The sequence below is a fragment of the Haematobia irritans genome, chromosome 2 (genome assembly GCF_050003625.1).
Source record: "Haematobia irritans isolate KBUSLIRL chromosome 2, ASM5000362v1, whole genome shotgun sequence".
NCBI lineage: Eukaryota > Metazoa > Arthropoda > Insecta > Diptera > Muscidae > Haematobia > Haematobia irritans.
Genome location: NC_134398.1, coordinates 190,392,985 through 190,465,073, shown reverse-complemented (window position 1 = coordinate 190,465,073; position 72,089 = coordinate 190,392,985). Strand labels below are relative to the sequence as shown.

General features: G+C 29.3%; 2 protein-coding genes across 2 annotated transcripts; both read left to right on the top strand.

Annotated features, from left to right (window-relative positions):
- The first annotated feature begins 33,693 nt into the window (after positions 1–33,693).
- On the top strand, positions 33,694–39,906 carry LOC142226837 (uncharacterized). Its single transcript, XM_075297071.1, has 3 exons — positions 33,694–33,889; positions 34,067–34,176; positions 39,034–39,906. The coding sequence occupies exon 3, from the start codon at positions 39,052–39,054 to the stop codon at positions 39,364–39,366; it is 315 nt and encodes a 104-aa protein (XP_075153186.1). The 5' UTR covers positions 33,694–33,889; positions 34,067–34,176; positions 39,034–39,051; the 3' UTR covers positions 39,367–39,906.
- Positions 35,783–37,849, top strand: LOC142225203 (uncharacterized). Its single transcript, XM_075294978.1, has one exon. It carries the CDS (start codon positions 35,783–35,785, stop codon positions 37,847–37,849), a length of 2,067 nt encoding a protein of 688 aa, XP_075151093.1.
- Positions 39,907–72,089: the final 32,183 nt, after the last annotated feature.

Sequence of the window (72,089 nt, the reverse complement as noted above, 5' to 3'; positions counted from 1 at the left end):
TGACAATAGCCCAGTATTTCTCAATTGGGCGGAGCTCTGACGTGTTGGGAGGGTTCTTGTCCTTGGGAACCACCTGCACGTTGTTGGCGGCGTACCTCTCCATGGCCTTTTTACCGTAATGGCAAGATGCCAAATCCGGCCAAAACAGTACGGAACAACCGTGTTTCTTCAGGAAATGCAGCAGACGTTTATTCAAACACTCTTTCACGTAAATTTCTTGGTTGACAGTCCCGGAAGCTATGAAAATGCTGCTTTTCAAGCCACAGGTACAGATGGCTTGCCAAACTAGATATTTCTTTGCGAACTTTGACAGTTTTATGTGCTTGAAAATATCTGCTACTTTTCCCCTTCTTTTTGCCGTATAAAACTCCTGTCCTGGAAGCTGCTTGTAGTCGGCTTTGACGTAGTATTTCTCAATTGGGCGGAGCTCTGGCGTGTTGGGAGGGTTCTTGTCCTTGGGAACCACCTGCACGTTGTTGGCGGCGTACCACTCCATGGCCTTTTTACCGTAATGGCAAGATGCCAAATCCGGCCAAAACAGTACGGAACAACCGCGTTTCTTCAGGAAATGCAGCAGACGTTTATTCAAACACTCTTTCACGTAAATTTCTTGGTTGACAGTCCCGGAAGCTATGAAAATGCTGCTTTTCAAGCCACAGGTACAGATGGCTTGCCAAACCAGATATTTCTTTGCGAACTTTGACAGTTTTATGTGCTTGAAAATATCTGCTACCTTTCCCCTTCTTTTTGCCGTATAAAACTCCTGTCCCGGAAGCTGCTTGTAGTCGGCTTTGACGTAGGTTTCGTAGTCCATTACCACGCAGTCAAACTTCGTCAGCATCGTCGTGTACAGCCTCCGGGATCGTGCTTTGGCCGTCGTATTTTGTTTATCATCGCGTTTTGGAGTCACTACCTTCTTGTAAGTCGATAGTCCGGCTCGTTTTTTGGCTCGATGCACGGTTGTAGACAATACACCCAGCTTATTTGCGGCATCTCGGAGAGAGAGGTTAGGGTTTCGCTTGAAACTACCGGCAACTCTCTTTGTCGTCTCAGCGGCTTCCGGTTTTCGATTTCCCCCCGATCCAGACTTCCTGGCTGTCGACAAACGTTCCCCAAACACTTTAATTACATTTGTAATTTGTTGATTTGGCAACTTTTAGCGATTTTGCCAGCTTAGCGTGCGAGTAGCTCGGATTTTCGCGATGCGCGAGCAAAATTTTGATACGCTGCTCTTCGTGCTTGCACGACATTTTGACAACTGAAGAGTGAATTCCAAAATCAAAATGGGAGCAACATTCTACACACACACCTTCAAAATGAGGGGTGTTCAGGTATTTTAAACGCAAAAATGAAAGAAATACGTCAAGTTTATATTGACCAAATTTTGACCGTATCACCCTTTATAGACGTAAAATTTTCCATAGAAATAAAATTTTGATAAAATTTTCTATAGAAATAACATTTTGTCAAAATTTTCCATAGAAATAAAATTTTGACAAAATTTTCCGTATAAATAAAATTTTGAGAAAATTTTCTATAGAACGAAAATTTTGACATATGTTTCTATAGAACGAAAATTTTGACAAAATTTTCTATAGAAATAAAATTTTTAAAAATTTTCTATAGAAATAAAATTTTGACAAATTTTCTATAGAAATTAAATTTTGACAAAATTTTCTATAGAAATAAAATTTTGACAAAAGTTCCTAAAAAAAAAAAATTACAAAAGTTTCCATAGCAATAAAACTATGACAAAAATTTCTATGAAAATAAAATTTTGACAATATTTTCTATAGAAATAAAATTTAAAAAAAAAATTCATAAACATTAAACTATGACAACAATTTCTATAAAAATAAAATTTTGACAAAATTTTCTATTGAAATAAAACTATGACAAAATTTTACATAGAAATAAAACTATGACAAAAATGTCTATAAAAATAAAATTTTAACAAAATTTTCTATAGAAATAAAACTTTGACAAAAAATTCTATAAAACTAAAACATTGACACGATTTTCTATAAGAATAAAATTTTGACAAAATTTTCTATAGAAATAAAAATATTACAAAAATTTCTATACAAATAAAACTTCAACAAAAATTTCTATAAAAATAAAACTTTGACACGATTTTCTAAAAAAATAAAATTTTGACAAAATTTTCTATAGAAATTAAATTTTGACGAAATTTTCTATAGAAATTAAATTTTGACAAAATTTTCTATAGAAATTAAATTTTGCAAAATTTTCTATAGAAATAAAATTTTGACAAAATTTTCTTTAGAAATAAAATTTTGACAAAATTTTCTATAGAACGAATATTTTGACAATTTTTTCTATAGAACGAATATTTTGACAATTTTTTCTATAGAACGAAAATTTTGACAAAATTTTCTATAGAAATAAAATTTTGACAAATTTAGAAATAAAATTTTGACAAATTTTCTATAGAAAGAAAATTTTGACACAATTTTCTATAGAAGTGAAATTTTGACAAAATTTTCTTTAGAAGTGAAATTTTGACAAAATTTTCTATAGATATTAAATTTTGCAAAATTTTCTATAGAAATAAAATGTTGACAAAATTTTCTTTAGAAATAAAATTTTGATAAAACTTTCTATAGAAATAAAATGTTGACAAAATTTTCTATAGAAATAAAAGTTTGACAAAAGTTTCTATAGAAATAAAGGTTTGACAAAAGTTTCCATAGAAATAAAATGTTAACAAAATTTTCTATAGAAAAAAAAATTTGACAAAGTTTTCTATAGAAATAAAGCTTTGGCGAAAATTTCTTTAAAAATAAAACTTTGACACGATTTTCTTAAAAATATAATTTTGGCAAAATTTTCGAAATAAAATTTTGGCAAAATTTTCGAAATAAAATTTTGGCAAAATTTTCTATAGGAATAAAATTTTGACAAAAGTTTCTATAGAAATAAATTTTCGATACAAAAACAAAAGTTTTGACACAGTATTCAATAGAAATAAAATTTTGACAAAATTTTCTATAGAAATAAAATGTTCTATAGAAATAACATTTTGACAATGGAAATAAAATTTTAACAAAATTTTCTACAGGAATAAAATTTTGACAAAAAAAAAATTGACGAAATCTTCCACAGAATAAAATGTTAACAAAACTTTCAATAGAAATAAAATTTTGATAAAATTTTCTATAGAAATAAAATATTGACAAAATTTTCTATAGAAGTAAAATTTTAACAAAATTTTCTATAGAAATAAAATTTTAACAAAATTTTCTATAGAAATAAAATTTAGACAAGAAATAAAATTTGGACAAAATTTTCCATAGAAATAAAATTTTGCCAAAATTTTTTATGGAAATAAAATTTTGCCAAAATTTTTTATAGAAATAAAATTTTGCCAAAAAAAATTGTAATTTTTTTTGTAACATTTTCTCAAACTTTGGTAGATTATTTTTGGCTCGAATGCCAACCGCGGATCCAACGCGAGCAAATTTTTGTGACGGTCAAATGTTCATACAATATTGAATGTATGTTTGTCCCTAATACCAAAGTCTATCTCAATCTCACGATAGGTCCCATGGTAATCTTACAATTGGAAAGAACTTCGACTTCGGTTGAATTTTCCATACCACCAACAAACACTGATGTTTCAGCGGAGCTTCATCGCCAAAATTCACTGAAGCCCTGTTGGTGAGATAATCCTCGTGGAAGGTTGTAAAAAACAATCGCGCGAATATGTTCACGACTTAATTCCAATTTCCCAATTCCAAAGTCGACAATCAGGAATCGACTCCACTTTTTTTAATTTAATCCAAATTGCATTTCCTCCTATGCACTTGAAAATGGTGTAGCATTTCTTACATATCCTCGTTCACACATGCCCACCATCAACACTTTCACCCTTTTGCCATTATTTTATGGCCATAAGAATTTATCTAGATTACAGCTATATCCTTGATGGTCCTATTCTTATGGATCATATGCTCGGGTTTGATGGTGTTGGCGGCAACTGGCCTTATGTTTATTGCCGTAGACAATGTCTCGTCGTTAATGGCCCCCTCCTTCACCCAATAAAAATCCACAAATTCCGCACATAACAAAAGGATTTCATCTTCAGTTTGGGTCACCTCGACTACGACCACGATATTACTGCTACAAAATCTATTGCCGTCTGTCGCCTGTCTATGATTTGGTGTGAAAAACAAAAAAAAACGAAACAAATATCGCTAAAATTATCATTTGACTACGAATACCAGTCTAGACAAAACAATGACATGCCGATATAAACATAAAGGACACATCATCATAGTCCTTTAAGAGTTGCATCGTGCATCCACCTAGAAAAATTCAGGCCGTAGTCAGTACTATGCCATGAAGTTAGGATTTTGGTGTAAATATTTGTAAATAGATTTTGCTAAGGTTGTAAATTTTTTGTTTCATTTGTCCAACAAAAAAAATGAATAAATGGCGAGAAAAGCAGGAATGAATGGATCAGAGGTTAAATACCCACAAAAAAGAGAGAGTTAAGAGATAGAGAAACAAGGGACAGTAAAATTTGAAAATGGGTTTATATTAAAAATAAATATTCCAGAGATGGAACATGCTGAAAAGTAATAGCATACCACAATAACTTAGCAAACGAAGTGTAACAAAATCGGTTTCGATGCAAATCATTTTTTTGTATAGAAATAAAATCAAATTTCCAGAAAATTTTCTATAGAAATAAAATTTTAAGAAAATTTCCTGTAGAAATAAAATTTTTAAAAAATTTTCCATAGAAATAAAATGTGAGTATTTTTGTTTTCTTTTTTGTATGAGAAAATTTCCTACAGAAATAAAAAATTGAGACATTTTTTTATAGAAATAAGATTAAAATAACAATATCTGTAAAAATAAGATTTTGAGAAAATTTGCTATAAAAATAAGTTTTTTAAAAAAATTTGTTGCGAAAATTTTCTATAGAAATTAAATTTTAACAAAATTTTCTATAGATATAAAATGTTGAGAAATTTTTCTATAGAAAAAAAATAGAAATACTATTTTGGGAAAATTTTCTATAGTAATAAACTATTGAGAAAATGTTCTATAAAAATAAAATTTTAACAAATTTTTCTATAGAAACAAAATTTTGACAAAATTTTCTATAGAATAAAAATTTTGACATAATTTTCTATAGAAATAAAAATTTAACAAAATATTCTATAGTAATAAACTATTGAGAAATTTTTCTATAAAAATTAACTTTTGACAAAATTTTGTATAGAAATAAAATTTTGACAAAATTTTCCTGTAGAACAAAAGTTGACAAAGTTTTCTATAGAAATAACATTTTTAGAAAATTTTCTAGAGAAATGAAATTTTCTATAGAAATAAAATTGTCAGAAAATTTTGTGTTGGTGTTTGTTCGAAACTGGGATTTTACCCATAAACCTCTGTGTGCAAGGCGTCCATGCTAATTAGTGAACCGCAGTGACTCCCAACCAGTTAAACAGGTCTCAAATAATCAAAAACTTTACAATGGATTAGACAGTGTTACAAACATAGTTTACCGAGGCATAACTATAAGATTCAAAATAGCAAAACCTATTTCGAACTCTTAGAACAAGACTAAGCTAACACTATTCCATCTCCGAGTCTATCATTTTTCATTAGCTGATGAAGACTTTCGCGGAACTCTTTTTGCATGATGTCCCACAGAAACAAAAAAATATTTGTATTGACTTCCTCCTATTGTTGTCATGTTTCGTTGAACTGTGTATTGACTTCTTGTTAAAATAACAGCAATTTTACCGCAATTTATTCCAATAGAATGAATCAATGAAAACAGATAGAAGCTATAGCTGTTCCAAGCTAACATTGGTAGCATCCACCAATCTGAGTAGCGGCCAAATGTTGTCAATATGGATTCATTTTTGTTTTTTTTTTTTTCATCAAACCGACAAAAAGAAATAGAATGATGTGTGAAGTCACTATGAATTGTGGTGTTGTGACTACAATTTCAAAAGAGACTAAGCGAAGTAAGGATATTAGGGATGCCAATTCTAAGAATTAGAATATGAAAGAGGTTAAAAATACCCTAACAAAGGCTATATAGCGTATTAAATCACAATTACTTTAATGAGTAATGACTGCCCGAAGTTTGAACTAAGACAAATAGTGTGGACTCCACATAGTCAAAAACCTACATATGTGTTCACCTCGAAGTAATGTGGAAACCGTGCCGAGGTAAAAACTCCAAGAGCTACAACGTGTCATTTGTCAAAATTTTATTTCTATAGAAAATGTTGCCAACAACTTATTTCTATGAAATTTTTTTCAAAATTTTATTTCTATAGAAAATTTTCTCAAAAATTTATTTCTATAGAAAATTTTGTTGTTTTTGATCTCAGCTTAAAGCCATGCATTGACTAAGCTACAAGTGTAGCTTAACCAACAGAGGAAAAGTATGCTTGTCAAATTTATTTGGGCAAAGCCCTATAGACTGCAAGATGATTGGATGTACAGCTGTTTCGGAATTACCACATTCCTCATCAGCATCCTCTACTTGCAGCAAAACTATCAACCAATTATCAGAATAAATTCGGGTAATTCACTCAACCCAAAGTGAATTACACTTGAACCTTCCGAAAAATGGTTTGATAGTCGGGCTTTGCCCAAATAAATTTGACAAGCATACTTTTCCTCTTTTGGTTAAGCTACACTTGTAGTTTAGTCAATGCATGGCTTTAAGCTGAGATCAAAAACAACAATAACGATTGAAGAGAAGCCAACAATAACAAACAAAACGAATGAAGATAGAGGAAGCACGCTTAAAAACAAACCCAGTCAACTATATTCAAATCGATGATTTGAGTTTGACAAAGGAAAAGAGATATGCTTGCAAATTTGTTTAGGTAGTAGCCGACTATCAAACCCTTTTTCGGAAGGTTCAAGTGTAATTCACTTTGGGTTGAGTGAATTACCCGAATTTATTCTGATAATTGGTTGATAGTTTTGCTGCAAGTAGAGGATGCTGATGAGGAATGTGGTAATTCCGAAACAGCTGTACATCCAACCATCTTGCAGTCTATAGGGCTTTGCCCAAATAAATTTGACAAGCATACTTTTCCTCTTTTGGTTAAGCTACACTTGTAGTTTAGTCAATGCATGGCTTTAAGCTGAGATCAAAAACAACAATAACGATTGAAGAGAAGCCAACAATACACACAAAGAAAATTTCATTAAAATTGAGCCTACGACAAATTTTCATTGATATAACGAAACATTTTCATTAATACAATGAAAATATTCGTTAAAAGTACGAAACGTTACCTTGATTAACAGAAAATTGGTAATAATAACGAAATCTTTCGTTGTATTAACGAATTTGTTTCATTGGCTCACTTCTAATGACACATTTCGTTAATATAACGAAACTTTTTCTACCAGTGTAACAACAAAACGAATAGAAAATTCTGTCAAAATTTTATTTCTATAGAAAATTTTGTCAAAATGTTATTTCTATAAAAGACTTTATCAAAATTTTATTTCTATAGACAATTTGGTCAAAATTTTATTTCTATAGAAAATTTTGTCAAAATTTTATTTCTATAGAACATTTTGTCAAAATTTTATTTCTATAGAAAATTTTGTCAAAATTTGATTTCTGTAGAAAATTTTGTCAAAATTTTATTTCTATAGAAAATTTTGTCAAAATTTTATTTCTATAGAAAATTTTGTCAAAATTTTATTTCTATGGAAATTATATCAAAATTTTATTTCTATAGAAAATTTTGTCAAAATTTTATTTCTACAGAAAATTTTGTCAATATTTTATTTCTATAGAAAATTTTGTCAAAATTTTATTTCTATAGAACATTTTGTTAAAATTTTATTTCTATAGAAAATTTTGTCAAAATTTTATTCCTGTAGAAAATTTTATCAAAATCTTATTTCTATAGAAAATTTTGTCAAAATTTTATATCTATAGAACATTTAGTCAAACTTTTATTTCTATAGAAAATTTTGTCAAAATTTTATTTCTATGGAAATTATATCAAAATTTTATTTCTATAGAAAATTTTGTCAAAATTTTATTTCTACAGAAAATTTTGTCAAAATTTTATTTCTATAGAAAATTTTGTCAAAATTTTATTTCTATAGAACATTTTGTTAAAATTTTATTTCTATAGAAAATTTTGTCAAAATTTTATTTCTGTAGAAAATTTTATCAAAATCTTATTTCTATAGAAAATTTTGTCAAAATTTTATTTCTATAGAAAATTTCGTTAAAATTTATGTTCTATAAAAAATTTTGTCAATATTGTATTTCTATAGAAAATTTGGACAACATTTTATTTCCATAGAAAACTTTGTCAAAATCTTATTTCCACAGAAAATTTTGTCAATATTGTATTTGTAGCGAAAATTTTGTCAAAAATTTATTTCTATAGAAAATTTTGTCAATACTTTATTTTTACTGAAAATTTTGTCAATATTGCATTTGTATCGAATATTTTGTCAAAATTTTATTTCTATAGAAAATTTTGTCAATATTTTATTTCTATAGAAAACTTCGTTCAAGTTTTGTTTTTACAGACAATTTTGTAAAAATTTTATTTTCTCAAAATTTTATTTCTATAGAAAATTTTGTCACTATTGTATTTCTATAGAAAATTTGGTCAAAATTTATTTCCATAGAAAACTTTGTCAAAATATTATACCTACAGAGAATTTTGTCAATATTGTATCTGTATCGAAAATTTTGTCAAAATTTTATTTCTATAGAAAATTTTGTCAAAATGTTATTGCTATAGAAAAGTTTGTCAATATTTTATTTCTATAGAAAATTTTGTCAAAATTTTATTTCTATAGAAATTTTTTTCAAAATTTTATTTCTATAGAAAATGTTGTCAAAATTTTATTTGTATAAAAAATTTTGTCACAATTTTGTATCTATAGAAAATTTTTTGCCAAATTTTATTTCTATAGAAAATTTTGTAAAAATCTTATTCCTCTAGAAAATTTTGTTAAAATTTTATTTCTATAGAAAACTTTGTCAAAATCTTACTTCTACAGAAAATTTTGTCAATATTGTATTTGTATCGAAAATTTTGTCAATATTGTGTTTGTATCGAAAATTTTGTCAAAATTTTATTTCTATAGAAAATTTTGCAAAATTTTATTTCGATAGAAAATTTTGTCAAAAAATTTATGTCAAATTTTATTTTTGTAGAACACTTTTTCAAAAATTTATTTCTATAGAAATTTATGTCAACATTTTATTTTTATAGAAAATTTTTTCAATATTGTATTTCTATAGAAAATTTGGTCAAAATGTGATTTCTATAGAAAACGTTGTGAAAATTTTATTTTTATAGACAATTTCGATAAAATTTTTATGTCTATAGAAAATTTTGTCAAAATTTTATTTCCAAAAATTTTGTCAAAACTTTATTTCAAAAAATTTTTCAAAATTTTATTTCTATAGAAAAATTTTCTCAATATTTTATTTCTTTAGAATATTTTGTCAAAATTTTATTTCTATTGAAAATTTTGTCACAATTTTATTTTTATAGAACATTTTGTCAAAATTTTATTTCTATAGAAATTTTGTCAAAATGTTATTTCTATAAAAGACTTTATCAAAATTTTATTTCTATAGACAATTTGGTCAAAATTTTATTTCTATAGAAAATTTTGTCAAAATTTTATTTCTATAGAACATTTTGTCAAAATTTTATTTCTATAGAAAATTTTGTCAAAATTTGATTTCTGTAGAAAATTTTGTCAAAATTTTATTTCTATAGAAAATTTTGTCAAAATTTTATTTCTATAGAAAATTTTGTCAAAATTTTATTTCTATGGAAATTATATCAAAATTTTATTTCTATAGAAAATTTTGTCAAAATTTTATTTCTACAGAAAATTTTGTCAAAATTTTATTTCTATAGAAAATTTTGTCAAAATTTTATTTCTATAGAACATTTTGTTAAAATTTTATTTCTATAGAAAATTTTGTCAAAATTTTATTCCTGTAGAAAATTTTATCAAAATCTTATTTCTATAGAAAATTTTGTCAAAATTTTATATCTATAGAACATTTAGTCAAAATTTTATTTCTATAGAAAATTTTGTCAAAATTTTATTTCTATGGAAATTATATCAAAATTTTATTTCTATAGAAAATTTTGTCAAAATTTTATTTCTACAGAAAATTTTGTCAAAATTTTATTTCTATAGAAAATTTTGTCAAAATTTTATTTCTATAGAACATTTTGTTAAAATTTTATTTCTATAGAAAATTTTGTCAAAATTTTATTTCTGTAGAAAATTTTATCAAAATCTTATTTCTATAGAAAATTTTGTCAAAATTTTATTTCTATAGAAAATTTCGTTAAAATTTATGTTCTATAAAAAATTTTGTCAATATTGTATTTCTATAGAAAATTTGGACAACATTTTATTTCCATAGAAAACTTTGTCAAAATCTTATTTCCACAGAAAATTTTGTCAATATTGTATTTGTAGCGAAAATTTTGTCAAAAATTTATTTCTATAGAAAATTTTGTCAATACTTTATTTTTACTGAAAATTTTGTCAATATTGCATTTGTATCGAATATTTTGTCAAAATTTTATTTCTATAGAAAATTTTGTCAATATTTTATTTCTATAGAAAACTTCGTTCAAGTTTTGTTTTTACAGACAATTTTGTAAAAATTTTATTTTCTCAAAATTTTATTTCTATAGAAAATTTTGTCACTATTGTATTTCTATAGAAAATTTGGTCAAAATTTATTTCCATAGAAAACTTTGTCAAAATATTATACCTACAGAGAATTTTGTCAATATTGTATCTGTATCGAAAATTTTGTCAAAATTTTATTTCTATAGAAAATTTTGTCAAAATGTTATTGCTATAGAAAAGTTTGTCAATATTTTATTTCTATAGAAAATTTTGTCAAAATTTTATTTCTATAGAAATTTTTTTCAAAATTTTATTTCTATAGAAAATGTTGTCAAAATTTTATTTGTATAAAAAATTTTGTCACAATTTTGTATCTATAGAAAATTTTTTGCCAAATTTTATTTCTATAGAAAATTTTGTAAAAATTTTATTCCTCTAGAAAATTTTGTTAAAATTTTATTTCTATAGAAAACTTTGTCAAAATCTTACTTCTACAGAAAATTTTGTCAATATTGTATTTGTATCGAAAATTTTGTCAATATTGTGTTTGTATCGAAAATTTTGTCAAAATTTTATTTCTATAGAAAATTTTGCAAAATTTTATTTCGATAGAAAATTTTGTCAAAAAATTTATGTCAAATTTTATTTTTGTAGAACCCTTTTTCAAAAATTTATTTCTATAGAAATTTATGTCAACATTTTATTTTTATAGAAAATTTTTTCAATATTGTATTTCTATAGAAAATTTGGTCAAAATGTGATTTCTATAGAAAACGTTGTGAAAATTTTATTTTTATAGACAATTTCGATAAAATTTTTATGTCTATAGAAAATTTTGTCAAAATTTTATTTCCAAAAATTTTGTCAAAACTTTATTTCAAAAAATTTTTCAAAATTTTATTTCTATAGAAAAATTTTCTCAATATTTTATTTCTTTAGAATATTTTGTCAAAATTTTATTTCTATTGAAAATTTTGTCACAATTTTATTTTTATAGAACATTTTGTCAAAATTTTATTTCTATAGAAATTTTGTCAAAATTTTATTTCTATGGAAAATTTTGTCAAAATTTTATTTCTATAGAAAATTTTGTCACAAGTTTATTTTTATAGAAAATTTTGTCAACATTTGATTTCTATAGAAAATGTTGTAAAAATTTTATTTCTATAGAAAATTTTGTCAAAGTTTTATATCTATAGAAAATTTTGTCAAAATTTTATTTCCAAAATTTTTGTCAAAACTTTATTTCAAAAAACTTTTCAAAATTTTATTTCTATAGAAATAAAATTTTATTTCTATGGAAAATTTTGTCAAAATTTTATTTCTATAGAAAATTTTGTCACAATTTTATTTTTATAGAACATTTTGTCAAAATTTTATTCCTGTAGAAAATTTTGTCAAAATTTTATTTTATAGAAAATTTTGTCAAAATTTTATTTCTATAGAAAATTTTGTCAAAATTTTATTTCTAGAGAAAATTTTGTCAAAATTTTATTTCTATAGAAAATTTTGTCAAAATTTTATTTCTATAGAAAATTTTGTCAAAATTTTATTTCTATAGAAAATTTTGTCAAAATTTTATTTCTATAGAAAATTTTGTCAAACTTCATCTAGAAGACTAATATATCCTCCATGTTGCTCTAATCAGTAAGAAGGCCTCCTGACATACATTTCTTTAAGTATAACCCTTAAAGATTGGGTTCTTTTTTTTCGAAGAAGTTAAACCAACATTAATTTTTATGTAGCAACATAGCATAGATAAGGACATAGGATTTCTTATAAAAATGCATGTTTAAGGAATTTCTTTTAGAAAACTTTATTTCAAAAAATTTTTCAAAATTTTATTTCTATAGAAAGTTTTGTCAATATTTTATTTCTATGGAAAATTTTGTCAAAATTTTATTTCTATAGAAAATTTTGTCACAATTTTATTTTTATTGAACATTTTGTCAATATTTTATTTCTATAGAAAATTTTGTCAAAATTTTATTTCTATAGAAAATTTTGTCAAAATTTTATTTCTATAGAAAATTTTGTCAAAATTTTATTTCTATAGAAAATTTTGTCAAAAATTTATTTCTATAGAAAAATTTCCCAAATTTTATTGCTGTTGAAAATTTTGTAAAATTTTTATTTGTATAGAAAATTTTGTCAAACTTGATCTAGAAGACTAATATATCCTCCATGTTGCTCTAATCAGTAGGAAGGCCTCCTGACATACATTTCTTTAAGTATAAACCTAAGATTGGGTTCTTTTTTTCGAAGAAGTTAAACCAAAATTAATTTTTATGTAGCAACATAGCATAGAGAAGGACATAGGATTTCTTATAAAAATGCATGTTTAAGGAATTTCTTACTCCTTATGCCATTGTAGTCCTCCGAATCTAAATCCCTTGCGACATCCCTAATTGCTGTATTGTTTATATTTTTATTTCGAACATTTGTGAATCGTTTTTCCATTTTGTGTCATCGCAGAATAAGAGAGGAAATGTAGGAGTTTGAGGCTGAGCTAGGGTGTGGGTTACAAAACATCGTGTTTACGCATAAATTAAAGTTCTTATCATGCATTTTGCAGTGGCAAAGCAAATAAATTCCCAACAAAAAGACAATAATACCCAGACAGACAAATAGACAGGGAAACCGTTCCGTGTTGGTGTATGTTTTTTCCGCTTTTCAGGAGTAGGTAGTGATAAAAAACAACCAAGCGTGTATAACATCAACATCGAGACCACAACATGGAAAATAATTGTAAAAACATAACCAACACTGATTCAATTGGCTGGAGAGCAGGACAAAAAACGGAAATGTTCGACCATGAGAAACAAAAAATCGGCGGACGTAAATGGACAAAGAAAACTGAAACGAGACATATTGTAAAGAAACAATTCATTACTGTTGTTTGACTGGGATGACCCCTCTTTATGTAATAATACAACAAGGACTTAATATTATTAAATTGTTGAAATTGATTTATTAAATTTAATAAAAATGCAATTTAATTGAAATTTTATTATAAAATTAATTTGTAATTTGTTTTGAAATGATCAAATTTTCCTATCCCGGTAGATCGAGCGGTAGATACATCACCAAATATATATGATCAAAATTGACAATGTTGCCTTCAAACAAATGTTTTTTTTTATACGTGCACTGTTTATTTGCAACATGTATACTACTTAAATGATAGAATACATGTTGCATTGACCAAAACGGTGCCTCAAGGTATGCTACGACTTTTAATAGATTTTTCTTCAATAATCATCCTACATTATACTACTTTTAAATTAGGTGGAGACAATTTTAGCATACGTGAAGAGGGGGTGGTAAATTTAACTAATTTTGTTGTTATAGACGTTTTTATACCCACCACCATGGAATGGTGACGGGGGTATAATAAGTTTGTCATTCCTTTTGTAACACATCGAAATATATAGATAAAGCATATCTATTCTTGATCAGGGAGAAATTCTAAGACGATATATCCATGTCCGTCTGTCTGTTGTAATCACGCTACAGTCTTCAACAAGTATATACGGCCGTAAGTTCGGCCAGGCCGAATCTAATGTACCCTCCACCATGGATTGCGTAGAAATTTCTACGAAAGACTGTCATCCACAATTGAAATAATTGGGTTGTGGTATCTTAAAACTTCTTAACATCGTTTTCTAAATTGTGAGTTAGTCCATACGTGGTATATATTAGACAAAAAAGTTATGTATAGTTAAATCTACAAATAATTACGAATCGATATGAACTTTTTGCACGGTACGTAGAGAGCCAGAATTGAAATATGGGGTTCGCTTATATGGGGGCTATATACAATTATGAAGTTGATATGGACCAATTTTTGTGTGATTGGAAATCGATTTATCTGTGGGATATATATAACTATAGACCGATATGGACCTAGTTAGGCATGGTTGTTAACGACCATATACTAGCACAATGTACCAAATTTCAACTCAATCGGATGAAATTTACTCCTCCAAGAGGCTCCAAAACCAAATTTCGGGATCGGTTTATATGGGGTTATATATGATTATGGACTGATATGGACCACTTTTGGCAAGGTTGTTAAATATCATATACGATCACCACGTACCAAATTTCAAACAGATCGGATGAATGTTGCTTCTCCAAAAGGCACCGGAGGTCAAATCTGGGGATCGGTTTATATGGGAGCTATATATAATTATGGGCAGATAGGAACCAATTCCTGCAATGTTGTTGTACCATATACTAACATCACGTACCAAATTTCAACCGAATGGGAAGAATTTTGCTCTTCCAAGGGGCTCTGGAGGTGAAATTTGGGGATCGATTTATATGGGGCCTATATATAATTATGGACTGATTTCGACAAATTTTTGCATGGGAGTTTGAGGCCATATATTAACAAGACGTACCAACTTTCAACTGAATCAGATGAATTTTGGTCTTCCAAGAGGCTCCGGAGGTCAAATCTGGTGATCGGTTTATATGGGGCTATATATAATTATGGACCGATGTGGACCAATTTTTGCATGGTTGTTAGAGACCATATACTAACATCATGTACCAAATTTCAGCCGGATCAGATGAAATTTGCTTCTCTTATATGCCTCGCAAGCCAAATCGGGCGATCGGTTTATTTGGGGGCTATATATAATTATGGACCGATGTGGACCAATTTTTGCATGGTGGTTAGAGACCATATACTAACACCATCTACCAAATTTCAGCCGGATCGGATGAAATTTGCTTCTCTTAGAGGCCTTGCAAGCCAAATCGGGGGATGGGTTTATATGGGGGCTATATATAATTATGGACCGATGTGAACCAATTTGTGCATGGTTGTTAGAGACCATATACTAACACCATGTACCAAATTTCAGCCAGATCGAATGAAATTTGCTTTTCTTAGAGGCCTCGCAAGCCAAATTTGGGGTCCGTTTATATGGGGGCTATACGTAAAAGTGGACCGATATGGCCCATTTGCAATACCATCCGACCTACATCAATAAGAACTACTTGTGCCAAGTTTCAAGTCGATAGCTTGTTTCGTTCGGAAATTAGCGTGATTTCAACAGAAGAACGGACGGATGGACATGCTCAGATCGACTCAGAATTTCACCACGACCCAGAATATATAGACTTTATGGGGTCTTAGAGCAATATTTCGATGTGTTACAAACGGAGTGACAAAGTTAATATACCCCCCATCCTATGGTGGAGGGTATAATAATGAAACAATTGTGCTGAAATTTTCCACAAACTCGTCTTTTGTCTGCAGGCAGGCCAAGTTCGAAAATGGGCTATATTGGTCCATCAAAAGGTGTGCCGAAAATGGTCCGTATCGTTACATGTTTTGATATAGTTCCCATATAAGCCGATCTCCAGATTTGAGGTCCTGGTCTTATAGAAGCCGTAGTTCAATCCAATTTGCCTGAAATTGGTAATCTAGAGATATTTTAGGACCCCATAGAGGTGTACCAAAAATGGTGAGTATCGGTCCATGTTTTTGTTTAGCCCCCATATAGACCGATCTCCCGATTTTACCTCTTGGGCTTATCGAAACTGTAGTTTTTATCAAATTTCCCTGAAATTGGGAATTTAGAGGTTTTTTAGTACCACAAAGACCGATCTCCCGATTTTACTTCATGGGCTTATAGAAATCGTAGTTTTTATCCAATTTGCCTGAAATTGGAAATCTAGAGGTATTTTAGGACCATAAACAGGTGTGTCCCCATATAGACCGATCTCTTGGTTTTGCTTCGTGGACTTATAGAATCCGTAGTTTTTATCCAATTTGTCTGACATTGAAAATATAGACGTATTTTACAACCACAAAAAGGTGTGCCAAAAATGGTAAGTACCGGTCCATGTTTTAGTATAGCCCCCATTTAGACCGATCTCCCGATTTTAGTAGCTGTTGTTCAATTTGCCTGAAATTGAATATCGGGAGGTTTTAGGACTATAAATAGGTGTGCACAAAATGATTTTATTGTTTTGAGATTCGAGAAACCGTAGTTTTTATCAAATTGGCTTGAAATTTTTAATCTAGAAGTATTTTAAGACCATAAAGAGGTGTGCCAAAAACGGCGAGTATCGGTCCATTTTTTAGTATAGGATTTAGTTTTTATCGGTCCATTTGGTAAGGCCTCCATATAGGCCGATGTGACTTCTTGAGGGTATATAAGGCGCACTCATCATGAAAATTGCTTGAAACTGAATGTAAAATTTCCTGATTTTACTTCCCGTAATCATTTAAATAATTTGGGTAATAATCTACAGATTTGTATTGTACTTGTATTTCGTGGATAAAGACTTTACTTTCAGCCTTCGTACTAAATTTTTACCATCCGAATTATGCAAGTTAAACTTTGATTCGTAGGAAAAGGTAACACATTTCCACTGCTCCTCAGGCCATTTAAAGAAATGTTTGCGAGAACTTAAAGCGCGCTAATATAGTTTTCATTGGAAATAAGTGGTTTTTGATATCTTTTTATAATCGAACTCCCCACATCTAAAGCCCTAAATCTGATCGCTATGGTTGATACATTCAGTTAAATTTAATTTCTGACTTCTTTATATGATATGCGAGTGAATTGTTGCATAGTTCATTTGATTATATGATCTTCTTCTGGCGTGGTACTAGGTTTTCTTCTACCACAGTGCACAGTTTTAGTGCATGTCCACATAACACGCAGTTGATATGTGGACATTGTACTCTTCCGTAATTCATCTTTGTGATACCCCAACTTTAAAATCATAGGTTAGGTTAGATGGCAGCCCGATGTATCAGGCTCACTTAGACTATTCAGTCCCTTGTGATACCACATAGGTGAACTTCTCTCTTATCACTGAGTGCTGCCCGATTCCATGTTAAGCTCAATGACAAGGGACCTCCGAGTCCGAACGACGTACCACATTGCAGTGAAACCACTTAGAGAAGCTTTGAAATCCTCAGAAATGCCACCAGCATTACTGAGGTGGGATAATCCATCGCTTATAGGTCCTTATAACTATTTCTGGTAAAAAACAAGTATATACAGCCGCAAGATCGGTCAGGCCGAATCTTATGTACCCTCCACCATGGATTGCGTACAAACTTCTACTAAAGGCTATCATCCACAATTACTTGGGTTGTGGTAATACTTGCCAATGGCAAGGTATCTTAAAACTCCTTAACATCGTCTTCTAAATTGGAAGATAGTCCATACGAGGTATGATAGGAAAAAAGGCGGATTAAAACCTATATAATCAGTTCTTGACCGGTAGGAATTTTTGCGTGGTAAAAGGCAGGCAGAAGTGAAATATTTGGGTCAGTTTATATGGGGGCTATATACAATTATGAACCTGTATGGTCAAATTTTTGTGTGATTAGTACCAAATTTTAGCAAGATAAAAAGTGAAATTTGCTTATCCTGGAAGAAGTAAAATCTGGGTATCGGTTTATTTGGGGGCTATATATAACTATGGACCGATATGGACCACTTTTGCCATGGTTGTTAGCGATCATATACTAACTAACACATCGTACCAAATTTCAACCGAACCATTACTAATATAACTTACCAAATTTTAACAGAATCGGACGAAATTTGCTCCTCCAAGAGGCTTCGGAGGACAAATCTGGGGATCGGCTTATATAAGGGCTATTTATAATTTTGGACCAATATGGATAAATTTTTGCATGGTCGTTAGTGGCCATATACTTATACAACATAGGAAATTTCAATTGAATCGGATGAAATTTGCTAATTCAAGAGTCTCCGAAAACCCAATCTGGGGATCGGTGTATATGGGGGCTATATATAATTATGGCCGATATGGACCAATTTCATCATGGTGTTAGAAACCATATACTACCATAACTTACAAAATTTTAACAGAATCGGACTAAAGTTGCTCATCCGAGAGGCTCCGGAGATCAAATCTGGGGATCGGTTTATATCGGGGCTATATATAATTTAGACCTATATGAACCAATTTGAGCATGAATGTTAGAGGTTATATACTTACACCACGTACCAAATTTCAACCGTATCGGATGAAGTTTGCTTTTCCTCCACGGACGAAAAAGACTGTTTTTCATATGTTTGGGTGTAAAAATTATACGTTGGGAACTCAAATGTTTAACACAATATTTTTAAGTGGAAGCATACAATGTTCATAAACCAGCATAACCTGTTTGGGATATATATGTCAATATGTTAGAACATATTATGTTTGTGACATAAAATATATAATATGCTTAGATTCAAACATATATTAATTTAAAAATAGCCTATAAACATATATGTGTTTAGAAAGAGAGACATAGAGAGTATGCTGCAAGTAAAATAATGAAAGTAACCAATTGGCGCCTTAAAAATAATTCCACACAAAAAAAATGCCATTAATTTTTATACCCACCACCATAGAATGGTGACGGGGGTATAACAAGTTTGTCATTCCGTGTGTAACACGTCGAAATATCGATTTCCGACTATATAAACTATATATTCTTGATCAGAGAGAAATTCTAAGACGATATAACGATGTCCGTCTGTCTGTCTGTTGTAATCACGCTGCAGTCTTCAATAATGAAGCAATCGTGCTGAAATTTTGCACAAATTCGTCTTTTGTCTGTAGACAGGTAAAGTTCGAAGATGGGCTATATCGGTCCAGGTTTTGATATAGTCCCCATATAAACCGACCTCCCGATTTGGGGTCTTGGGCTTATAGAAATCGTAGTTTTTATCCAATTTGTCTGAAATTTAAAATCTAGAGGTATTTTATGACCATAAAGAGGTGTGCCAAAAATGGTGAGTATCGGTCCATGTTTTGGTATAGCCCCCATATAGATCGATCTCCCGATTTCACTTCTTGGGCTTATAGAAACCGCAGATTTTATTCAATTTACCTGAAATTGGAAATCTAAAGGTATTGTAGAACCACAAATACGTGTGCCAAAAATTGTGAGTATCGGTCCATATTTTGGTATAGCCCCCATATAGACCGATCTCCCGATTTTACTTCTTGGGCTTATAGAAACCGCAGTTATTATTCCATTTACCTGAAATTGGAAATCTAGAGGTATTGTAGGACCACAAATACGTGTGCCAAAAATTGTGAGTATCGGTCCATATTTTGGTATAGCCCCCATATAGATCGATCTCCCGATTTTACTTCTTGGGCTTATAGAAACCGCAGTTTTTATTCAATTTACCTGAAATTGGAAATCTAGAGGTATTGTAGGACCAAAAATACGTGTGCAAAAAATTGTGAGTGTCGGTCCATGTTATGGTATGGTCCCCATATAAAACGACATCTCGATTTGGGGTCTTGGGCTTATAGAAACCGTAGTTTTTATCCAATTTGTCTGAAATTGGAAATCTAGAGGTATTTTCGGGTCATAAAGAGGTGTGCCGAAAACGGTGAGTATCGGTCCATATTTTAGAATAGCCCCCATAAGAACGATCTCCCGATTTAACTCCTTGGGTTTCTAGAAACCGTAGTTTTTATCTGATTTGCCTGAAATTGTAAATATTCTGGTATTTTAGGCTCTCAAAAACGTGTATCGGATTAAGTTTTTATCGGTCCATTTGGTAATGCCTCCATATAGACCGACTTCACTTCTTGAAGTCGGTCTATATGGAGGCATGATCATGAAAATTGCTTGAAACTCAATGTAAAATTTCCAGATTTTACTTCTACAGATTTAAGATTTCAAATCAAGACGTTATTTTATAATTTTCTTGCACACTTACAAGAGATGTTGATTCCTCTAAAACTCAAACAAAAATGGTTCTTATAAATCCAGAATCTGATAAAGTCCTCATAGGTGAAATCTTTAAATTTGTCTTCGGGAAGTGTCCTCAAACTCTCCTGAAATTTAAAAGGAAACCCTAATATTTGGTTCATGGTGGTGGGTATTTAAGATTCGGTCCGGCCGAACTTAGTGCTGTATATACTTGTTTTTTCTACCAATGTATGCCCTAAGGTGAAACATAATATGTTTGAACAATAGAAACAATATTTTGTTCGGAGCAATCCTGCAAATATACATATATGCTTGAAACAAAATGTGTTTGGGGTATATGCTACAGAAGTGATTTTTTTTGAGGGTGTCGAGCCTTCGCAAGCCAAATCTGGGGGTCGATTTATATGGGGGCTATACGTAAACGGGGTCCGATATGGTCCCTTTGCAATACCATCCGACCTACATCAATAACAACATCAATAAGTACAAGTACTTGTGCCAAGTTTCAAGTCGATAGCTTGTTTCGTTCGGAAGTTAGCGTGATTTCCACAGACGGACGGTCAGCCGGACATAGCAAGATCGACTCAGAATTTCACTACGACGAATATATATATTTTATGGGGTCTTAGACCAATATTTGGATGTGTTACAAACGGAATAACAAAGTTAATATACCCCCCATCCTATTGTGGTAGGTATAACAAAAAATATTGCCCTTCAAGAAGAAAATATTACATGGTGCCAGATAGTTGTAAATGTTTTGACCAGGTCGAATATTCGATTCTATACCTTTATCAATATTTTATAACAGCACATTCAGTTACCCAATAAGAATTTGAAAATACAATTCCATAAAGATTATTTTTTAAGTGGAAGCGGAACAATAAAATTATTATTATGGGAATTATACCTAGATTAAGTTCATAATAAAGCTAATTGCAAATGTTTTGAACAGCACTGTATTTTCGTGACCAATGATAGATCCAGATTGAATTTTTGAAATTCAATTTTTCCTTTTCAAACTCGAATTATTTTAAGCATCCTATGTTTCCTTGCATAAAAAAATATTCAACAATCTAGCGATATCCATTCGTCCGTCTGTTGACGTGACGTTAGTTTCTGAAAGCTAGATTAACAATTTATGTCTTAGCATACGTTCAGGCGCATATATTTCATAGTCAACATCTATTGGCATGTGTATTGACATATTAGATGTATATACAAGCTATGCATATAAATATTCTCATTACGTTGTAGTGATGTTGCATTTGATCGCACAGTGTAATGGAATCACCGTTGCCACAACAAAATTATATTTTGGATCAAAATTTTCCAACACTTGTACCAGTTTTTTTTTATTTATTTATTCATAGTTAATATAACCTAATATATAAAAGAATATTAGGATATTTACAAATTTAAAGAGATTTGTCTTATGAAGGCTACATATAATTATGAACCGATGTGGACCAATTTCTGCATGGTTGTTAGAGACCATATACCAATATCATGTATCAAATTTCAGCCGGCTAGGATGAAATTTGATTCTCTTTGAGGCTCCGCAAGCCAAATCTGGGGATAGGTTTATATGGGGGCTATATATAAATATGAACCGATGTGGACCAATTTTTCATGGTTGTTAGAGACCATATACCAACACCATGTACCAAATTTCAGCAAGATCGGATGAAATTTGCTTGACTTAGATGCTCCTAAAGCCAAATCTGGGGATCGGTTTATATGGGGGCTATACGTTAAAGTGGACCGATAGGGCCCATTTTCAATACCATCCGACCTACATCAATAACAACTAACTGTGCCAAGTTTCAAGTCGATTTCAACCGACGTACGGACATGATTAGATCGACTCAGAATTTCACCACGACCCAGAATACATACACTTTATGGGGTCTTAGAGCAATATTTCGATGTGTTACCAACGGAATGACAAAGTTAATATCAGGGCTGTGGAGCCAGAGTCGGAGTCTGAAGATTTTGCTGGAGTCGGATTCGTAAAAATTTAGCTCGAATCCGACTCCGGCTAAACCAAATTTTTTAAAACACTTCACATTTTTTGTAACTAAGCAAGTTTTTACGCAAATTAGTTTCCATTGCATTATTCATTCGATCAATGTACAGCATGATTGTAAATGAAAATCAACTTCCAATTACGGCTATCTTTTGATGTTTCCTAGAATGTAAGACTAGCAGATGGGCTGGATCGATCCATTTTAATACCCGAAAATATATTTTTTTTTTAATTTTATTTTAAGGCCATATACATGTGGAATATTGACAGACAATTTTTTCAAAGTTGTTTTTTATAGAAAATTTTGTCAAAATGTTATTTCTATAAAAAGTTTTGTCAAAATTTTATTTCTATAGCAAATTTTGTCAAAATTTTATTTCTATAAAAAATTTAATCAAAATCTTTAATTCAAAATCTTATTACTATAGAAATATTTTTTTCTATAGAAAATTGAGTCAAAATTTTGTTTCTATAGAATATTTTGCAAAATTTTATTTCTATAGAAAATTTTGCAAAAGTTTGTTTGTTACACAATTTTTTTTTTTAATTTTATTTCTATTGATATTTTATTTCTATAAAAATTTAAGTCAAAATTTTATTTCTATTGAAAATTTTGCCAAAATTTTATAGTAATAGATTTTTTATTAGAAAATTTGGTCAAAATTTTATTTCTACAGAAAATTTAGTCAAAATTTTGTTTCTGTAGAATATTTTGCAAAATTTTATTTACTACACAAAAATTTTTCTAAAATTGTATTTTTATTGATAATTATTTCAAAATTTTATTTCTATAAGAAAAAACTGTCAAATTTTATTTCTCTAGGAAATTTTCTCAAATTTTTTTTTCTTACTGACGCTCACTGCTATAAAAAATGTATTCGAAATTTTATTACTATAGAAATATTTTTTTTCTATGTAAAATTTAGTCAAAATTTTATTTCTTTAGAAAATTTTGCAAAAACTTGTAGAAATGACTCAAGAGTATATTATAATCGGCCCGCCCGACTTTAGACTTTCCTTGCATTTTTATTTTTTGTTAAAATTGTGTTACGTCCCATAACGTTAGATTTAAATTTAAAGTACATAGATTTTGTAGAAGTATATACAACTTTGTCTAAATCGATTCAGATTCAAATTCATGCATATGGGAATATAAACCTTTATATAGCTCGCAACAAATTTAAAGGATTTGAGATAGTATCAATAATTTTGGTCCACAAATACATATACTGTTGGTATCTTCTCATATTATGATGGGTATTTATAGCATTATTTTATTTATTAAACATTGCCCTAAATTTGAAATATAGAGTTTAATTGGCATCTAATGTGAAATTAAGACCTTAAAGACATAAATAAATAGGATACTTTATATCGATCCACTTACGGTACCCCCACAATAGAACTACAAATTAGTGGTATTAACATGAGATTTAGTTATATTACCCGGAGTCGACTCCGGAGTCGACCTGATGAAAAATGCTGGAGTCGGAGTCGAGCAAAATTGGCTCGACACCACAGCCCTGGTTAATATACCCCCATCCTATGGTGGAGGGTATAAAAAGAAAGATCAGGCCTTTTGCTCGGAAATTTTGTCAACATTCTCTGTCTCTATAAAAAAATTTGTCGAAATTTTATTTCTATACAAAATTTTGTCAAATTTTTATTTCTATTAAAAATTTTGTCCAAATTTAATATCTTTAAAAAATTTTGTAAAAAAGGTTATTTATATAGAAAATTTTGTAAGAAAATTATTTCCATAGAAAATATTGTCAAAACACTAAAATTCTTAAGAAAAGGTCAAAATCTTTGAATCCATGTAAACTTTTTTTAGTATAGCTAAGTACTTTACCATTTTGCTTCCTTTATGGAATCATTTAATTTTTCACTACAGAGACTTTTAAATCAAATTTTTCACCTTATGTCGATTTCATACAAATTTTTGTTTTGTTTGATTTTAAAAATTTGCAATAGTTTACGATTTACTTTTTATAATAACTTTGCACCTCAAAACCATATTTTTATTTAAGAAAATTGTAAAAATACCTTAAATCCTATTTAAAAGTCAAATATGAGCACGTATTGTATGCTCATCTCTGTTATTCTTACAAATCATTGTCACGTCCGTAACGAAATAGGATATTTACAAAAAATGTGTCTTTGTTAGTTTCCAAGTGTTGCAATATTTGTTTTCTCCTCTTGTTCTCTATCTCTCTCACATTCACTCACACACGCACACACACTCGTTTCACAAATAAATGGCTTTACTGTAGAGGTGTGCACGTGAGTAATAGTTTACTCACGCTCACGCATACTCACGACTGAAAAATCATACTCACGCACACTCACGCACGATATTTTTTGGTAGGACTCACGCTCACGCACACTCACGAAAAGAAAATTTGTACTCACGCACACTCACGCACGAAAACGTCGTGACTCACGAAAAATACCGTGACTCACGAAAAATATCGTGACTCACGAAAAATATCGTGACTCACGAATAATTTTGTGATTAATTTACCTTACCGAAGTGTCTGAAAACATGAGCATTATTAAAATCGAGAGTGTTATTAAACTCAACATCCCAGGTGTCACTAAAATTGCAATTGAATTTAACTCTTAAGCGTTTTATGTTGGTGAGCAGGAATATTTTCGTGAGTGTAATTCTTTACTCACGCACACTCACGAAGATATTATTTTCGTGACTCACGCTCACGCACGACACTCACGCTGTTGTCATGAGCGTGACTCACGACTCACGCACGAATCACGAAAATTTTCGTGAGTCACGACAATTTCGTGTCACGTGCACACCTCTACTTTACTGATAAAGAGCAAAGTAGAGTTAAAAGTTCAATGTATGTGACTTTTACACATTTCATTACATCCATATGCTATAAGTGATGAGAAGGCATCTCTTGCATCGGTTTAAGCTGAGAATATATGTCACACACACATGGTTACTTTTTGAGTTGTTGTCTTTTTTTTTGCAAGAAAAAAATTCACATTTTTCTCAGCTATTAGTTTGGATTTGCTATATCACGTCTCTGTATATATGTTTTTTTTTTTCAAAGATTGTTCACGTGTGTGACACAATTTCGATACTTTTTGCTCTATGTTATTTCTTTTCCTGAGTGTGTCTCAATTGTCAACCTACCCCCGATTTCTCTTCTTAACTTACGCCTGTTATGGGACAAATGCCTTGAGGAATAAAAGATAACAGTTTTTTTTTCGAAAACCCTAAAAAATTTACTATTTATACAAGTATCAAGAACGAATACTGAAGAGACGAGCATTCTGCACCTGGTGCTCCAATATTCATTTACTGGAATGTAAACAGTGAGAGTTAAGCAAAGCCATTCATTGGGATATGCAATGCAGCTGTGTCGCAGAAAAAATGGAATGGAAAAATATCTCCCCCACCCACAATTTAGCACATCCATTCACAGACATAGTCTGATTAAAGCAACCAAATTGAATTGATGAAGGTTTTTTTTTATATACGGTAGCATATCAACATATTTCACAGAGTGAAATCAGCATCATTGGGGATTTTTTCCAAAATTTGTGGATGAGGACGAAATTTGTGAGTCAGGGGATTTGGTGGGGAATTTTCATAAATTTGAAAATTTTTGCGGGTATTTTTTCGAAATCGGTGGAGTATTTTTATACCCTCCACCATAGGATGGGGGGTATATTAACTTTGTCATTCCGTTTGTAACACATCGAAATAGTGCTCTAAGACCTCATAAAGTATATACATTCTGGGTCGTGCTGAAATTCTGAGTCGATCTAAGCATGTCCGCCCGTCCGTCCATCCGTCTGTTGAAATCACACTAACTTCCGAACGAAACAAGCTATCGACTTGAAACTTGGCACAAGTAGTTGTTATTGATGTTGGTCGGATGGTATTGCAAATGGGCCATATCGGTGCACTTTTAAGTATAGCCCCATATAAACGGACCCCCAAATTTGTCTTGCGGATCCTCTAACAAGCAGGCAAAAATTGGTCCATATCACCCCATAATTATATATAGCCCCCATATAAACCGAACACCAGATTTGGCTTGCGGATCCTCTAAGAGAAGCAAATTTCATCCAATCCGGCTGAAATTTGGTACATGGTATTAGTATATGATCTCTAACAACCATGCACAAATTTGTTCATATCGGTCCATAATTATATATAGCCCCCATATAAACCGATTCCCAGATTTGACCACCGGAGCCTCTTGGAGGAGCAAAATGCATCCGATCCGGTTGAAACTTAGTACGTGCAAAAATTGGTCCATATCGGTTCATAACTATATATAGCCCCTATATAAAGCGACCCCCATATTTCAATTCTGGCTCTATATTAACCGCACAAAAGTTCATATCGGTTCGTAATTATTTCTTTCCTATATACACCGGTCAAGAACTGAATATATACGTATTTAATCGACCTTTCTTTTGTCTAATATATATCCCGCATGAACTAACATACAATTTAGAAGATGATGTTAAGAAGTTTTAAGATGCCTTGCCATCGGGCGCAACTCAAGTAATTCAATTGTGGAGTAGAAGTTTCTACGCAATCCATGGTGGAGGGTACATAAGATTCGGCCTGGCCGAACTTACGACCGTACACTGAAAAAAATATTTACGTGATATTAAAGATTATGCAACTTAAATTTTAGGATGCGAAATTTACAAAATATTAAGGACAAATTTCTTTAAAATAATGACAATTTGATTAAATTAAAGTTTATAATCTTTGCTTTAAATTTTTTTTCATTAAATTTAGGACACAAATTTTGTGAATTTGCAATTCACCGTTAAAGTCTCATGTCTTTCAACAAAGGCAAATTTTCTTTAAAGTAAAGAAACACATTTTCGATTTAAAGAAATTGTCCTTAAATTAACTGAAATATTGAAACTTTAGATTTAAGATAAAAACGTTTCAAATATAGGCTAAGACTTATTTGAAGGATTTAGCGTCTTTGGTTTAAAGTTTTTTGGAATTAAGAAAACATTTTTTATTTTGAAGTATCCGTTATAATTTGGATTTTTAAACTGGCATTTGTTTGTACGTGAGTACCTTTATTAATAAACCGCGAAAAGGGAATGAAAAATTGATAAATGAGATCTGTATCATAATTTTAATTATATTGATCCTAGATTTAAAGCCAGATATGTCGCTAAAAAAATTTCTTTATTTTAAAGAAACCGCATCTTTGGCTCGGAATCAATACCAAAATCCTTAAGGGAAGGTCAAAATATCTGGATCCAAGTAAATTTTTTTTGAGTGTATGTACTTGTTATATCTATTTTGTCAAAATTTTATTTCTAAAGAAATAAAATTTTTGTTTTATAGAAAATTTTGTAAAAATTTTATTTCTATAGCACATTTTATCAAAATTTTATTTCTATTGAAAATTTTGTCAAAAATGTATTTCTATAGAAAATGTTGTCAAAATATTATTTCTATAAAAAGTTTTGTCAGAATTGTATTTCTATAGAAAATTTTGTCAAAATTTTATTTAAAGAGAAAATTTTGTCAACATTTTATTTCTATAGAAAATTTTGTCAACATTCTATTTCTATGGAAAATTTTGTCAAGTTTTTATAGAAAATTTTGTCAACATTTTATTTCTATAGACAATTTTGTAGCAATTTTGCTTCTATATAAAATTTTATACAATTTTATTTCTATAGAAAATTTTGTTAAAATTTTATTTCTAACAAAAATTTTGTCAAAATTGTATTTCATTAGATAATTTTGTCAAAATTTTATTTTTATGGAAAATTTCACCAAAATTGTATTTTAAAAGAAAATTTTGTCTTTATCGAAAATTTTGTCAAAGTTTTACTTCTATAGAAAATTTTATTTCTATAGAAAGTTTTGTCAATATTTTATTTCTATGGAAAATTTTGTCAAAGTTTTATTTCTATAGAAAATTTTGTCAAAATTTTATTTCTATAAAAAATTTTGTCAAAGATTTATTTCTATAGAAAATTTTGTCAAAATTTTATTTCTATAGAAAAGTTTGACAAAATTTTATTTCTATAGAAAATTTAGTCAAAATTTTTTATTTCTATAGAAAATGTTGACAAAATTTTATTTCTATAGAAAAATTTGATAAAATTGTATTTCTATAGAAAAATTTGTCAATTTTGTTGCTCTGCCAAAGACGAACAACATTTGGGCAACCATCGGAAACCAATTCTGAGAGTTTTCACTGTATATAATTTTGACAAACATTTCCCTGACTAAGATTGGAAAGGGACTTTCCCCTTGGCTCTAGCTTACCATAGTCAAATTTCGTTAAAGTGCTATATTGACAGAAATGTTCATCGAAATCCAAACTAATTCTCTTGATAATAAAATAATCTACCTTTCTCAATTAAAATAGAAACAATCAACTGAGTATACTCTCTATCCCATTAGGGTGATATATAGAAAGCAAAAAAATACGCCTTAATATATTCTTTAACTGTTACAATTTTTAACATTAACTTAAATGGGATATGTACAAATGTTCCTTCGCGAAGATGAAAATCTATCTAACCTTAATGGCATCAACACATGCCCATCTACTCTTGTTTATACGCACAAAACTCGTCCCAAACGCATCCGTATTTTTCCACTACTACTCGCTGTAGCTAGACAGGCAAACATCCGCATCCTTGTCAGCATAACCATCAACATTGGTGTCGCGTCGAGTCACATTGTGTGGCAGTGGTTCAATTCGGTTCATGTGACACATTGTAATGCTGTAATGTATACTTTAAAGCTTTATCTTTATCCTTTTCCCATTAGTAATATTGATGGCACACACTCAGACACACACAATGACATATACATTCAAACATTAAAGTACAGATACTCGTACCTTAGTACTTTGAAATGCCATAGAAGATTCAATGTTCACTAACACAACCATCCATACACGCATTTAACCAAAAGCCGTAAGCAGGATCCGTTCACTTTATACTCACACAGCCACAATTGGTAACGCAGATGTTCTACCAAAAAAACAAGCGATATGGAGATGTTACGGAGTATTTGTTATAAAAAATATATTTGTATGTAAAAGTGTGAGTATTATATAAAATTTTATGATTTTTTTTGTGTTTTTTTTAATATCTAAAATTACAATTTCTACAAATTAAAACACTTTTAATTGAAAGTGTTAACGTTTTTCAAAATTGATTAACTGCTAATTATTGGCTCCCAAAAATTGGCAAACGTTTACTTTCGCCTTCCGACTACGGGTGCCACTCGATTCAATAATAATATGCCACAATTTTCGTGGAAATATGAAATATGAAATGAAATATGAAATGAAATTGTATTAAAAGTCTACCAAATATAAAAAAAATCTATTTAATAGTTTTGATAAAATTTTAGTGGACGGTATAGAAACAAAATAACTTTTTTACAAAGAAACCCTTTTATTATGAATTTTAGTTTTGATCAAAAAAAAAAAAAAAAATATATATATATATATATATATATATATATAGAGCACTTACTATGCGATATTGCAATGTGCTAAATAGTCTGTGTCAAAGGACAGTAAAAAATTAGCTAACAAGAAAATTAGGACTTTTGAAGATATTGATTAACTCACATATTGAAAAAGTTAACCTAGACTTTAATCCCACTGTTACCACATAAATTTCATCGATAAATTATTAGTAAGATGAATATGGGCATACATATTTCCATTTTCATGAACTTTGAACTTTTCATTAAAAAGAACTATATTACCAAAATTTAAGTTCATAACTTTCAGGGTTAAGAAAGTTATGTTTGGCTACAAAACTTTTGCGATACCAAATAGGGGAACATGGGGAATAAAATTCATGAAATTTGAAACTTGTTGCTTTGTTTATATTTCATAGAAAATTTTATCAGAAAATTTCGATAACTTTTTATCCCTAATACTCAAAATTTTAAATAAAAAATATTTTAAAATAAAAAATATTTTTAAAAATATTTTCCATAATTTTTAAGGAAAAATATGGAAATTTGCTTTTCATAGATTTCAATTGAAAATATCGCTTTAAATATTCAATTTAATTCTTGGAAATATCCTCCACATTGAGACCCCACGCATTCACGGTCGCTTCGTATTATTCATTACGGTTTGCGAAACATTTTCATATGTACCATGACATGGCATAAAGGAAACGGAACTGTCGCATTTAATGCCTGAAGATATTTTTGTGCTATTTCACATGATGCGAACTCACACTCAAACTACACATGCACAAGGTTGCACACATAAGCATATACATACATAGCTTTGATATTTTTAGCGAATACCAATGACTACAACCAACATTGCCACTGAGCCCCGAACGAAACAAAATTGGTTCAAAAAGTCTCACATTTGTTTCGATGAACGGACCAAATTGAATATGGTCATTGTGGTCCATTTTCATCAAACCGGTAATTGTTTAAAATTATTCTATTAAAATACATTTTTATAGAATTAAAACTTTGACAAATTTCTATAGAAATAATTTTGGCGAAATTTTCTATAGAATTAAAATTTTGACAAATTTTTATAGAAATAAAAATTTTAGAAAATTTTCCATAGAAATAAAATTTTGAAAAAAAAATTTCACATTTGGTTCGATGAACGGACCAAATTGAATATGGTCATTGTGGTCCATTTTCATCAAATCGGTAACTGTTTAAAATTTTTCTATTAAAATACATTTTTTACAAAATTTCTATAGAATTAAAACTTTGACAAATTTCTATAGAAATAATTTTGGCGAAATTTTCTATAGAATTAAAATATTTACAAATTTTCTATAGAAATAAAATTTTGAAAATAATTTTCTATAGAAATAAAATTTTGAGAAAATTTTCTATAGAAATAAAATTTTGAGAAAATGTTCTATAGACATAAAATTTTGAGAAAGTTTTCTATAGAAATAAAATTTTGAAAAAAAATCTACAGAAATACAATTTTGGCGTAATTTTCTATAGAAATAAAATTTTGACAAAACATTTTATGGAAATAAAATTTTGAGAAAAATTTCTACAGATATAGAAATTTGACAAACTTTTCTATAGAAATAAAATTTTGACAAAATTTTCTATAGAAATAAAATTTTGACAAAATTTTCTATGGAAATAAAATTTTGACAAAACATTTTTTGGAAATAAAGTTTTGAGAAAAAATTCTACAGATATAAAAATTTGAAAAAATTCTAAAGAAATAAAATTTTGACAAAAATTTTCCATAGAAAAAAAATATTGACAAAACATTTTATGGAAATAAAATTTTTAAGAAAAATTTCTACAGATATAGAAATTTTACAAACTTTTCTATAGAAATAAAACCTTGACAAAATTTTGTATAGAAATAAACTTTTGGCAAAGTTTACTAAAGAAATGAAATTTTGACAAAATTTTGTATAGAAATAAACTTTTGACAAAGCTTAGAAAATTTTTCTATAAAAAATTTTGAAAAATTTGTTATAGAAATAAAATGTTTAGAAAATTTTCTATAGAAATACAATTTTGAGACAATTTCTATCTAAATAATATTTTGAGAAATTTTTCTATAGAAATAACATTTTGAGAAAATTTTCTACAGAAATAGAGTTTTGACAAAATTTCCTATAGAAATAAAAATTTTGACAAAATTTTCTATAGAAGTAATATTTTGAGAAAATTTTATACAGCAAAAAAAAAATTGTGAAATTTTTCAACAGAAATAGAGGTTAGACGAAATTTCCTGTAGAAATAAAAATTTTGACAAAATTTTTTATAGATACAAAATTATGACAAAATTTTCTATAACAAGTATATACAGCAGTAAGTTCGGCCGGGCCGAATCTTAAATACCCCCACCATGAACCAAATATTAGGGTTTCCTTTGAAATTTCAGGAGGGCTTGAGGACTTGAGGACACTTCCCGAAGATAAATTTAAAGATTTCACCTATGAGGAATATATCAGATTCTGGATTTATAAGAACCATTTTTGTTTGAGTTTTAGAGGAATCATTAACATCTCTTGTAAGTGTGCAAGAAAATTATAAAATAACGTCTTGAAGTGAATTCGGTCTATATGGAGGCATTACCAAATGGACCGATAAAAACTTAATCCGATACACGTTTTTGTGAGCCTAAAATACCAGAATATTTACAATTTCAGGCAAATCAGATAGAAACTACGTGTTCTAGAAACCCAAGGAGTTAAATCGGGAGATCGGTCTATATGGGGGCTATACTAAAATATGGACCAATACTCACAATTTTCGGCACACCTCTTTATGGTCCAAAAATACCTCTAGATTTCCAATTTCAGACAAATTGGATAAAAACTACGGTTTCTATAAGCCCAAGACCCCAAATCGGGAGGTCGTTTTATATGGATACTCACAATTTTTGGCACACGTATTTGTGGTCCTACAATACCTCTAGATTTCCAATTTCAGGTAAATTGAATAAAAACTGCGGTTTCTATAAGCCCAAGAAGTAAAATCGGGAGATCGGTCTATATGGGGGCTATACTAAAATATGGACCGATATTCACAATTTTTTGGCACACGTATTTGTGGTCCTACAATACCTCTAGATTTCCAATTTCAGGTAAATTGAATAAAAACTGCGGTTTCTATAAGCCCAAGAAGTAAAATCGGGAGATCGGTCTATATGGGGGCTATACCAAAACATGGACCGATACTCACCATTTTTGGCACACCTCTTTATGGTCATAAAATACCTCTAGATTTCAAATTTCAGGCAAATTGGATAAAAACTACGATTTCTATAAGCCCAAGACCCCAAATCGGGCGGTCGGTTTATATGGGGACTATATATATACCTTGACCGATATAGCCCATCTTCGAACTTGACCTGCCTGCAGACAAAAGACGAGTTTGTGCAAAATTTCAGCACGATTGCTTCATTATTGAAGACTGTAGCGTGATTACAACAGACAGACAGACAGACAGACAGACATCGTTATATCGTCTTAGAATTTCTCCCTGATCAAGAATATATATACTTTATATAGTCGGAAATCGATATTTCGATGTGTTACAAACGGAATGACAAACTTATTATACCCCCGTCACCATTCTATGGTGGTGGGTATAAAAATAAAATATTGAGAAAACTTTCTATAGAAATAAAATTTTATAGCAATAAAATTTTGAAATACAATTTTTACAAACCTTCTTATAGTAATAAAATTTTGACAAAATTTTATATAGCAATAAAATTTGACAAAATATCCTATAGAAATTGTTTAAGTTCAAATGCCGTTTTTTTAGCTTTGTTCAGTCATATAATCATTTTCAAGTGTAATCCCTCCGTTAGGATTTGTCTATGCCTTTTTCTGCCTTTCGGTACGAAAATAAGGACATTTTCTAACGTCAAATGTCATCAACCCCCGCCTTTCGGCATCGAAGCTTTTTGACATTCTTGCTCTTTTGAGACTCTCTCGCTTCTACGAAGGTAAATATTGTTTGACGAACAATAATTGATTAAATAAAGCCCAAATATTTTGGTTCAACTTCTAAACCAGTGCCTTTTTATTTCTTTTCTACTTTTATGCCACGCAATCATTGGTCCATTCGAGCCGAATAATTATTGGAAAGTATTAATTCGGTGTTTTTTATTTCTTCTTCGAAGGCAAAGGCTACGCCAATCAACAACAACAACAAACGATCGACGATCACCATCCTCTACGAGGCATTTTCAATTTATTGCACATAAATATAATTATATTATCAACAACCAAGGTATGTACTTTCAGTGATAATTAAAAAGTGAGCATATCCTTCGGTGTGAATATAAATAAAAACAGAAATAAACACTCGCCTACGGTCGCTTTACAACTCGTATTTTATATCGGTTGTACATTAAATCTCTACGAGAAAAAATTAAATTATCCGTCGGTCTTTAATACCCGGTTACATTCTCATTAAAGTGTTGAAAAGTGCGTTTAATTCCACTTTGTTTTCATCCAAATATTCAACGTCAAAGTTGCATTTAATTTTCGCTGTATTTTGTCATTTGTTTGCGTATACATTGTTGTGTTTTTCTTTTGGTTTTTTGATCTTCGATCTGCATAGAAAAAACAAAAACAATTGCATTGGTTGTAAGCATTGGTTTGCCAATAGGCATCAATAGTAAAGTGTTATACAGTTGCCGTTCAACTTGCTATACACACGTACGCACACAGGTGTTACATCCAACATACGTTCGAACTGCATACACGTTGGTTTATTAGCGTGGGTCGCTTACGGCGCGAAATTATAAAAATAATTTTTTGCAGGTTCAATTGAGAAAAGTATTTATTGTTGATTCCTACGGATATCGGTCGTTTACTATTATCGTTCGTGTTACGTGGTAGTGTACCCTACGGTCGGTCGATACAAACAATAAAATAACAGTATTTATTATATATTATATTATCGTAATACTGACATATTTGAGTTTCCACGAAACTTTTTTATTTATATATTATTGTTGTTGTTGGACCTTACTGTTTCGTAGTGTGCATCTTACAGTCCGTGCACCCTACAATCGGTCAAGTTGACATTTTACAATTTATAGTTCACGACTTTTCATTGTCTTGTAATTTTTCCATTTGGCAAGTGATATTCACGATACACTTGCACAAATTTTGTGTATCTACGTACACTGGGAGAAATTTTGGATAATATATACACTGAGAGAAACTCTCTCGTAATATATAAAGTTTTCAATTTTTTCGATAATTCGCCACGCAAAAATTATTCTTTGTATTCTACGATACACTGAAAATATTTTTTGTATTCACGATACACTTGCAAAAATCTTTTGGAACACAGGGTACACTGGGAAAATATTGTAATATTTTCCAAATAAAGATTTTGCATATATTTCGCCACGCGAAAAAGGGTTTCTTGTATTTACGATACACTGGAAGAAACTTTACGTGTTTTCATACACTTGGAGAAATTTTTCGCCAATTTTTACAAAAAGTTAAAATACTTATAATTTACCTTGCAGAGCTAATTTTAGCTGGTATTTCCAATACACTGTGAGGAAATTGGTGTATCGACGATACACTGTAAAAAATTGGTTGTACTCCGTACACTGTGAGAAATTTTCTGATCTCATTTTTTGTGTTGTTGTGGTAATCACGTTACCTTACTCACATTTTTAGTACTTTCGGTACACTGCGAAAAATATTGTGTGTTGACGATACAACTTTCGCATACACTGAGAGGAATAACTGCGTTTTCATTTGTTCGACGACAAATCGAAGTAGCTTTTTGGATCGATTTATACTCTTTCCGATAGTTTTGGACATCACGTGTCAATTTTTTCGCCCTTTAATTTTGACAGTACTTGGTCATAATGACTACTACACCACTGACTGCTTTCACAAGAGCAACTGACGCAGTAGTCCGATTTGAAACGAAGTTTCACAGTTTGCGAGACGATGATTTAACCGCCTATAGACTAGAATGTCATGGTTCCGAGGCTAAGTCTTTGTGGGAAAAAGTTAAGAGCTTATTCGACGAATGTCTTGACTTTGTGTCCACACAGAGCAACGCAACCGAGGCAGTCGCCGCTGCTGACAGCAAATATGACGTGGCTTATAATTGTTATCTGAATGTCATGGAGTCGATTCAACGTAAATTGGAGGAACTACGTGCACCATCTAAGCATTCTGCTAAATCGTCTCGGTTGGAGGACCAAACATTACTTTTGAATGTTTCTCATAGGTCCGATGACTCACACAGTTCTTCCGTTAGCTCTAGGGGAGACAATAGTTCCTCCCACAGTCTCAATCTGCCGCCTTGTGATATAGATGTTTTTGACGGCGATTTTCTCAATTGGCCGACATTTAGAGATTTCTTCACAGCGGTATACATTAACAATAGCCGACTTAGCGATATTGAAAAATTGTGTCATTTACTCAAGAAAACCAGTGGTGAAGCTCGCGATGTGGTTTCGAAGTTTCCGCTCACGCATAGAAGCTTCGCTCTTGCGTGGAAGGCGCTAAAGGGTACTTATGATAATACCCGCCTCTTGGTGAACCACCAACTCAAATTATTATTTGATTTGCCAGTCTTGGAGTCTGAGACCAGTTCAGGACTGAAGAAACTACAACGTGGTATCTCGACATGCATTTCGACAATGTCCATCTACGATGTGGCCACTGACGATTGGGATCCCATCCTCGTCTTTTTATGCCTTCAGAGGTTGCCGAAATGTACTGTTACACTTTGGGAACAGAGTATTAAGGACAAGTCTGCTTTGTCTTCTTGGTCAGATTTGGACTTCTTTCTCACGGAAAGAATCCAGACATTGACATGTCTTCGCGATATCCGCGGCATTGACGCCAGGCCTCCGGCCAACAAAAGAATTCGCTCGCATTTCACGAATGCGAAAACGACTCGTTCCCCATCAAGTACGCCTCCTTCCTCCCAATCCTCTCCTGACAGATTATGCGTTCTCTGTCGACGACATCATCACCTCAGAACGTGTTCTAGGTTTCATAATCTTTCAGTTCGTGAGAGGATGAATATTATTAGGAGCCATCAGTGCTGCATGAATTGTCTGTCCCGCAGACATATTGCAGCTAATTGCCCCAGCGCATATGATTGCGGTAAATGTGGTAGAAGACACCACACTCTTTTGCATAGGGAAACATCGACTGGTCCCGGGACTGCTCCTATCGTTCCCGCACCAGTTTCACGGAATCCCGTACCGGTGCCAGTGGATGCCAATGAACCTTCTACATCGACAGGCATTGTGTCAGGGACGTCCAGTAGACAGGTATTCCATACTTCGCGTACTGGAAATGTATTATTAGGAACTGCAATGGTGAATATCGTTCACCAGGGTATCACGTATCCTGCTAGGGCCTTAATAGATCCCGCTTCGGAATCATCCTTTATTACGGAAGGATTGCGGAACCGACTTGGACTGAGTACGTCTTCGACTTCGGCTACAATTTCTGGTGTGAATCAAAGTGTTTCGATCACGTCGAGAGAACTTTGTTCACTTTGCATTGGTACCCCACTAGATGAGTCGCTCCTACTGGAGACTACAGCGTATGTTCTTCCGAACATTTCCGGCAACCTGCCATCTTTTTCTCTAGATCGTGACATTGTGTCTAGTATGCCAAATCTACGTTTGGCTGACCCCAATTTATTTGTTTGTCGTCCTGTTGATCTGCTTTTGGGCGCGGATCTTTATCCGAAAATTGTGTTGGAGGGTACGCGAACGAATATTTTGGGATCATTACTAGCACAAAACACAGTCTTCGGCTGGGTTGTCACGGGTCCTATCCCTTCCTCGAATATTTCTGTCTACACGACTACTGTGGACCTCTCCAAGGAAAATGGTCTTCACGAGACACTTCTCCGCACTTTGGGAACTAGAAGAGCTTCCCCGACGTCCTCTCTTATCTGATTTAGATAAGTTTTGCGAGGAAAATTATAAAACGACATCCCGACGGTATTCTGAGTGAAGATACTCTTCCTCTTGAAAATTATTTCTTCGGACAAATCGGAAAGCAAGGACGGCCTGGCTGACACAATTTCTTCGAAATTAGGCATCCCTCTTGTGAAAACCATGAATTAAGACGATTCACCACGACTTTGTCCGGGGGTATATACAGTTATACCATATGAGGCCAGTTTAGGTTACGCCTACAAATGAAAATTTGTTATCTGCCTTATCGCCGGTCATCCACCGATAGAAAGACAATTTGACTTCGATTGGTTTTCACTGCCTTGAATGACATTTTTACACGTCGGTCCGACTCAACAATCAGACTTGTTTCTCCTCGTTTTGAGGTGGAGGTTGTATAAATTCGTATACAATTGCGATATCACACAGATGTATACAGACATATATATGTTGACCCGTCCTAGACATTTCTGCATTGAATACAGTTAAGATATTCTCTGCAAAATATTATCCGGAACTTTTAGTTACAGACAGTGACTTGGACAACTTTTGCATTTGGCTGACGACACGGAGAATGGGTTTCCTCTTTATGTACAAGTCCTACGGAAGAGCATGTACGTTGACGACGTATTGACGGGGTACCATAATTTGAATAATGCGTCTGGTTCAAGGGGCAATATACACCATAATTCTGAGCTGTCTTCTCACATAGAGCGCGACGCTATTTTACCACTACTGGTTTTGACAATGAGATTATGTGGAATGCTTTACAGGTCACGCCTTGATGATAACCCACGGTTATATTTACAAAACTGTCTGCTTTTCTACGAAAGCGGTAACTTTACATGCTACTTTTGATTTGTCCACGACATTCTCGACGAGAACTATTACTCCCCACTACGTGGAAATTATGTCGTATTCGCGATGTTCATCCGGGTACTAACGGTCGTCGTTTGTTCAAATGGATTACATCCTTGTCTTTTAGGGAGTTAACATAGGTCTATCTGTCGCGTTATGCTCGCGTCCTCCCTAGTTTTTGTTACGTGAAAAATCTTTGGGTTGATGGCCGCGTTCGAATCGCAATAGATCGGACTACAAGTTGTAAGGCGACCTACGGTTTCTGGTCACCCTGACCATTATGTTAATTTGGTTTTCCGTTCCGAAATCTTTCTATATTTTCATAGATAGAAAACATAGCAAAGATGGCTGCTACCCTTCCAGAGTCTGAGGACGACGTCCCCATGTTGGATGAGGAACGGGAGATTAATTCTAGCATCGCACCCCTTGCCGATGAACATACCATCAGTACGACTACTGATTCTGCCATTCTGGCCGACAATGTTGCAACAGCAACCAATAAAAAACCGTTGACGACGGCTTCTGGGGTTCCTCCAGGAGAATTGTTTGTGGCTTCGCCACCCCATATCACACTTGGGTGTAAGGTAGTCTTCAACTGCCTTCTGACTTTACGAGTCCTCGACACCCGGCTCTTACGAGTCAAATTTATTGAAATTTAAAAATCGATCGGGCTTAACGAGTCCATTTACGATCGCGTGCTTGACGAGCACATTTGTAAATATGAATTTGTGTTTTGGAAAAAAAAAATGAATGAATTGGACACCATAACAAGAGAAAAAAAAAGAATTGAACTAAAATAAAATGCTCTTTTTTGTAAACTGAAATGTACATCCTGTATACTTTCATTATGTAACATGTAAATATTATTTAACTTATTTTTAAATTTTGCAACATGGCTGGATGTTGCAAGGCGGGCGGCAATGTTTAAGTTCAAATGCCGTTTTTTTAGCTTTGTTCAGTCATATAATCATTTTCAAGTGTAATCCCTCCGTTAGGATTTGTCTATGCCTTTTTCTGCCTTTCGGTACGAAAATAAGGACATTTTCTAACGTCAAATGTCATCAACCCCCGCCTTTCGGCATCGAAGCTTTTTGACATTCTTGCTCTTTTGAGACTCTCTCGCTTCTACGAAGGTAAATATTGTTTGACGAACAATAATTGATTAAATAAAGCCCAAATATTTTGGTTCAACTTCTAAACCAGTGCCTTTTTATTTCTTTTCTACTTTTATGCCACGCATTCAGAAATAAAGTTTTTATTAAATTTCTTATAGTAATAACATTATGAAATGAAATTTAGACAAATTTTGCTTTGGAAATAAAATTTTGCAAAATTGGTTAATTATAAAATTTGATCCATTTTTATACCCTCCACAATAGGATGGGGGTATATTAACTTTGTCATTCCGTTTGTAACACATCGAAATATTACTCTAAGACCCCATAAAGTATATATATTCTGGGTCGTGGTGAAATTCTGAGTCGATCTGAGCATATCCGTCCGTCCGTCCATCCGTCTGTTGAAATCACGCTAACTTCCAAAGGAAACACGCTATCGACTTGAAACTTGGCACAATTAGTTGTTATTGATGTAGGTCAGATGGTATTGCAAATGGGCCATATTGGTCCACTTTAACGTATAGCCCCCATATAAACGGACCCCCGATTTGGTTTGCGGAGCCTCTAAGAAAACCAAATTTCATCCGATCCAGCTAAAATTTGGTACATGGTGTTAGTATATGGTCTCTAAAAACCATGCAAATATTGGGCCACATCGGTCCATAATTATATATAGCCTCCATATAAACCGATCCCCCGATGTGGCTTGCGGAGCCTCTAAGAGAAGCAAATTTCATCCGATACGGCTGAAATTTGGTACATGGTGTTGGTATATGCTCTCTAATGACCATGCAAAAATTGGTCCACATCGGCCCATAATTATATATAGCCCCCATATAAACCGATCCCCAGATTTGACCTCCGGAGCCTCTTAGAGGAGCAAACGTCATCCGATCCGATTGAAGTTTGGTACGTGGTGTTAGTATAGTGTCTCTAACAACCATGCCGAAATTGGTCCATATCGGTCCATAATTATATATAGCCCCCATATAAGCCGATCCCCAGATTTGATCTCCGGAGCCTCTTAGAGGAGCAAAATTCATCCGATCCGGTTGAAATTTGGTACGTGGTGTTAGTATATGGTATCCAACAACCATGCAGGAATTGGTCCATATCGGTCCATAATTATATATAGCCCCCATATAAGCCGATCCCCAGATTTGATCTCCGGAGCAGAGAATGAAGCCGACCCATTTTTGTCGGCGGCGGCGGACACTAAATTTTTGCCTCCGGCGGCGGCGGCTGAGCCGATATAAATTTGTTCACTCGGCGGCGGACAATTATCCATTATAAAATCAATTTGAAGTTAATCGAATGGTAATGAGATTAGTTGTACAACTTGTCTTACAAACAAATTTACTTTTCGTTCAAATTTTCTGAGCAAAATTTTTGCTAAATTATTATAGCAGCTTAAATATGATTGGTTGTGTTCAAAATTTTGGAAAAATATGACAATTATATATAAATTTTTCTGATTTAAATCGACATTTTTGATTAATTGGCGGCTAAATTTGAGTCGAGATGAGTCGACATATTCGGCGGCGGCGTCGACTGGCAACAAATGGTCGGCGGCGCGACTTCATTCTCTGCTCCGGAGCCTCTTGGAGAAGCAAAATTCATCCGATCCGGTTGAAATTTGCAACGTGGTGTTAGTGGTTATTAGCCGCTAATAACCATGCCAAAATTGGTCCATATCGGTCTATAGTTATATATAGCCGATCCCCAATCACACAAAAATTGGTCCATATCGGTTCATAATCATGGTTGCCACTCGAGCCAAAAATAATCTCCCAAATTTTTATTTTTATAGAAAACATTGTCAAAATGTTATTTCTATAGAAAATTTTGTCAAAATTTTATTTCTATAGAAAATTTTGTTAAAATTTTATTTCTATAGAAAGTTTTGTCAAAATTTTATTTCTATAAAAAATTTTGTTAAAATTTTATTTCTATAGAAAATTTTGTTAAAATTTTATTTCTATAGAAATTTTTTCCAAATTTTATTTCTATAGAATTTATTTCCAAATTTTACGTCTATAGAAAATGTTGTTAATCGTCCTTATTTAGTTTAATATATACCACGTATGGACTATGTGGTATATATTACGGTGTTAGGAAGTTTTAAGATACCATCGGCAAGTGTTACTGCAACCCATGTAATTCGATTGTGGATGACAGTCTTCAGTAGCAGTTTCTACACAATCCATGGTGGAGGGTATATAAGCTTCGGCCTGGCCGTACTTATGGTCGTATATACTTGTTTTTTATCAAATTGGTAATGTTTAAAATTTGTTCTATTACTATTTTCAATTTTGTTTTTTTTTATATAGAATGTTGATGGGTGTATAGTTAGTTTGTCATTCCGTTTGTAAGACATCGAAGTATCGATTTCCTTTCGACTATATAAACTATATTTATTATTGATCAGGGAGAAATTCTAAGACGACGTAAGCATGTCCGTCTTTCCGTCTGTCTGACTGAAATTTGGCACAGATTCGTTTTATGTTTGCATGTAGGATAAGTTAGAAGATGGGCTATATCGGTTCAAGTTTTCATATAGTCCCCATATAAACTAAGTTCCCTATTTGGAGTCTTGGGCTTATAAAAACCGTAGTTTTTACCTACTTTGCCTGAAATTGGAAATCTAGAGGTATTTTAGGACCATCAAAAGCTGTGCCGAAAATGGCCCATGTTTTGGTATAACACCCACATAGACCGATCTCCCGATTTTGCTTCTTGGTCGTGTAGAAACTGTATTTTCTATTGGACTTGCCTGAAATTGAAAATCTGGAAGTAATTTTAAGATCTCCAAAGGAATTTAACAATTTGAATAATAACTTTGATTTAGATTTTTCAATTTTCCTAAATTGTTTTAATTCTATTTTAGACTTAATTTATTTTTAGAATTGCTAGTCTGAATGTAAGGAATGTATTCCATAGACTGAATAAATAAATAAATACAGTTTAGGACCACAAATTGGTGTGTCGAAAATGGGGTGTATCGGTCCATGTTTTGGTATAGCCCCATATAAACGGATCTCCCGATTTTACTTCATGGGCTTCTAGAATCCGTAGTTTTTATCAAATTTGCCTGACATTGGAAATCTAGAGGTAGATGAGGAACACAAATATTTGTGTCGAAAATAGGGTGTACCGGTCCACAGTAGTCCCCATATAGACCAATCTCGCGACTTTATTTCTTGGGCTTCTAGTTTTTCCGTAGATTTTAATCAATTTGCCTGGAATTAGAAATCTAGAGTTATTTTACGGCCATAAAGAGGTGTGTCGAAAGTAGTCCGTATCTGTTCATGTTTTGATATAGCCCCCATATAGACTGATCTCCCGATTTTACCTATTGGGCTTCTAGAATTCGTAGTTTTTACCCAATTTGTGTGAAATTGAATATAAAGGGTGGTTCAAATTTCAAGGGCCGATGTTGATTTTGAATAAAACACAAACTATTTAGGAAATTATTGTAACTTTATTTTATTATGATATATTGGTATTACTCAATTATGTATGGAACAAAATATCGACCAAACGGGCGCCGCGACCTCAGTGGTACACCTTCATCCTAAGGTCCAAATTTTCGATGACGCTGAGGCATAATGGAGGTTCTATGCCGTTAATGTACCGAATTATCACATCCTTTAGCTCTTGAATTTTTGCTGGCTTATCCACGTACACCTTTTCTTTCAAATAACCACTAAGAAAAAAGTCCAACGGTGTCAAATCACATGATCTTGGCGGCCAATTGACATAGCAATTACGTGAGATAACACGGCCATTGAATTTGTTGCGCAAAAGAGCCATTGTTTCGTTAGCTGTGTGACAAGTGGCACCGTCGTGCTGAAACCACATATCGTCCACATCCATATCTTCCAATTCGGGCCATAAAAAGTTCGTTATCATCTCACGATAGCGAATATCATTCACAGTAACTGCCTGACCGGACTCATTTTGGAAAAAAAATACGCCCCGATGATGCCACCAGCCCATAAACCGCACCAAACAGTCACTCTTTGTGGGTGCATTGGTTTTTCGACAATCACTCTTGGATTCTCATTCGCCCAAATGCGGCAATTCTGTTTATTGACGAATCCACTGAGGTGAAAATGTGCCTTATCACTGAAGATGATTTTTTTCGAAAATTGATCATCCACTGTTGCCATTTCTTGGAACCATTTAACACGTTGTTGGATTGTAAATCTCTCCATGGTTCAAATTGAGTAAATCTGAAATAGAGAAATGTCAAATAAAATTTGGAAAAAAAGCTTGGCGTTTAGTTGTGGTTCTCATTCAACATCGGCCCTTACAATTTAACCACCCTTTATTTTAGGACCACAAATAGGCCGACCCGTGTTTTTGTATAGCCCCCATATATACTGACCTCCCGATTTTACTTCTTGAGCTTCTAGAATTCGTAGTTTTTATCCGACTTGCCCGAAAATATAAATATAATTGCTTGAAACTGAAAGTAAAATTTCCAGATTTTAGTCCTTGTAATTATTTAAACGTCCTTGTAATTATACAAATTTAAGATTTCAAATCAAGGCGTTATTTCATCATTTACACGATATGTTTATGATTTCTCTAAAACTCAAACAAAATTGGTTCTTATAAATCAAGAATCTGATCTAGTCTTCGTAATGGTTGAACTGATCTGCTTGGGAGAATATCTGTCATCAAACCCCCTGAAATTCTATATATTATCAAGTAACCCGCTACAATGAAGAATTTTAAGATTCTGCCCGACCGAATATACTGGTAGTATATACAACAGTATATACGGCCGGTTTCTTTAAATTTTGAAAAATGGTCCGCTGTTGGGTATTTTGGGACTATTTAAAAAAAAAAAAAATTTCGTTGTGGCAACGCTGACTACAACAAACAACAAATGTTTGACAATTGACACACTCATATTTGTTTGAGAACTTTAACCCTGTAGGAAATTGAGGTGACTTTAAGTTAATAAATTGTTAGTCATAACTGAGTCACAGGTGACTCAAATCCTAACTCATTTCCCATGTAAAATCCTATTCAGTTTTAACACGTGTTGTCATTGGAACGAGTCAGTCCTCACTCAAACCTGCATAAGCTTCAGCTAACCAAAAGTTAGCTCAAAGTGAGTTAGCTTTAGACTGATAATATATGAGCATACTTGAGTTAGCTCTTAACTGATTAGTTTATGGCGAGCTCTTTGTGGATAATAAAATATTTTATTTTTGTTTTATTATTTTTGATTCATTTTATTTTGAATTAATTAAAAAATAATAACAATTCAGATTTTTTAAAATTATTTTACAATAAATAAAATATAACGTAAGTAAAAATTCGGATAATATTAGTTGAGTTCATCTTGTCTTGAGTTTGAGTGTTGTGTTAATTTTCTCGTTTAACTCAGAGGGAGTTGTACCTACTTTTGTAATGACGCACACTGAATGGAAGTGGCATTCGTCAGGGAAGTCCAAAAGGCTTAAGTGTATTTCCCAATATCTTCGTCCTCAAACAGCCATTTAACACTTTTATTCGAAGTTTCCATTTATTCCTTCACTGATAATGATGGGTTCTAGTGGAAATAAGGAAAGTTTAATTATTAAATTGCGTTTGAATTATGCATTTCTATGCTACTTACCGCTAACCGTGACAAAAAATTACAAAAATTCTCTGAAAATAGAAGCTAAATTGAAACAAATATAAAAAGCCAAATCCAAATTGACAGTTATAGAAGCCAATACATATTTTTTTTGTTTATTTGAATTGTTTCCATGACTTTACTTCACTTAAATATACATCAGCTTAGAGTGAATAAAAAGGTAACTCATTGCTGATCGAGAAAAAGTGAGTTTGGGAAAAATTCAACTGACTCAAGACTGCATAAATAATGAGTTAGCTTAAAGTCGCCTCAAATTAGTTAGTAAAAAGTTAGTTTGATTTTGAGTGAGTTCGAGACATTCCTACAGGGAACAGCCTCACTCACTGGAGTATTTGTACTGTGACACATGTACAATGTACATTATATTACTTTTAATGTTATTTACTTGGTTGCTCCTGTTGCCAAAGTTGCTCTTTCGTTTACCTTCTGGCTTTAGCGATTCGGTTATTGCTTTTTTTTCGTCTTACATTCTCTCATTCCTTTATTCATTATTTGATTGTATTTATTATCTTTATAGGTATCTTAATATCTACACGGTCGGTTCAGTCAAGGAGTCTGTTCCTTTACTCTTCTCACAACATCTCGCAATATGTGAGGTATATGCCTCACTTACTCACTGAGGAAAATCGTAACAGTTGTTGGATTTATTACTGTTTTGGCAACATTACAACATTGAATACCCTGCTAAATTCCAGCTATTCTCATCTGAAGGTATTGAATCGAATTTGTTGGTTTGGCTTTATTTTCTAATGAAAGAGAATCCAAAATGACACGCATTATTTTATTTTAGCGAAATTACTTTAAATCGCTAAATATTCGATGTTGAAATGTTTTATCCTGTTATTGAGTAGGAGGGGAAGGGGAATGTTGTAAATGTGTGTTTCTCCGTATTTGTAAAGCAGATGCGGGGATATTTGTAAGAGTGTATTTTTGGCCTATATCCATGGGTAAATTAGTCTACCTACATTAGGATTTGTGAGAACTTTTTGAACCACGAACATCCGTTATGCCATTTAAACACATGTGGATTTATGTATCGTACCTACACACATACACTAATACGTATATGTGTATGAATGTGTTCAGGTAATTTGCAATTATCACCATACACTTAAAAAAGATTTGTGGCTTTTTTATTTCCTCGGTGAAATGGGCAAATATTTCATCATTTGTTGTAAAATACTACAGCTATGAGGGTGTCTTACTAAATGGATCTTATCGATTAACCTTTAATTTTTGTGAAAATATTTTTTACGCTATTTATAATCGCTTTAGATATGACGTATATGACCCCTTTCGTTCTGCGGATTTTCCAATTTTGAATTAAAAATTTTCTATAGACTTTTCCTTAGTGTACCAACTATAGCTGCCAGCCTATTTGACTTCCAACATTCATATCCCTGCCAATGTGTATTTAGCCTCTTTTTGTAAGCCTATAGGGATGAGCATTTTACATTTATCATCTCTCTGAAAAAAAAAAAACAACACAGAAATTTAATGGGTTGCGTGTGATTTTGTGCCCTGTTGCTCCATGTGGTAAATATTTGCCATGAGTTTATGCTTCAGGTGGTATTAAGCACACAATTTTTTAATATAAAATCTCTTAAACATAATATTCAGATATATGTAAATCATGTTGATGATATTAACTTCAATATATTTGTGTTAATATTAGTTAAGCAATCAGCAGGATATTATTTTTTAGAAGAAAAAAAAATGAGGAAAAGGAATATTTTGAGTTAGTGGGGGTAAAGAAGATGCGGAAATTATATACAGTGGGAAATATAGGAGTAATAGAAATCGGGAGTGTGTGATCAAAGTGTGTCATTATGCACTGTGACAAAATTTTCTATAGAAATAAAATTTTGACAAAAGTTTCTATAGAAATAATATTTTTACAAAATTTTCTATAGAAATAATATTTTGACAAAAATTTCTCTTGAAATCAAATTTTGACAAAATTTTCTATAGAAATAAAATTTTGACAAAATTTTCTATAGAAATAAAATTTTGCCAAAATATTCCATAGAAATAAAATTTTCAATAGAGATAAAATTTTGAAAAATGTTCTATAGAGATAAAATTTTGACAAAATTTTCTATAGAGATACAATTTTGACAAAATTTTATATAGAGATAAAATTTTGACAAAATTTTCTATAGAGATAAAATTTTGACAAAATTTTCTATAGAAATAAAATTTTGACAAAATTTTCCATAGAAATACAATTTTGACAAAATTTTCCATAGACATAGAAATAGAAATAAAAACACTTTGACAAAATTTTCAATAGAAATTACATTTTGATTAAATTTTCTATAGAGATAAAATTTTGACCAAATTTTCTATAGAAATAAAATGTTGACAAAATTTTCTTCAGGAATGAAATTTTGACAAAATTGTCCATCGATATAAAATTTTGGCAAAATTTTCAATGAAAATAAAATTTTGACAATATTTTCTATGGAAATAAAACTTTGACAAAATTTTCAATAGAAATAAAATTTTGATAAAATTGTCTTTAGAAATAAAATTTGTGACAAAAATTAAGGAAATAAAATTTTGACAAAATTTTCTATAGAAATAAAATTTTCGATTGAAATAAAATTTGACCTAATTTCCTATAGAAATAAAATTTTGACAAAATTGTGTTTAGAAATAAAATTTGTGAAAAAAATTTAGGAAATAACATTTTGACTAAATTTTGTATAGAAATAAAATTTGGACAAAATTTTTATTGAAATAAAATTGTGACAAAATTTTCTATAGAAATACAATTTTGACAAAATTTTCTATAAAAATAATATTTTGATAAAATTTTCTTTAGATGTAAAATTTTGACAGAATTTGACTAAATATTCTATAAAATTTTGACTAAATATTCTATAGTTATAAAATTTTGACACAATTTTCTATAGAGATAAAATTTTGACTAAATTTTCTATAGAGATAAAATTTTGACTAAATTTTCTATAGAAATACAATTTTGAAAAAATTTTCTATAGAAATAATATTTCGATAAAATTTTCTTTAGATGTAAAATTTTGACAGAATTTTCTATAGAAATAAAATTTTGATAAAATTGTCTTTAGAAATAAAATTTGTGACAAAAATTTAGGAAATAACATTTTGACAAAATTTTCTATAGAAATACAATTTTGACAAAATTTTCTATAAAAATAATATTTTGATAAAATTTTCTTTAGAAATAAAATTTTGACAGAATTTTCTGTAGAAATAACATTTGGACAAAATTGTCAATAGAAAAAAAACTTGGACAAAATTTTCTATAGAAATAAAATGTTGACATAACTTTCTATTGAAATAAAATTGTGACAAAATTGTCCATCGATATAAAATTTTGGCAAAATTTTCAATGAAAATAAAATTTTGACAAAATTTTCAATAGAAATAAAATTTTGATAAAATTGTCTTTAGAAATAAAATTTGTGACAAAAATTTAGGAAATAAAATTTTGACAAAATTTTCTATAGAAATAAAATTTTCGATAGAAATAAAATTTGGACCTAATTTTCTATAGAAATAAAATTTTGACAAAATTATGTTTAGAAATAAATTTTGTGAAAAAAATTTAGGAAATAACATTTTGACTAAATTTTGTATAGAAATAAAATTGGGACAAATTTTTCTATAGAAATAAAATGTTGACATAACTTTCTATTGAAATAAAATTGTGACAAAATTTTCTATAGAAATACAATTTTGACAAAATGTTCTATAGAAATAATATTTTGATAAAATTTTCTTTAGAAGTAAAATTTGGACAAAATTGTCAACAGAAATAAAGTTTTGGCAAAATTTTCCATAGAAAAACAAACATTCGACAAATCTTTTTATAGAAATAAAATTTTGACAAAGATTTCTATAGAAATCAAGTTTTAATAATATTTCCAATAGAAATAATTTTTTTTATAGAAATAAAAAATTAACAAATTGTTTTTTTTTTTATAGAAATAAAATTGTACGTATTTTTGAGTGTTGTTGATGATTATTCTGATTATTTATTTTGTTAAGCTTGAGGTCATAGGAGCGTTCTGCCTGTCGCCGCACACTTGCAGAACGAACAGCAGCACACGAACTCACATAAAAAATTCTAGAAGATGGTTAGTGGCTCCAACCGAAATATTGGAAATAAATATTAAAACAAATCAATAATCGATTGTTTCTATGACCGCACCCTCAAAAAAATCGCTTCTGTAACATATACCCCAAACACATTTTGCTTCAAGCATATATATTTTCAGGATTGGTGCAAACAAAATATTGTTTGTATTGTTCAAACATATTATGTTTCACCTTAGGGCATACATTGGTAGTAAAATATTTTAATGAAATTTTCTTTGTGTGGATATATTTTTAAGGCGCCAATTCGTTACTTCCAATATTTTATTTGCAGCATACTCTCTAAGTCTCTCTTTCTAAATACATATATGTTTATAGGATATTTCCAAATTAATATATGATTGCATCTATGCATATTATATTTACAAACATTTTATGAGACAACATAATATGTTCTAACATATTAACATATATGTCCCAAACATGTAATGCTAGTTTATGTTTATTATATTCTTGCACCCAAAAATAGTGTGTTAAAAAATTTGAGTTCCAAATATATAATGTTTACAAAAATATGAAAAACAGTCTTTATCGCCCGTGCGCAAGCCGAACCAAATTAATAATCGAAATAAAATTTTGACAAAATAGAAATAAAAATTTGACAAAAGTAGAAATAAAATTTTAACAAAAACAAAAAATATAGAAATAAAATTTTGACAAAATTTTCTATAGACATAACATTTTTGACAAAATTTTCTATAGACATAACATTTTTGGCAAAATTTTCTATAGACATAAAATTTTGACAAAATTTCTCCGGTTTTCAATCTATTGGACCTTTGCGCCTGGATACTTTGGATACTAAATTTGATACCAAAACATACAAAAGTGATCATCTCAAGACGGAGCTTCGTTGGGAATTGGTCATAATACCGCAGAGACACCTTCGTGCAGAGTGTCATAATTCGAAGTCAATTCGAACAAATCTAAAATGATTTTAAAAATTTATTTTCTTTTTACCTCATGAACATTACACTTCCAAAATTTTCGTTAACTAGATTTCAACTGTCATTTGTCTTACAAAAAAAGGATTTCAAATGTACTTTTTGTAGATTTCGAGCCTAATGTGAATGAGTTATTAAACAATTTTCAATTTTGTTCTATAAAATAAAAAAGATAATGATGAAAGGAATGAATACCAACAACTCGTAAAGTTGTCAATGTTCTGTAAACTTTTAAATCAAATTTAAATTCGGCCCTTAAAATATCGTCTGAAATTGGAAATCTTTGTAGTTCGAAAATTTTGCGTTTTGTGAGTTTCTAAACCAGAAAAGGTGAGTGAGGTCGCCCTGACAAAACATCACCTCTACACTATGAAATATTTATATGTGTAAATAGTGCCAGAACTGGGGTTAAACTTGTCCTTGGGGTATTTTCTAGATCCTTTGGCTTGAAAGCAATACCAATGTTATTAAAGTAAAGAAAACATCTTTGGAACTGAATATGATTTTTTCAGCGTATATCTATATGACAAACAGGTATGCTTTACTTCAGACTGGTAAAACATGTGTAGATTCGCTGGAAAAATTAAATAATCGCCTTTACAAAATATTTGCATTTTTATTGTAGTATAAATACTTAGCAGATCACCCTCGAGAAACTGGCTAACCCAATACCCCATACCTTTTTTGTATTAATTAACTAAAGGTTTTTCTATTTGTTTTCAACGTTTACCCATATCCCTGTGCAAATACGTCATTTTGTACATTTAGCCAATTTTACCGCTACCGCCAATTAGTTCTTGTCACCAAAGTAAAGTGGTGTAGTAAAGGCAAAAAGGTCTAGTCTCGTGGTTGTTTTGTGAAAATGAAGTATTTAACTAACAAATTGTATTTATTTTATCCTAAACCATTTGTTAATTTCAAACTTGTACACAAATTTACTTAAGAACATTGCAAGAAGGTAGTTTACCCTCAAGTGTATTTCCACTGTTGTTTTGCAAAATGCCTTCAAGAAGATTAAGAGCGTCAACGAAGGAGTGTCCTCGAAACAGGGGGTAAATACCAATTTTCTTATGGTCTTTACTTCACTTACTGTAGTTAGTTTTTAGGCGACGAAATGAAAAGGAAGAGAAAAATCATTTGATGATGGAGATATACAGTAGAGTGGAAAATATTTAAAAATAATTGAGAAATGCAACATGTTTATACTTCCATTGTGAAAACACTAAGGAAAAGAAAAAAATCGAAAAATTACTATAATTAGAATCATTTTAGATTTATGTGAATTGTCTAGTCAAAGTCATCAAAACACAGCACAAAAGCGGCTCAGGAGTATTTTGGCCCATTCCCGGGGGAGTACCATCTTGAGATGATCGCTACTTTGGCATTTTTTAGTGTCAATCAAAATGCTCAAAATGCCCCAGCGCAAAAGTCCAAGAATTGAGATACGGAGATTTATTTCTATAGAAAATTTTGTTAAAATTTTATTTCTATAGAAAATATTGTTAAAATTTTATTTCTATAGAAAATATTGTAATTTTTTTTAACTTTGTCAAAATTTTATTTCCATTGACAATTTTGTTAAAATTTTATTTGTATAGAAAATATTGTTAAAATTTAATATCTATAGAATAAATTGTTAAAATTTTATTTCTATAGAAAATATTGTCAAAAATTTTGACAAAAATTTGACAAAATTTTATTTCTATAGAAAATTTTGCCAAAGTTTCATTTCTACAGAAAATTTTGTCAATATCGTTTTCTATAGAAAATTTTGTCAAAATTTTATTCACATAGAAAATTTTGTTAAAATTTTATTTCTGTAGAAGATATTGTTAAAATTTTATTTCTATAGAAAATATTGTCAAAATTTTTTTCTTAAAAAACTTTGTATAAATTGTGTTTCTATAGAAAATGCTGTCAAAAGTTTATTAGTATAGAAAGATTTGTCAAAATTTTATTTCTATAGAAAATTTTGTCGGTTTCATTTCTATAGGAAATTTTGTCAAAATTTTATTTCTATAGAAAATTTTGTCAATTTTTTTTCTATAGAAAATTTTGCCAAATTTTATTTCTATAGAATGTTTTGTCAAAATTGTATTTCTATAGAAAATTTTGCCAAAATTTTATTTCTATAGCAAATTTTATCAAAAATTTTATCAAAATTTAATTTCTATAGAAAATTTTGTTAAAATGTTAGGTCTATAGAAATTTTTTCAAAATTTTATTTCCATAGAAAATTTTGTAAAAATTTTATTTCTATAGAAAATTTTGTTAAAATGTTAGGTCTATAGAAATTTTTTCAAAATTTTATTTCCATAGAAAATTTTGTCAAAATTTTATTTCTATAGCAAATTTTATCAAAATTTAATTTCTATAGAAAATTTTGTTAAAATGTTAGTGCTATAGAAATTTTTTCAAAAATTTTTTTCTATAGAAAATTTTGTCAAAATTTTATTTCTATAGAAAATTTTGTTAAAATTTTACTTCTATAGAAAGTTTTGTAAAAATTTTATTTCATTCGTTTTGTTTGTTATTATTGGCTTCTCTTCAATCGTTATTGTTGTTTTTTTGTTTTTTGATCTCAGCTTAAAGCCATGCATTGACTAAGCTACAAGTGTAGCTTAACCAACAGAGGAAAAGTATGCTTGTCAAATTTATTTGGGCAAAGCCCTATAGACTGCAAGATGGTTGGATGTACAGCTGTTTCGGAATTACCACATTCCTCATCAGCATCCTCTACTTGCAGCAAAACTATCAACCAATTATCAGAATAAATTCGGGTAATTCACTCAACCCAACGTGAACTACACTTGAACCTCCCGAAAAAGGGTTTGATAGTCGGCTACTGCCCAAACAAATTTGCCAGCATATCTCTTTTCCTTTGCCAAACTCAAATCATCGATTTGTATGTATTTGGCTGGGTTTGTTTTTGAGCGTGCTTCCTCTATCTTCATTCGTTTTGTTTGTTATTATTGGCTTCTCTTCAATCGTTATTGTTGTTTTTTTGTTTTTTGATCTCAGCTTAAAGCCATGCATTGACTAAGCTACAAGTGTAGCTTAACCAACAGAGGAAAAGTATGCTTGTCAAATTTATTTGGGCAAAGCCCTATAGACTGCAAGATGGTTGGATGTACAGCTGTTTCGGAATTACCACATTCCTCATCAGCATCCTCTACTTGCAGCAAAACTATCAACCAATTATCAGAATAAATTCGGGTAATTCACTCAACCCAACGTGAACTACACTTGAACCTCCCGAAAAAGGGTTTGATAGTCGGCTACTGCCCAAACAAATTTGCCAGCATATCTCTTTTCCTTTGCCAAACTCAAATCATCGATTTGTATGTATTTGGCTGGGTTTGTTTTTGAGCGTGCTTCCTCTATCTTCATTCGTTTTGTTTGTTATTATTGGCTTCTCTTCAATCGTTATTGTTGTTTTTTTGTTTTTTGTTTGGGCAGTAGCCGACTATCAAACCCTTTTTCGGGAGGTTCAAGTGTAGTTCACGTTGGGTTGAGTGAATTACCCGAATTTATTCTGATAATTGGTTGATAGTTTTGCTGCAAGTAGAGGATGCTGATGAGGAATGTGGTAATTCCGAAACAGCTGTACATCCAACCATCTTGCAGTCTATAGGGCTTTGCCCAAATAAATTTGACAAGCATACTTTTCCTCTGTTGGTTAAGCTACACTTGTAGCTTAGTCAATGCATGGCTTTAAGCTGAGATCAAAAAACAAAAAAACAACAATAACGATTGAAGAGAAGCCAATAATAACAAACAAAACGAATGAAGATAGAGGAAGCACGCTCAAAAACAAACCCAGCCAAATACATACAAATCGATGATTTGAGTTTGGCAAAGGAAAAGAGATATGCTGGCAAATTTGTTTGGGCAGTAGCCGACTATCAAACCCTTTTTCGGGAGGTTCAAGTGTAGTTCACGTTGGGTTGAGTGAATTACCCGAATTTATTCTGATAATTGGTTGATAGTTTTGCTGCAAGTAGAGGATGCTGATGAGGAATGTGGTAATTCCGAAACAGCTGTACATCCAACCATCTTGCAGTCTATAGGGCTTTGCCCAAATAAATTTGACAAGCATACTTTTCCTCTGTTGGTTAAGCTACACTTGTAGCTTAGTCAATGCATGGCTTTAAGCTGAGATCAAAAAACAAAAAAACAACAATAACGATTGAAGAGAAGCCAATAATAACAAACAAAACGAATGAAGATAGAGGAAGCACGCTCAAAAACAAACCCAGCCAAATACATACAAATCGATGATTTGAGTTTGGCAAAGGAAAAGAGATATGCTGGCAAATTTGTTTGGGCAGTAGCCGACTATCAAACCCTTTTTCGGGAGGTTCAAGTGTAGTTCACGTTGGGTTGAGTGAATTACCCGAATTTATTCTGATAATTGGTTGATAGTTTTGCTGCAAGTAGAGGATGCTGATGAGGAATGTGGTAATTCCGAAACAGCTGTACATCCAACCATCTTGCAGTCTATAGGGCTTTGCCCAAATAAATTTGACAAGCATACTTTTCCTCTGTTGGTTAAGCTACACTTGTAGCTTAGTCAATGCATGGCTTTAAGCTGAGATCAAAAAACAAAAAAACAACAATAACGATTGAAGAGAAGCCAATAATAACAAACAAAACGAATGAAGATAGAGGAAGCACGCTCAAAAACAAACCCAGCCAAATACATACAAATCGATGATTTGAGTTTGGCAAAGGAAAAGAGATATGCTGGCAAATTTGTTTGGGCAGTAGCCGACTATCAAACCCTTTTTCGGGAGGTTCAAGTGTAGTTCACGTTGGGTTGAGTGAATTACCCGAATTTATTCTGATAATTGGTTGATAGTTTTGCTGCAAGTAGAGGATGCTGATGAGGAATGTGGTAATTCCGAAACAGCTGTACATCCAACCATCTTGCAGTCTATAGGGCTTTGCCCAAATAAATTTGACAAGCATACTTTTCCTCTGTTGGTTAAGCTACACTTGTAGCTTAGTCAATGCATGGCTTTAAGCTGAGATCAAAAAACAAAAAAACAACAATAAAAATTTTATTTCTATAGAAAATTTTGTCAAAATTTTATTTCTATAGAAAGTTTTGTCAAAATTTTATTTCTATAGAAAATATTGTTAAACTTTTATTTCTATAGAAAATATTGTAATTTTTTTTTTTGAAAACTTTGTCAAAATTTTATTTCCATAGAAAATTTTGTTAAAATTTTATTTGTATAGAACATATTGTTAAAACTTTATTTCTATAGAAGATGTTGTTAAAATTTTATTTCTATAGAAAATATTGTCAAAAATTTTTTCTTAAAAAACTTTGTCAAAATTTTATTTCTATAGAAAATGTTGTCAAAATTTTATTAGTATAGAAAAATTTGTCAAAATTTTATTTCTATAGAAAATTTTGTCAAAGTTTCATTTCTATAAGAAATTTTGTCAAAATTTTATTTCTATAGAAAATTTTGTCAAAATTTTATTTCTATAGAAAATTTTGTCAAAATATTATTTCTATAGAAAATTTTGTCAAAATTTTATTTCTATAGAAAATATTGTCAAAATTTTTTTCTTAAAAAAACTTTGTATAAATTGTATTACTATAGAAAATGCTGTCAAAATTTTATTAGTATAGAAAAATTTGTCAAAATTTTATTTCTATAGAAAATTTTGTTAAAATTTTATTTCTATAGAAAATTTTCTCAAAGTTTTATTTCTATAGAAAATTTTGTCAATAATGTATGTCCATATAAAATTTTGTCAAAACTTTATTTCTATAGAAAAAGTTTGTCACAGTTTTATTTTAATAGAAAATTTTGTCAAAATTTTATTGTTATAGATAATTGTGTCAAAAATTTATTTTATTATCCAGCAAAAACAGCGTCGCTAAAAAAGTAGTGAAACTAACACAAAAACTACCATACATAAATATATAATTTGCCAAAATTTTATTTCTAAAGACAATTTAGTAAATATTTTATTTCAATGGGAAATTTTTTCAAAATTTTATTTATATGGAAAATTTATTTGTATAGAAAATTTTGCCAAAATTTCATTTCTATAGAAAATTTTGTTAAAGCTTTATTTCCATAGAAAATTTTGTTAAAATTTTATTTGTATAGGAAATATTGTTAAAATTTTATTTCTATAGAAGATATTGTTAAATTTTATTTCTACAGCAAATATTGTCAATATTTTTTTCTTAAAAAACTTTGTCAAATTTTTATTTCTATAGAAAATGTTGTCAAAATTTTATTAGTATAGAAAAATTTGTCAACATTTTATTTCTATAGAAAATTTTGTCAAAGTTTCATTTCTATAGAAAATTTTGTCAATTTTTTTTCTATAGAAAATTTTGTCAAAATTGTATTTCCATAGAAAATTTTGTTTAAATGTTATTTCTATAGAAGATATTGTTAAAATTTTATTTCCATAGAAAATATTGTCAAAATTATTTTCTTAAAAAACTTTGTCAAAATTGTATTTCGATAGAAAATGTTGCCAAATTTTATTAGTATAGAAAAATTTGTCAAAATTTTATTTCTATAGAAAATTTTTTCACTTTCATTTCTATAGGAAATTTTGTCAAAATTTTATTTCTATAGAAAAGTTTGTCATTTTTTTCTATAGAAAATTTTGTCAATTTTTTTTTATAGGAAATTTTGTCAAAATTTTATTTCTATAGAAAATTTTGTCACAATTTTATTTCCATAGAAAATTTTGTCAAAATTTTATTTCTATAGAAAGTTTTGTAAAAATTTTATGTCTATAGAAAATTTTGTCAAAATTTTATTTCTATAGTAAATTTTATCAAAATTTTATTGCTAAAGAAAATTTTATCAAAATTTAATTTCTATAGAAAATTTTGTTAAAATTTTAGTTCTATAGAATTTTTTTTCAAAATTTTATTTCTATAGAAAATTTTGTCAATTTTTTTTCTATAGAAAATGTTGTAAATTTTTTTTCTATAGGAAATTTTGTCAAAATTTTATTTCTATAGAAAATTTTGTCAAAATTTTATTTCCATAGAAAATTTTGCCAAAATTTTATTTCTATAGAAAGTTTTGTCAACAGTTTATTTCTATAGAAAGTTTTGTAAATATTTTATTTCAATAGAAAATTTTGTCAAAAAAAATGTTTTTGTCAAGAATTTATGTCCATTCAGAATTTTGTCAAAACTTTATTTCTATAGAAAATCCTTTTTTCTATAGAAAAAGTTTGTCACAATTTTATTTTAATAGAAAATTTTGTCAAAATTTTATTGTTATAGATAATTGTGTCAAATTTTTAATTTATTATCCAGCAAAAAAAGCGTCGCTAAAAAAAGTAGTGAAAATGTTCGGAAGTGGTGCAAAATTGGCGCAGAAGCCATTAATTTAACATGGGCTTGTCATATGACGGATGTCCACCAGTTCAACAGGCGTTACACTGAATTTCCATCACTTCTTAAGGTGTGGTCCGAATTCAATGTTTTGGATGTGAATTATAAAATTGTGTGATAATTTTTTTTTATTTATTTTTTATGATTTTTAATGCATTCTTACTCTAACTAGACAATTTTGTCAAAAATTCTGTAGAAAAGTTTAATTTTCGCAGAAAATTTTTTAAAATTGTTATTTCTGTAGAAAATTTCGTCAAAATTTGATTTTTTGTAGAAACAATTTTCCAAAATTTTATTTATGTAGACAATTTTGTCAAAATTTTATTTCTGTAGAAAATTTTGTCAAAATTTTATTTCTATAGAAAATTTTGTCAAAATTTTATTTCTATAGAAAATTTTGTCAAAATTTTATTTCTATAGATTTTTTTTTTTTAATTTTATTTCTATAGTAAATTTTGTCAAAATTTTATTTCTATAGAATATTTTGTCAAAATTTATTTCAATTATGACGTTATTGCTATCATTTTGAACCACTGTATCACTAGGCTATCTCGGAGCTACTTCTGTTATTCCTTCAATTTTTTGTTTGTGTATTTGGTCCTGGTGTTAGTGTTACTGATAGTGGTAACACTCAAGATATGGTGTCCCCTGTTAAAATGAGTGGAAATCCTTAATTTTGTTACAAAGTTTTAAAATGTGACTATGAGAGGAATAGTGCCTCGTGTCATCTTAACGTCATCATCATCATCATCATCATCGTCATCCTCTACAACATCCTTTCCAACGTCATCATCAAAAGCATCAGAATTCTTGGTAACATGGTTATGCAATGACAACTTTTAAGTCAGTCAAACTTTGCTAGAGTTTTGTATCCTTTGAACTTCCTTCTACCAGCAATCCCTCTCTCGCATCTCCTTTGCAGTATTATGTCCTTGTCACAATACAAATAGTGGATACCCAATCATCGTCAACATCATACACTTGTTTCTAGTTCGAGGTTTTCCACTTTGCCTTCTTAGTGTTCTAGTTTGGCCATCCAGCAATCGGATCAAAAAATCCAAAACAGCTACTGACAGACCAAAGTTTAAGAATTGACTTAAAAGCCACAAAAACCCATTTTACCGCATAAATAAACAAGAAAGCCAAGCCAGGAGACGACAACACAGTTTGCCACAATTTTCTATTTTCATCTCGAGTAGTGGCAGCTAACCAACCGTCACTGGAAATTCAATACTAAAAATGGTTGATTTGTTAGGGGGAGAGGAGGGTTATTTAAATATTAAGGATCCATTTTAGTTTTATTAAGGATATGGAAAAGAGATGTGGCTGATATACAGAAGACGAAAGGGAAGGTTACTAAAAACTAATTTACGATATATTTCTAATGAAAGATATTGCTATTGAAAATATATTTTAAGGCTAAGAGAAACGAAGAGGTTTGTATTTGCTAAAAATATTCAAATGTGTGATGTCAGGTGTAGTGACAGGAAATTGATTAATTTTTGCAGGATATTAATTAGTATAGTTCGAATTATACGATTTAAGTCAAATGTACAATCAAAAACAGTTTACTTGGATCCAATGACTTTGACCTTCCTTTAAGTATTGATCCGAGCCAAAGATGCGACATTTTCAATATGAAGACATTTTTTTAGCGATCTATCTGGCTTTAAATCTAGGATCAATAAAACTAAAATTAGAATACCGATCTCATTTATGAAATTTTCATTCTCTTTTCGCTATATATTAATAAAGCTACTCACGTAAAATGAAATGCCAGTTTAAAAATCCAAATTATAACGTATACTTCAAAGTAAAAACAAAGTTTTCTTAATTCCACAAAAAAAAAAAAAAACTTTAAATCAAAGATGCTAAATTCTCAAAATAAGTCATAGCCTATATTTGAAGCGTTTTTAACTTAAATTTAAAAATTCAACATTTCAGTTAATGTAAGGACGATTTCTTTAAATCAAAAATGTGTTTCTTTACTTTAAGGAAAATTTGCCTTAGTTCGAAAACATACGACTTTAAAGGAGGGACGCAAATTTCCATAATGTGTGTCCTAAATTTAATGAAAAACAAGCATATACGGCCGTAAGTTCTTAAGTACCCTCCACCATGGATTGTGTAGAAACTTCTACTACAGACTGTCACTCACAATCGAATTACGTGGGTTGTGGTAATACCTGCCGATAGCAAGGTATCTTAAAACATTTTAACATCGTCTTCTAAATTGTAAGCTAGTCTATACGTGGTATATATATGAGACAAAAAAAAAACAGATTAAATACGTATATAATTCAATCCTTGACTAGCGAAGTCTACAAATAATTACAATACGATATGAACTTTTGCGCGGTAATTAGAGAGCCAGAATTCAATATGGCTATATACAATAATGAACCGATATGGACTTATTTTTATGTGATTGGATATCGGTTTATCTGGGGGCTATAAATATCTAGAGACCGATTTGGACCAAGTTTGGCATGGTTGTTAGCGGCCATACACTAACACCACGTATCAAATTTCAACCGGATCGAATGAAAGTTGCTCCTCCAAGAGGGTCCGGAGTTCAAATCGGGGGATAGGTTTATATGGGGGCTATAAGTAAACGTGGTCCGATACGGTCCATTTGCAATACCAACGTACATCAATAACTACTACTTATTGCAAGTTTCAAGTCGATAGCTTATTTTGCCGGAAGTTAGCGTGATTTAAACAGACGGATAGACTGCCGGACAGACGGATGGACTGCCGGCCAGATGGACGGACATAGCTAGATCGTCTCAAAATTTCACCACGACCCAGAATATATATACTTTATGGGGTCTTAGACCAATATTTCGATGTAATACAAACGCTCCACCATCCTATGGTGGAGCGTATAAAAATTTTCGAAGCAGAGATTATAAACTTTATTTTATTTAAAATAGCATTATAACATATTAAAGAATTTATTCATAATAATTTGTAAATTGCGGACAGACAAACAAAAAAAAAAAATTTGAGAAAATTTTCTATAGAAATAAAATTTTGAAAAAATTTTCTATAGAAATAAAATTTTGAGAAAATTTTCTATAGTAATAAAATTTTGGAAAAGTTTCTAAAAAAATTTTTTGAGAAGTTTTTCTATAGAAATAAAATGTTGACAAAATTTTCTATAGAAATAAAATTTAAAAAAAAAATTCTATAGAAATAACATTTTAAAAAATTTGTCTATAGAAATTAAATTTTGACAAAACTTTCTATAGAAATAAATTTTTAAAAAATTTTCTATAGAAATAAAATTTTGAAAAAATTTTCTGGAGAAATAAAATTTTGAAAAAAATTTCTATATAAATAAAATTTTAACAAAATTTTCTATAGAAATAAAATTTTGATAAAATTTCCTATAGAAATAAAATTTTCACAAATTTTTCTATATAAATACAATTTTGACAAAATTTTCTATAGAAATAAAATTAGAAAAAAAAAAAAATTCTATAGAAATAACATTTTAAAAAATTTGTCTATAGAAATTAAATTTTGACAAAATTTTCTATAGAAATAAAATTTTAAAAAATTTTCTATAGAAATAAAATTTTGAAGAAACTTTCTATAGAAATGAAATTTTTACAAAATTTTCTATATAAATAAAATTTTGACAAAATTTTCTAAAGAAATAAAACTTTAATAAAATTTTCTATAGAAATAAAATTATGACAAAATTTTCTATAGAAAAAAATTGATAGAATTTTTTATAGAAATAAAATTTTGAAAAATTTTTTTGGAGAAATAAAATTTTGAAAAAAATTTCTATATAAATAAAATTTTAACAAAATTTTCTATAGAAATAAAATTTTGATAAAATTTCCTATAGAAATAAAATTTTCACAAATTTTTCTATATAAATATATATAATTATATATAATTCTAAATATATATAATTATATATAATTCTAAATATATATAATTATATAATTTTGACAAAATTTTCTATAGAAATAAAATTTTGACAAAATTTTCTATAGAAATAAAATTTTGACAAAATTTTCTATATAAAAAAAATTGATAAAATTTTCTATAGAAATAAAATTTTGACAAAATTATCTAGAGAAATATAATTAAAAAAAATTCTGTATAAATAAAATATAAACTAAATTTTCTATAGAAATACAATTTTGATAAATTTTTTTATGGAAATAAAATTTTGACAAAATTTTCTATAGAAATGAAATTTTGACAAAATAAATTTTGGAAAAAGTTTCAATAAAAAATTTTGAGAAATTTTTCTATGGAAATAAAATTTTGAGAAAATTTTCAATGGAAATAAAATTTTGACAATATTTTTTATAGAAATAAATTTTTGACAAAACTTTTTATAGAAATAAAACTTTGACAAAATTTTCTATACAAATAAAATTTTGACAATACATTCTATAGAAATAAACTTTTGACAAAATTTTCTATAGAAATAAAATTTTCTATAGAAATAAAATTTGCTATAGAAATAAAATATTGAAAAAATTTTCTATTGAAATAAAATTTTGAAAAAATAAATACAAATACAATAATACAATAAATAGAAATACAATGTTGACAAAATTTTATATAGAAATAAAATTTTGACAAAATTTTCTATACAAATAAAATGTTGACAAAATTTTCTATACAACTAAAATTTTGACAAAATTTTCTATAGATATAAAATTTTGACAAAATTTTCTATAGAAATAAAATTTTGACAAAATTTTCTATAGAAATAAAATTTTGACAATATATTCTATAGAAATAAAATTTTGACAAAATTTTTTATAGGAATAAAATGTTGACAAAATTTTCTATAAAAATAAAATTTTGACAAAATTGTATATAGAAAAAAATTTTTGACAAAATATTCTATGGAAATAAAATATTGACAAAACTTTCTATAGAAATATATAGAAATAAATTGTTGACAAAATATTCTATAGAAATAAAATGTTGATAAAGTTTTCTATAGAAATAAAATTTTGACAAAATTTTCTATAGAAATAAAATTTTGACAAAATTTTCTATAAAACTAAAATTTTCACAAAATTTTCTATATAAATAAAATTTTGACAAAATTTTCTATAGAAATAAAATTTTCACAAAATTTTCTATATAAAAAAAATTGATAAAATTTTCTATAGAAATAAAATTTTGACAAAATTTTCTATAGAAATAAAATTTTGACAAAATTTTCTATAGAAATAAAATTTGACAAAATTTTCTATAGAAATAAAATTTAAAAAAAAAATTCTATAGAAATAACATTTTAAAAAATTTGTCTATAGAAATTAAATTTTGACAAAACTTTCTATAGAAATAAATTTTTAAAAAATTTTCTATAGAAATAAAATTTTGAAAAAATTTTCTGGAGAAATAAAATTTTGAAAAAAATTTCTATATAAATAAAATTTTAACAAAATTTTCTATAGAAATAAAATTTTGATAAAATTTCCTATAGAAATAAAATTTTCACAAATTTTTCTATATAAATACAATTTTGACAAAATTTTCTATAGAAATAAAATTAGAAAAAAAAAAAAATTCTATAGAAATAACATTTTAAAAAATTTGTCTATAGAAATTAAATTTTGACAAAATTTTCTATAGAAATAAAATTTTAAAAAATTTTCTATAGAAATAAAATTTTGAAGAAACTTTCTATAGAAATGAAATTTTTACAAAATTTTCTATATAAATAAAATTTTGACAAAATTTTCTAAAGAAATAAAACTTTAATAAAATTTTCTATAGAAATAAAATTATGACAAAATTTTCTATAGAAAAAAATTGATAGAATTTTTTATAGAAATAAAATTTTGAAAAATTTTTTTGGAGAAATAAAATTTTGAAAAAAATTTCTATATAAATAAAATTTTAACAAAATTTTCTATAGAAATAAAATTTTGATAAAATTTCCTATAGAAATAAAATTTTCACAAATTTTTCTATATAAATATATATAATTATATATAATTCTAAATATATATAATTATATATAATTCTAAATATATATAATTATATAATTTTGACAAAATTTTCTATAGAAATAAAATTTTGACAAAATTTTCTATAGAAATAAAATTTTGACAAAATTTTCTATATAAAAAAAATTGATAAAATTTTCTATAGAAATAAAATTTTGACAAAATTATCTAGAGAAATATAATTAAAAAAAATTCTGTATAAATAAAATATAAACTAAATTTTCTATAGAAATACAATTTTGATAAATTTTTTTATGGAAATAAAATTTTGACAAAATTTTCTATAGAAATGAAATTTTGACAAAATAAATTTTGGAAAAAGTTTCAATAAAAAATTTTGAGAAATTTTTCTATGGAAATAAAATTTTGAGAAAATTTTCAATGGAAATAAAATTTTGACAATATTTTTTATAGAAATAAATTTTTGACAAAACTTTTTATAGAAATAAAACTTTGACAAAATTTTCTATACAAATAAAATTTTGACAATACATTCTATAGAAATAAACTTTTGACAAAATTTTCTATAGAAATAAAATTTTCTATAGAAATAAAATTTGCTATAGAAATAAAATATTGAAAAAATTTTCTATTGAAATAAAATTTTGAAAAAATAAATACAAATACAATAATACAATAAATAGAAATACAATGTTGACAAAATTTTATATAGAAATAAAATTTTGACAAAATTTTCTATACAAATAAAATGTTGACAAAATTTTCTATACAACTAAAATTTTGACAAAATTTTCTATAGATATAAAATTTTGACAAAATTTTCTATAGAAATAAAATTTTGACAAAATTTTCTATAGAAATAAAATTTTGACAATATATTCTATAGAAATAAAATTTTGACAAAATTTTTTATAGGAATAAAATGTTGACAAAATTTTCTATAAAAATAAAATTTTGACAAAATTGTATATAGAAAAAAATTTTTGACAAAATATTCTATGGAAATAAAATATTGACAAAACTTTCTATAGAAATATATAGAAATAAATTGTTGACAAAATATTCTATAGAAATAAAATGTTGATAAAGTTTTCTATAGAAATAAAATTTTGACAAAATTTTCTATAGAAATAAAATTTTGACAAAATTTTCTATAAAACTAAAATTTTCACAAAATTTTCTATATAAATAAAATTTTGACAAAATTTTCTATAGAAATAAAATTTTCACAAAATTTTCTATATAAAAAAAATTGATAAAATTTTCTATAGAAATAAAATTTTGACAAAATTTTCTATAGAAATAAAATTTTGACAAAATTTTCTATAGAAATAAAATTTGACAAAATTTTCAATAGAAATAAAATTTTTGACAAAATTTTCTATATAAATAAAATCTTGACAAAATAAATTTTGAAAAAAGTTTCTATATAAAATTTTCAGAAATTTTTCTATGGAAATAAAATTTTGACAAAATTTTCTATAGAAATAAAATTTTGAGAAAATTTTTAATAGAAATAAAATTTTGAGAAAATTTTCTATAGAAATAAAATTTTGACACAATTTTCTATAAAAATAAAATTTTGACAAAATTTTCTATAGAAATAAAATTTTGACAAAATTTTCTATAGAAATAACATTTTGATAAAATTTTCTTTAGAAATTAAATTTTGACAAAATTTTCTATAAAAATAAAATAAAGATAAAATTTCCTATAGAAATAAAATTTTGATAAAATTTTCTATAGAAATAAAATTTTGACAAAATTTTCTAGAGAAATAAAATTTTGATAAAATTTCCTATAGAAATAAAATTTGTTGTTGTTGTTTTTTTTTTTTTTTTTGATTTCAGCTTAAAACCATGCATTGGCTAAACTTCGAGTGTAGCTTAACCAACAGAGGAAAAGAATGTTTTTCAAATTTATTTAGACTGCAAAACGGTTGGATGGACCTACGTTTCGGAATTACAAAAAAGAGGAAGCACGCTCAAAATAAGCCCAGCCTATTGCACTCAAATCGATGATTTGACGGTGGCAAAGGAAAAGAGAAATGTTTGTACGAATTTTCTTCGGCATAAGCCGGCTATCATGTAAAACGTTTTTTCGGAAGGTTCAAGTGTAGTTTACTTTTGGGTTTTGTGAACTGCCTGAATTTATTCTGATAATTGATTGATAGTTTTGCCGCAAGTAGAAGATGCTGATGAGGAATGTGGTAATTCCGAAACGTGCGTCCATCCAAGCATCTTGCAGTCTATAGGGCTTTGCCCAAATAAATTTGACAAACATTATTTTCCTCTGTTGGTTAAGCTACACTTGTAGTTTAGTCAATTCATGGTTTTAAGCTGAAATCAAAAAAACAACAACAATGATTTTTATAGAAATAAAATTTTGACAAAATTTTCTATAGAAATAAAATTTTGACAACATTTTCTATGGAAATAAAATTTTGACAACATTTTCTATAGAAATAAAATTTTTGACAACATTTTCTATAGAAATAAAATTTTGACAAAATTTTCTATAGGAATACAATTTTGACAAAATTTTCTATAGAAATAAAATTTTGACAAAATTTTCTATAGAAATAACATTTTGACAAAATAAATTCTGGAAAAAGTTTCTACAAAAAATGTTGAGAAATTTTTCTATAGAAATAAAATTTTCTATAGAAATACAATTTTGAGAAATTTTTCTATAGAAATAAAATTTTTGACAAAATTTTCTATATAAATAAAATTTTGACAAAATAAATTCTGGAAAAAGTTTCTACAAAAAATTTTGAGAAATTTTTCTATAGAAATAAAATTTTGACTAAATTTTCTATAGAAATGCAATTTTGACAAAATTTTCTATAGAAATAAAATTTGATAAAATTTCGTATAGAAATAAAATTTTGATAAAATTTTCTATAGAAATAAAATTTTGACAAAATTTTCTATAGAACTAAAATTTGTTGTTTTTTTTTTGATTTCAGCTTAAAACCATGCATTGACTAAACTACAAGTGTAGCTTAACCAAAAACCAACAATAACAAAACAAAATAAAATTTTGACAAAATTTTCTATAGAAATAAAATTTTGACAAATTTTTCTATAGAAATGAAAGTCTGACAAAATTATCTATACAAATAAAATTTTGACAAAATTTTCTATACTAATAAAGATTTGACGAAATAAATTTTGGAAAAAGTTTCTATAATAAAATTTTGGGAAATTTTTCTACAGAAATAAAATGTTTACAAAATTGTCTATAGAAATAAAGTTTTGACAAAATTTTCTATAAAAATAATATGTTGACAAAATTTTCTATAGAAATGAAATTTTGACAACATTTTCTATAGAAATGAAATTTTGACAAAACTTTCTATAGAAGTAAAATTTTTGACAAAATTTTCTGTATAAATAAAATGTTGACAAAATTTTCTATAGAAATAAAATTTTAACAAAATTTTCTATAGAAATAAAATTTTGAGAAAATTTTCTATAGAAATAAAGTTTTGACAAAATTTTCTACAGAAATGAAATTTTGACAAAATTTTCTATAGAAACAAAATTTTGACAAAATTTTCTATAGAAATAAAATTTTGACAAAATTTTCTATAGAAATAAAATTTTGACAAAATTTTCTATAGAAATGAAATTTTGACAACATTTTCTATAGAAATGAAATTTTGACAAAACTTTCTATAGAAGTAAAATTTTTGACAAAATTTTCTGTATAAATAAAATGTTGACAAAATTTTCTATAGAAATAAAATTTTGAGAAAATTTTCTATAGAAATAAAGTTTTGACAAAATTTTCTATAAAAATAAAATGTTGACAAAATTTTCTATAGAAATGAAATTTTGACAAAATTTTCTATAGAAACAATATTTTGACAAAATTTTCTATAGAAATAAAATTTTGACAAAATTTTCTATAGAAATAAAATTTTGACAAAATTTTCTATGGAAAAAAAATTTGACAAAATTTTCTATTGAAATGATATTTTAACAAAATTTTTTAGCACAGAATATGCATTTCTCTGATATAAAATTTTTTCCTTTACCAAAGTTGGTATCTGCAGTGGCGAGCTCTTGCAATTTTGGTACCTCAAGGGCTAGAGTCCAAACTCATTTTTCAACTTACGTGAATTTCCAACAAATCTGTCCTTCACTTTTCGAATCATTTTTGGTGTTACTACGGCTTGTTTGCGGCCATTTTTTGGATTCCAAAAAAACATGGTAACGAACAGTGGTACGAAAATCTAAATGCTTTTCCACATTTAAATGCTGAAGATCTCTGGTGATAACCACTTGCAGTTTTCTAGCCAAATATAAAGCAGCCACGCTATTACGCTGTAAATCAGTAATGAATAACTTTATTTCAAAATGCAATTGATCAAAATGTTTTTGAAAACTTGTAAACAATAAAATTAACTGTCACTGAATAAATGTAATCTGTCAGCTGTCAGATGTATTAAAGCCATGGTGACCTCAGTTCAAAAATTGTGTCTTTTATGTAAAGAACCTCATTTGAAGGCCGAATCGCTCAACTCTAAGGCCAAGACGACCACAATGAAATGTTTATCGAGATTTGTCCGATTAAAAAATCGTTGGTCAAGTAAACATTTTCTAAGAAAAATCGCATTTGTATTTTATTGTTTGGAAATTATTTGTGGTTTGCATATTTTTTCTATATACACAATTTTCAATATTTCCATTTGTTACAAACTTATCATTCAATGGTAGTGCTTGACTCTACACGAGTCGATTCACCCTTAATCATCATTTGTTCACATTTGCAGATACAGGCTGTTTGAAACACTACAGGATAAACCTCCGCTTCACTTCGCTGCAATTGAGACCATATGAATTTTAAGACAAACGACTTACTTAAGGAAGACATTCAGTTGATCCCCTTATGGCAAATAAAAGTTACCCAAGAATCATCATTTTAATAAAAATTTACATATGGTTAAATTTTTATTATAAAGGGTGATTTGTTAAGAGCTTGATAACTTTTTAAAAAAAAAACGCATAAAATTTGCAAAATCTCATCGGTTCTTTATTTGAAACGTTAGATTGGTCCATGACATTTACTATTTGAAGATAATTTCATTTAAATGTTGACCGCGGCTGCGTCTTAGGTGGTCCATTCGGAAAGTCCAATTTTGGGCAACTTTTTCGAGCATTTCGGCCGGAATAGCCCGAATTTCTTCGGAAATGTTGTCTTCCAAAGCTGGAATAGTTGCTGGCTTATTTCTGTAGACTTTAGACTTGACGTAGCCCCACAAAAAATAGTCTAAAGGCGTCAAATCGCATGATCTTGGTGGCCAACTTACCGGTCCATTTCTTGAGATGAATTGTTCTCCGAAGTTTTCCCTCAAAATGGCCATAGAATCGCGAGCTGTGTGGCATGTAGCGCCATCTTGTTGAAACCACATGTCAACCAAGTTCAGTTCTTCCATTTTTGGCAACAAAAAGTTTGTTAGCATCGAACGATAGCGATCGCCATTCACCGTAACGTTGCGTCCAACAGCATCTTTGAAAAAATACGGTCCAATGATACCACCAGCGTACAAACCACACCAAACAGTGCATTTTTCGGGATGCATGGGCAGTTCTTGAACGGCTTCTGGTTGCTCTTCACTCCAAATGCGGCAATTTTGCTTATTTACGTAGCCATTCAACCAGAAATGAGCCTCATCGCTGAACAAAATTTGTCGATAAAAAAGCGGATTTTCTGCCAACTTTTCTAGGGCCCATTCACTGAAAATTCGACGTTGTGGCTCGTTAGTAAGTCTATTCATGATGAAATGTCAAAGCATACTGAGCATCTTTCTCTTTGACACCATGTCTGAAATCCCACGTGATCTGTCAAATACTAATGCATGAAAATCCTAACCTCAAAAGAATCACCCTTTATTAAATATGTTTTATGGATCATTACAAGTAATATCGAATGGAAAGTTGCCACCCTTCCATATTTCCTGAATGACATACAAAAATACTCCTGTAAGGATTCATGTGCCTTTTAAACTCTTTTGCACAACCAAAAAAAGATATTAAATGTCTCAGCTGAAGCAACAAATGTCCTTAATTGCTATGTCCTTACCATATACAACTATCCCTTAAAGTTTTGGATTTTTCGTTTTGGGGAAATTTTTAATAACCGTATGGCTATGATAGTCATAGTGAAAACTGTTCCTTGTTTTTTTTTTCGTTTTTCGATAGTTTCATAGTTCATATTAATGGCTATGCATGTGTCTGTGTGTGTATGTGCATATCCTTTTAGGGTATCATTTTAGTCATGGCTTTAACTGAAATTGTATATTTTTTGTATACGCCGGAAAGGTTATGGCATTTTTTTCTCTGTCATTCTTTGATCTCTAGCCATCGAATATCAGCCTTAATGATAGCTGGACAAGCAATGTGTTGTCTTAAATGGTCCACAAAATAAATGTAATGTCTGGCGTTTGTCTTTACCATTAAAGGATATTAAAAGTTATTTAACCATCTCAGCTTTCCAGTCTCTTAGGTCCTTGTATTTTTGATATTTCTTTTTTTTGCCTATATTGTTTGTTTTCTTACCAGACAGCAATCGTAACGATGTTGTTGGTGATAAGTGTGATGGGTGGTTATATGGGGAAGCTGTGTTTTTGAAAGGATTCTTCCTCTGCCATAGTCTCTATACCCTACATTAGGAGAAGCAGCAGCATTCATTCTGGTAAATTTTTGTGTCGTTTTATGTTTTTATGTCTATAGAAAATTTTGTCAAAATTTTATTTCTATAAAAAATCTTGTCAATATTTTATTTCTATAGAAAATTTTGTCAAAATTTTATTTCTATAAAAAATTTTGTCAATATTTTATTTCTATAGAAAATTTTGTAAAAATTTTATATCTAAAGAAAATTTTGTCAAAATTTTATTTCTATAGAAAATTTTGTCCAAATTTTATTTCTATAGAAAATGTGGTCAATATTTTATTTCTATAGAAAATGTTGTCAAAATTTTATTTCTATAGAAAATTTTGTCAACATTTTATTTCTATAGAAAATTTTGTCAAAATTTTATTTCTATAAAAAAATTTGTCAAAATTTTATTTCTATAAAAAATTTTGTCAATATTTTCTTTCTATAGAAAATGTTGTCAAAATTTTATTTCTATAAAAAATTTTGTCAAAATTTTATTTCTATAGAAAATTTTGTCAAAATTTTATTTCTATAAAAAAATTTGTCAAAATATTTTAAAAAAATTTTATTTTTATAAAATACTAGCGTAACCCGGCCCGCTTCGCTGCGCCTTCCGAAGCGTATTTGTAGGAACATTAGTCAACCATATCCTTCGTGCTGAAAACAAATTCGAAATTCATATTTTAATTCTTTCAAACAAATCCGACAACTTGCTTTTTCGTTTATAGATAGAAATACGGCGAATATGCATATATAAACCGGTACTTAAAAAATTTACCACATTTGTTAAAATGTTTGACACGGAGAATGTGCCTTTCCCAAATATACACCAAAAAATAATGCACCCTCAACGTTGTCTGTCAATTTCATATAAATTTAAGTTTTTTACTTAAAAAGTGTGATAAAATTTTGTACCTAGTTTCCATTTATGGACAAACTTTTACTTTCAATTTTCAAAAAAAAATATTTCTATAAAAAACTATTGTTAAAGAAAATTTTGTAAATATTTTATTTCTATAGAAAATTTTGCCAAAAGTTTGTTCCTATAAAAAAATGTTGCCAAAATTGTATTTCTATAGAAAATCATGACAAAATTTTATTTCTATAGACAAAATTATGACAAAATTTTATTTATATAGAAAATGATGATAAAATTTGATTTCTACAGCAAGTTTTATTTCTATAGAAAATTTTGTCAAAATTTTGTTTCTATTGACATTTTTTTCAAAATTTTATTTTTAGAAAATTTTTTGCAAAATTTTATTTCTATAGAAAATTTTTTTGCAAAATTTTATTTATATAGATTTTTTGCAAAATTTTATTTCTATAAAAAACTTTAGCAAATTTTTATTGCTATAGAAAATTCTGTCAGCATTTTATTTCTATAGAGAATTTTTTATCAAAATTTTCTTTCTATAGAAAATGTTGTCAAAATTTTTTCTGTGTATACAAGGGAGACAGAAAACAGATTATTGGCTATGGTCTTGGAATTGAAT

What these genes read in the sequence shown, in the direction of transcription:
- LOC142225203 (XM_075294978.1), top strand. Translation starts at nt 35,783, where the DNA reads ATGACTACTACACCACTGACTGCTTTCACAAGAGCAACTGACGCAGTA.
- LOC142226837 (XM_075297071.1), top strand. Translation starts at nt 39,052, where the DNA reads ATGGCTGCTACCCTTCCAGAGTCTGAGGACGACGTCCCCATGTTGGAT.